General features: G+C 53.1%; 1 protein-coding gene and 9 long non-coding RNA genes across 19 annotated transcripts in view; all 10 read left to right on the forward strand.

The window, feature by feature from the left end:
• LOC309684992 overlaps nucleotides 1-3214 on the forward strand; it is a 5546-nt gene extending 2332 nt beyond the window's left edge. Inside the window, exons 5-6 of one of the 2 annotated variants that reach the window (XR_014270381.1) lie at nucleotides 2003-2100; nucleotides 2197-3214. This is a non-coding gene — a long non-coding RNA (uncharacterized lncRNA). The other variant, XR_014270382.1, reaches the window with a different exon arrangement.
• Nucleotides 3215-4395: 1181 nt separating this feature from the next.
• On the forward strand, nucleotides 4396-9221 carry LOC309685000. Of its 2 annotated transcripts, XR_014270389.1 has the most exons (5): nucleotides 4396-4864; nucleotides 6013-6071; nucleotides 6546-6640; nucleotides 6984-7068; nucleotides 9057-9221. It is a non-coding gene; the product is annotated as an uncharacterized lncRNA (long non-coding RNA). The 2 variants fall into 2 exon arrangements; XR_014270390.1 differs by lacking the exon at nucleotides 4396-4864 and having other exon boundaries at nucleotides 5653-6640.
• A 2097-nt stretch (nucleotides 9222-11318) lies between these two features.
• On the forward strand, nucleotides 11319-16168 carry LOC309684996. Of its 2 annotated transcripts, XR_014270384.1 has the most exons (5): nucleotides 11319-11787; nucleotides 12937-12995; nucleotides 13471-13565; nucleotides 13909-13993; nucleotides 16004-16168. It is a non-coding gene; the product is annotated as an uncharacterized lncRNA (long non-coding RNA). The 2 variants fall into 2 exon arrangements; XR_014270385.1 differs by lacking the exon at nucleotides 11319-11787 and having other exon boundaries at nucleotides 12577-13565.
• A 2211-nt stretch (nucleotides 16169-18379) lies between these two features.
• Nucleotides 18380-31402, forward strand: LOC309684990. 6 transcript variants are annotated; one of them, XR_014270375.1, is made up of 9 exons: nucleotides 18380-18848; nucleotides 19997-20055; nucleotides 20530-20624; nucleotides 20968-21052; nucleotides 23094-23191; nucleotides 26355-26503; nucleotides 26600-26689; nucleotides 29545-29575; nucleotides 30636-31402. It is a non-coding gene; the product is annotated as an uncharacterized lncRNA (long non-coding RNA). The 6 variants fall into 6 exon arrangements; XR_014270378.1 differs by lacking the exon at nucleotides 18380-18848 and having other exon boundaries at nucleotides 19637-20624; XR_014270376.1 differs by lacking the exon at nucleotides 18380-18848 and having other exon boundaries at nucleotides 19637-21186.
• A 4850-nt stretch (nucleotides 31403-36252) lies between these two features.
• Nucleotides 36253-36867, forward strand: LOC309685001. Of its 2 annotated transcripts, XR_014270392.1 has the most exons (4): nucleotides 36272-36364; nucleotides 36450-36490; nucleotides 36567-36668; nucleotides 36747-36867. It is a non-coding gene; the product is annotated as an uncharacterized lncRNA (long non-coding RNA). The 2 variants fall into 2 exon arrangements; XR_014270391.1 differs by lacking the exon at nucleotides 36450-36490 and having other exon boundaries at nucleotides 36253-36364.
• A 1577-nt stretch (nucleotides 36868-38444) lies between these two features.
• LOC309684995 lies at nucleotides 38445-38910 on the forward strand. The gene is made up of 4 exons (XR_014270383.1): nucleotides 38445-38503; nucleotides 38589-38629; nucleotides 38706-38807; nucleotides 38891-38910. It is a non-coding gene; the product is annotated as an uncharacterized lncRNA (long non-coding RNA).
• Nucleotides 38911-45136: 6226 nt separating this feature from the next.
• LOC309684997 lies at nucleotides 45137-59100 on the forward strand. The gene is made up of 3 exons (XR_014270386.1): nucleotides 45137-45180; nucleotides 58599-58681; nucleotides 59078-59100. It is a non-coding gene; the product is annotated as an uncharacterized lncRNA (long non-coding RNA).
• A 1075-nt stretch (nucleotides 59101-60175) lies between these two features.
• On the forward strand, nucleotides 60176-61526 carry LOC309684993 (uncharacterized protein; the record flags this gene model as incomplete). Its single annotated transcript, XM_082500822.1, has 6 exons — nucleotides 60176-60263; nucleotides 60493-60579; nucleotides 60660-60718; nucleotides 60817-61024; nucleotides 61227-61328; nucleotides 61406-61526. 4 exons carry the CDS (start codon nucleotides 60176-60178, stop codon nucleotides 61006-61008), a joined length of 426 nt encoding a protein of 141 aa, XP_082356948.1. The 3' UTR covers nucleotides 61009-61024; nucleotides 61227-61328; nucleotides 61406-61526.
• Nucleotides 61527-62374: 848 nt separating this feature from the next.
• LOC309684999 lies at nucleotides 62375-63006 on the forward strand. Its single transcript, XR_014270388.1, has 3 exons — nucleotides 62375-62717; nucleotides 62798-62856; nucleotides 62955-63006. It is a non-coding gene; the product is annotated as an uncharacterized lncRNA (long non-coding RNA).
• Nucleotides 63007-64150: 1144 nt separating this feature from the next.
• Nucleotides 64151-67030, forward strand: part of LOC309684998 — a 9888-nt gene continuing 7008 nt past the window's right edge. Inside the window, exons 1-2 of the long non-coding RNA XR_014270387.1 lie at nucleotides 64151-64866; nucleotides 65079-65141. This is a non-coding gene — a long non-coding RNA (uncharacterized lncRNA). The remainder of the gene's footprint in view (nucleotides 64867-65078; nucleotides 65142-67030) is intronic.

A 67030-nucleotide genomic window follows, 5' to 3' on the forward strand; every position in this document is an offset into this window, starting at 1 on the left:
TCTCCCATGTGCGTCTGCCTTTTTCCTAAGGTGCTTGTCGTGTGGGCTTTGAAGCTAACGTGATGGATGTGCCGACTCTCCTCCTGTAGTTTTTCAATGAAATATTTGAACACGAATACTAAAAATAAGGTGTGTTCCGGAGCACGTTGCGCTTGCTTCCCTCCGCTTATTTTCTCCTCCCGCAAGCCTGATCTTTTTCTGTGTGCTTACCGTTAACTGGCACTGTGCAAACAATGTTGTACTAAAAGAGGGAAGAAAGCGTTCGTAAGGGTTCAGATGTTCCGAAGAAAGACTTTGTTTTCATGGTAAAAGCTTTATGCTTTTTCAGTCTGCAAGTTTTTAAAATACCTTCCAGTAGTACTGGAAAACTTTACTGCGATACTAGTCTCCGTACGAAAAGCAGTTGAGGTCAGAGAAGAGAGAGGGGCAAAGCGGGGTGGCTTCTGCGTGTTTTCCAGGCTGTGCCAAGAAGCATTATAGCCTTGTAACTGGTGACAGTGAGTCCCGATGTGGTTTTGGTGACAAGAAGGGTTCCAAGGTTTTCGGCAACGAGGCTATGCGTGCTCTCCGCTCTGCTCTCCGCTCTGCTCTCCGCTCTGCTCTCCGCTCTGCTCTCCGCTCTGCTCTCCGCTCTGCTCTCCGCTCTGCTCTCCGCTCTGCTTTTTTTTTTAAACCAAGTCCACTTCCTTCCCAAGGCCCAAGAACAGCCCATCTTCCAAATTTGGAGGCATCGCCGGTCTTTGGTTCTCCGTCGTAACAGGCGAGGCATCATAAAAACACGTTCTTCTCCATGTTCAGCACAGCCGAAAGCGTCAGCCCATCTGCTGGTCCTTTTTGGTAGCCTTATGGATTGTGGGAGCGGGGATTTGATTTCTCCCCTTCCTGCCCCCCCCCCCCCCCCCCCCCCCGAGTAAAACCATATGGGGGATTTTTTATCTTGCTGATTTTTCTATCCCAAATTAAATTTTAAAAAAGGTTACGATCGTAGAATTTACAAACGGATTTGCGTTGTTTAAACTGCAACTACTAAATGGCCGTAGCATACAATCTGTTAGGTGTGCTTTGGCAATGAGGTATTTGTTCTGAGGCTTTAAAAACAGGGCCGTTTTTTAAATTACATTTAAACGTTTAACAAAGGAAATGTTTAAAACCAAATGTTTAAACAAAGGAAACGTTTAAAAAGAGGCAACTGAATGTCAGCAGGGTTTTATTGGCAATCTTGAGACGGAGTGCTCTGAAGTTCTTGAATGCTGTCTGGCTGTCAGCGGCGCCTTTCCCCGGCAGTTCAGCAGCATCTCTCCTGGGCAGGGCAGCCGGCCAGACGTCCCCGCTAATCGTGCAGCACCCACCCCTCCCCCGAGTCAAATTATAGCTGTGTATTTTGGAGACGGATGGTTTAATGGTATGGATTGACAGCTGGGCAAGTTCATTTGGTGCCAAAGGAAAGTCAAATACTGTTATAAGTATTTTTATTGGAGAGAGAGATCTCTCTAAGCATACGTGCACCTCTTCAGCATGGAGTGAAGGACTGAGCTTTGTTGGTTCTTGTTCATTGCCCTCTTCAGAGTTTTACCCTTCCCTTTTGGCTGTACTGACCCAGCAAGGTGTGCAGCAGCGGCGGCGGTGGCGCGAGGGCTGTAGCTGTTTGAGGGGGTCCGTCACGTCGATTGTGGTCACGGCCCAGCTCTGTGCGGCAGCCTGGCAGGGGGATGTCCCCGTGGGCAGCGGCAGCGCCATGAGGAAGGGAGGAGGCGTTCCCCAGGGCCAGCCCGAGGGTTTACTGTTGTGCTCAGAATGGCACCAATTAGTCTTAATGCTGACTGGAAGAGTTGCAGTCGCTCTGGCTTTGAAAGGCCGCGCTGTATTTCACGCTGAGCTGCTTCCCTGGAGTCCTCCTGTAGCTCAGCTGCTGTCCCGTCCCTCGGTGTGAGGGAATTCCTCTGCTTTCTTCTGTGCTCTTTGTTAATCTGCTGAAACATAATTGGGGCTTTTTGTGTTTCAGGTGTCTCGCTGTACGGGCCTAGCGACGCTCAGTAGACCCCCCTGCCCAGGTTTGCCTGCCGGAGGTTGAGCGCCCCGAGGGGACGGGACCAGCCCTGGGTGCAGTGGCTTTGTGCCTTCTTTTGCGGGGGGGGGGGGTGGGAATAAAAAGGGGTGTGCATGTCTGTGTGTGTGTGATGATGTCATTTGGGGCAGCCCAAGGTCCCTGGGGACAACGACGATGACGACATGGCGGAGGAGCAGGTGAGTGGGGGCTGGGGGGGTCATGCAGGGGTCGCCCCACAAGAGGCCGATCGCAGCCCCAAAACGTCTGCAAATTCGTGGGGGAGATGAAAAAACCTTGAAAGCTGTAAATATGGGCACGAGGCATTGAAATAGGGCAAACCCTCTCCTTTTACTGTCTATTGATAAATGCCTCTTTGTTTCTGTATCGCGAAGGAGTTCAAAATAAAAACCCACTCTAAAAAAAATCTGCTCTATTACATCAAGGATTTCAGACTCTCAAAAGATGCGTCCCACAGCCCATTTCTGGCTTTATCGTTCTCTCGCTGCCTGACTCTCCCCTTCCCTCCTCTTTCTTTGCTGTGTCTGTCCCCTTCAGCTCGTGGAGGTTTTGTGGTGTTTCCCAGGTTTGTCTTTACCCTGGGTGTATCTCTGTCTGTGTCTGTGTAAAGAGATAGCAAGTGAAATGTCTATGCTCGGTAAGGTTTTTGAAAGGCTTTCTTTGCGTTTTTGTAGAAAGCGTTTAAAAACTCTCCCCTCCCTTGTAATCTCCCTGGAAGACGTAAAAGCAGTTTGAAAAGCTGCTGCCTGCGGCCCGGAGCTGGACAGTGCTTGGTGTGAGTGCCAAATAGCCCAGAGCAATGTTGTTCTTTTGACAAAGAAATGGTTTCCATGGAAACTTTTAAATACACCCAAGATGATGTATAAGTTTCTATCCAATCTGCCTCTGGAACGTTTGTATTGATAGGTTGCAGAAACACATTTTTAAAAAGAATTTACTTAAATGTCTTTGGCAATTGTTCTTTTTGAGAAAAGCAAACAGTTCTGCATAGTGCTTTGCGGTATTTAGTTAATAAGATTCTTGAGCTAAGGGAGGGCAAAGGGGTATGCAATAAACCCAGGTTTGACTGGTAAGGGTTTGGCGGGGCAGGGGAGGTCAGGAGAATCGAAAACCACAAACCGCACCTCCTCTAAATCACCCCAAAGTCGGCTGGGCCTGACGCCCCGCCTCGGCCCCGCCTTCTGCCCGCCTCGTTTCGGCCCCGCCTCCCGGCCCGCCTCGGCCCCGCCTCCCGGCCCGCCTCGGCCCCGCCTCCCGGCCCGCCTCGGCCCCGCCTCCCGGCCCGCCTCGGCCCCGCCTCCCGGCCCGCCTCGGCCCCGCCTCCCGGCCCGCCTCGGCCCCGCCTCACGCCTCGTTTCGGCCCCGCCTTCTGCCCGCCTCGGCCCCGCCTCCCGGCCCCGCCTCACGCCTCGTTTCGGCCCCGCCTCGGCCCCGCCTTCTGCCCGCCTCGGCCCCGCCTCCCGGCCCCCCTCAGCCCCGCCTTCTGCCCGCCTCGGCCCCGCCTCACGCCTCGTTTCGGCCCCGCCTCCCGGCCCCCCTCGGCCCCGCCTCACTCCTCGTTTCGGCCCCGCCTCCCGGCCCCCCTCGGCCCCGCCTTCTGCCCGCCTCGGCCCCGCCTCACGCCTCGTTTCGGCCCCGCCTTCTGCCCGCCTCGGCCCCGCCTCACGCCTCGTTTCGGCCCCGCCTCCCGGCCCCCCTCGGCCCCGCCTTCTGCCCGCCTCGGCCCCGCCTCACGCCTCGTTTCGGCCCCGCCTTCTGCCCGCCTCGGCCCCGCCTCCCGGCCCGCCTCGGCCCCGCCTCGGCCGGGCCCGCCGCGTTCTCGCTCGTGCCGCCCCCTCGTGGCCGAAGCGCGGTATCGCAGCGCCGGCCGCGCACGGGCGGCCGCGGGGCGCCATCCCCGGCGGCGGGTCTTTTCCGGGGGCACCGCGGAGGCGAGCGAGCCCCTTCGCCGTTGCGGGGGTGTCTCCTGGCCGCTGGCCGCCCGGGGGTGGCGGGCCTGGAAGCTTCAAACTGCCCGCTGCGGCAGGCTGCCGATCCGCTGGAGGCGAGCCGGCTCCGGGCAGCCTCCGGCAGTTACCCGAGAGCTGACGGTACGCAAGAGGGGAAGAAGGCGGGCACCCCCGTCAGGCGCAGACGCCGGGCGCCTCCGCAGCTCGTCAGAGCTGCCCCGGAGTCTCCCCCGTCACCCCCACCGCCCTGTCCCCCCCCGCAGAGGCTGGCCCTCGCGCCGGCGCAGCGGCCGGTGCCCCCGGAGCTGGGGAGCGCCGTCCCCCCTCGAAGTGCCTGACCCCGGGGAGCGCTGCGGGGACCGGGCTGCGCAACCGGTTTATTTTGTGCTGTGCCACACAAATCTCTGCAGCTTTTAAGCCAAAGCCGTGTTTTGGGGATTACCGCCCCGACAGGCCCGGCAACGGCCCGCGCCGCCGCGGGCGCCTCTTCACCATGGCAACGGCTCCCGGGCGGATGGGCGGATGGGCGGGCCAATCACAGCGCGGGTGCCGCGCTCCGATTGGTCGGATCGCCTCGTCGGCGTGGGGCGCGGCGGCGATTTCCGGCGAGGCCGGGCCAATGGAGCGGGGTCTCCCTGGGAGGAGTGCGGACGGCGACCAATGGGTGCGCGGCATAGGCGGGCCGTGGTGGGCGCTCCGGAAGCGGAAGGGGCCGGAGAAAAAAGGCGCCCAGTTCGAAGGCGGAGCGGAGCGGAGCGGAGCGGAGCGTCCCTGAGAGAAGCGGGGCCGGGCCGGCCCCGGCCCCGCGGTACCGCCGCGAGCACGTGGTGGGGCATTGGAGCGCGTCGAGGTGAGCGGGAGGCCCGAAGGCGCCTCGAGGAGGGCCCCTGAGGGAGGCTGGGGGAGCGGGGGGCCTGAGCGGGGGGCACTGTAGGCTCGGAGCAGGGGTGGCTGGGCCCGGCTCCCCGTGGAGTGCCTTCGGCGTGTGGGGCTTGGGGTGCGGGGCTGGTGGTGCCGGAGAAATAAAGGCCGAAAGGGCGATAGTGAAGCGGCGCCCGGGCCGTGCTGGCGCTGCCCTGCAGCGCGGCGGGGTCGGGCCCTCCCCAAGAGTGTCTGTGGGCCCTGGGGGTGGCGGGCTGTAGGGTGGCTGCGCTCGGCCCGGCCCTCAGCGTGGCCCGCGGGGGCTGCCGAGGGGGTGAGGAAGCAGAGAGGGTGAGCCGGTTCGGGGCCCGAGACGGAGAGCAGGTCTTCTGTCCCTGAAGCTGGAAAGCAGGCTCCCGGGGCTGGTTTGGGGGTTCAGAAACAGGCGGAGTTGTGTGGCTTTGGGCTGAGGAGCAGGGGTCCAGTCCTGCGTTTTTGGGGCTTGAGAACGGGCCCAGCAGGTGAGGCTTGGGGCTCAGAAGCAGGCACTAAATGAGCTGGTTTGGGGGTTGAGAGCAGACTCCAGTCTGGCTGGTTTTGCAGGGCCCGGGGGGGGGGGGGGGGGGGCAGGAAGAGAGGGGCGGGAGGGCGTTGGGGGTTGTGGGGAAAAGCACGGGGTGGGCAAGGTGCGTGGTGGACCCTCCCCGCAGGTGGGGGTCTGGGGCTTCAATTAGCCAGAGCTTGGCAAGCAGGAGCTGGAGTGAGATGGGGTGTTCTCTGTCCGGAGCGTGCATTAGCCAGAGGCAAGACTCCTGGCAGCGGTAATGAGCAGGAGCTGCAGTTAGCCGGAGCGTGTGTTGGCTGGAGCACCCGCCGGCCAAACTGCGCTCCCCCACAGGGCTGAAGAGCGGCCGGGTGCAGGCTGGGCTGTCCCGAGCGAGGAGCTCCGGGCAGAGGGGAGGCGAGCGGTCCTTCTGCCGGCGGGGAGCCCGGCCTCTTGCCGGGGGGGGTTAAATCCCTGCCAGGCCCCTGTCTGGGCCCCGCTCCCGAGGGCAGAGGTGGGGTGGGGGTCCCCCGGCTTGTGCCCGTTGTCTGGCTGTGACAAAGAGGGTCATTTCTTGCCTCCTCTTTTCCCAGTGTCCCCTTGTGCGTCCCGGGAAGAAAATCCTGCGGGGTTGATTCCGCCGGCTGCTCAGGTAACGGCAGGCGTGGGGCTGGGGGAACGGGGAGAAACGTTTGCGAGTGCAGGGGCGCTACAGGTGCTCCACGTCAAACGGGCAGAAAAGGCAAATTTGCTGCCAGCGCAGAAAAGCTCGTGCAGGGTTGCAGTGAACAGAGCGCGCCTCCTTCCCGAATTGGTGCCTGGGTAGTTAGGAATGTCTTCCTCTGGGGTGAAAGAGCCAACTTCCCTCTCGGATAAATTAAGAGCTGCCCGATACCTTCTTTAGGGTCCGGTGTTTCTCGTCTGTTTGCTCATGCTAATTTTATGGGCAAGTTGGAAATAGCCTTTTCTCTTTCCCTGCGTAACTGAATTGTTAGGAGTCTGTGGTGTGAGCATGGTTAATTTTGGAGCACCTAGGTGCCAGTGGAAATGTAATGAATGAAACGCGATGGAAACTGACGTTTTGCTTGATTTTTACTTAACTTTTTTTTTTTTTTTTTTCTTCGAGTGTTGATGGCATGTTGTCCTGTGGCTCTTGACCGTCTGGAGAACGGGCCTGGAAGAAATCATTGCTTTTTTGGAAGGAGGCGGTTCAGCGGGATGGTGGGTTGCTGTACCCTGTAACAAAAACGTTCACCTTGGGCCGTCTAGGGTGAGGAAACCTTGGCTGTACGTAGGCTTGAGAAAACGCACCTGTCCGTGTCTGTCACCTACGTGCAGCCGGGAAGGTGGCTCTAGTGCAACTGAAGCTGCCGGTGAGTCAACGAAAAGCAGGGTTGTCTGAAAAATGCAAGAGTTCTTGTGGCCTGCCCCAAGAAGCGTCCCAAAGGTGATGCCAAGTACTTTTTCCTCCGCTCAGCTGTCGTCTTGGCAAACCTTCAGGGAAGAAGGCAGCTTGAGATTCCTCCCCAGCTTTACGCTAAAGGTCATTTTCCTCTCTCGGCAGATTGCCTTTCTCTGCGGTCGCCCTTTCGTCTGCCGTGACGGTACGGGACAGAGGGAAAGGATCCAGAGTGGTCTGCCAGGACGAGGTACGTCTCCCATGTGCGTCTGCCTTTTTCCTAAGGTGCTTGTCGTGTGGGCTTTGAAGCTAACGTGATGGATGTGCCGACTCTCCTCCTGTAGTTTTTCAATGAAATATTTGAACACGAATACTAAAAATAAGGTGTGTTCCGGAGCACGTTGCGCTTGCTTCCCTCCGCTTATTTTCTCCTCCCGCAAGCCTGATCTTTTTCTGTGTGCTTACCGTTAACTGGCACTGTGCAAACAATGTTGTACTAAAAGAGGGAAGAAAGCGTTCGTAAGGGTTCAGATGTTCCGAAGAAAGACTTTGTTTTCATGGTAAAAGCTTTATGCTTTTTCAGTCTGCAAGTTTTTAAAATACCTTCCAGTAGTACTGGAAAACTTTACTGCGATACTAGTCTCCGTACGAAAAGCAGTTGAGGTCAGAGAAGAGAGAGGGGCAAAGCGGGGTGGCTTCTGCGTGTTTTCCAGGCTGTGCCAAGAAGCATTATAGCCTTGTAACTGGTGACAGTGAGTCCCGATGTGGTTTTGGTGACAAGAAGGGTTCCAAGGTTTTCGGCAACGAGGCTATGTGTGCTCTCCGCTCTGCTCTCCGCTCTGCTCTCCGCTCTGCTCTCCGCTCTGCTCTCCGCTCTGCTCTCCGCTCTGCTCTCCGCTCTGCTTTTTTTTTTAAACCAAGTCCACTTCCTTCCCAAGGCCCAAGAACAGCCCATCTTCCAAATTTGGAGGCATCGCCGGTCTTTGGTTCTCCGTCGTAACAGGCGAGGCATCATAAAAACACGTTCTTCTCCATGTTCAGCACAGCCGAAAGCGTCAGCCCATCTGCTGGTCCTTTTTGGTAGCCTTATGGATTGTGGGAGCGGGGATTTGATTTCTCCCCTTCCTGCCCCCCCCCCCCCCCCGAGTAAAACCATATGGGGGATTTTTTATCTTGCTGATTTTTCTATCCCAAATTAAATTTTAAAAAAGGTTACGATCGTAGAATTTACAAACGGATTTGCGTTGTTTAAACTGCAACTACTAAATGGCCGTAGCATACAATCTGTTAGGTGTGCTTTGGCAATGAGGTATTTGTTCTGAGGCTTTAAAAACAGGGCCGTTTTTTAAATTACATTTAAACGTTTAACAAAGGAAATGTTTAAAACCAAATGTTTAAACAAAGGAAACGTTTAAAAAGAGGCAACTGAATGTCAGCAGGGTTTTATTGGCAATCTTGAGACGGAGTGCTCTGAAGTTCTTGAATGCTGTCTGGCTGTCAGCGGCGCCTTTCCCCGGCAGTTCAGCAGCATCTCTCCTGGGCAGGGCAGCCGGCCAGACGTCCCCGCTAATCGTGCAGCACCCACCCCTCCCCCGAGTCAAATTATAGCTGTGTATTTTGGAGACGGATGGTTTAATGGTATGGATTGACAGCTGGGCAAGTTCATTTGGTGCCAAAGGAAAGTCAAATACTGTTATAAGTATTTTTATTGGAGAGAGAGATCTCTCTAAGCATACGTGCACCTCTTCAGCATGGAGTGAAGGACTGAGCTTTGTTGGTTCTTGTTCATTGCCCTCTTCAGAGTTTTACCCTTCCCTTTTGGCTGTACTGACCCAGCAAGGTGTGCAGCAGCGGCGGCGGTGGCGCGAGGGCTGTAGCTGTTTGAGGGGGTCCGTCACGTCGATTGTGGTCACGGCCCAGCTCTGTGCGGCAGCCTGGCAGGGGGATGTCCCCGTGGGCAGCGGCAGCGCCATGAGGAAGGGAGGAGGCGTTCCCCAGGGCCAGCCCGAGGGTTTACTGTTGTGCTCAGAATGGCACCAATTAGTCTTAATGCTGACTGGAAGAGTTGCAGTCGCTCTGCCTTTGAAAGGCCGCGCTGTATTTCACGCTGAGCTGCTTCCCTGGAGTCCTCCTGTAGCTCAGCTGCTGTCCCGTCCCTCAGTGTGAGGGAATTCCTCTGCTTTCTTCTGTGCTCTTGGTTAATCTGCTGAAACATAATTGGGGCTTTTTGTGTTTCAGGTGTCTCGCTGTACGGGCCTAGCGACGCTCAGTAGACCCCCCTGCCCAGGTTTGCCTGCCGGAGGTTGAGCGCCCCGAGGGGACGGGACCAGCCCTGGGTGCAGTGGCTTTGTGCCTTCTTTTGCGGGGGGCGGGGGTGGGAATAAAAAGGGGTGTGCATGTCTGTGTGTGTGTGATGATGTCATTTGGGGCAGCCCAAGGTCCCTGGGGACAACGACGATGACGACATGGCGGAGGAGCAGGTGAGTGGGGGCTGGGGGGGTCATGCAGGGGTCGCCCCACAAGAGGCCGATCGCAGCCCCAAAACGTCTGCAAATTCGTGGGGGAGATGAAAAAACCTTGAAAGCTGTAAATATGGGCACGAGGCATTGAAATAGGGCAAACCCTCTCCTTTTACTGTCTATTGATAAATGCCTCTTTGTTTCTGTATCGCGAAGGAGTTCAAAATAAAAACCCACTCTAAAAAAAATCTGCTCTATTACATCAAGGATTTCAGACTCTCAAAAGATGCGTCCCACAGCCCATTTCTGGCTTTATCGTTCTCTCGCTGCCTGACTCTCCCCTTCCCTCCTCTTTCTTTGCTGTGTCTGTCCCCTTCAGCTCGTGGAGGTTTTGTGGTGTTTCCCAGGTTTGTCTTTACCCTGGGTGTATCTCTGTCTGTGTCTGTGTAAAGAGATAGCAAGTGAAATGTCTATGCTCGGTAAGGTTTTTGAAAGGCTTTCTTTGCGTTTTTGTAGAAAGCGTTTAAAAACTCTCCCCTCCCTTGTAATCTCCCTGGAAGACGTAAAAGCAGTTTGAAAAGCTGCTGCCTGCGGCCCGGAGCTGGACAGTGCTTGGTGTGAGTGCCAAATAGCCCAGAGCAATGTTGTTCTTTTGACAAAGAAATGGTTTCCATGGAAACTTTTAAATACACCCAAGATGATGTATAAGTTTCTATCCAATCTGCCTCTGGAACGTTTGTATTGATAGGTTGCAGAAACACATTTTTAAAAAGAATTTACTTAAATGTCTTTGGCAATTGTTCTTTTTGAGAAAAGCAAACAGTTCTGCATAGTGCTTTGCGGTATTTAGTTAATAAGATTCTTGAGCTAAGGGAGGGCAAAGGGGTATGCAATAAACCCAGGTTTGACTGGTAAGGGTTTGGCGGGGCAGGGGAGGTCAGGAGAATCGAAAACCACAAACCGCACCTCCTCTAAATCACCCCAAAGTCGGCTGGGCCTGACGCCCCGCCTCGGCCCCGCCTTCTGCCCGCCTCGTTTCGGCCCCGCCTCCCGGCCCGCCTCGGCCCCGCTTTCTGCCCGCCTCGTTTCGGCCCCGCCTCCCGGCCCGCCTCGGCCCCGCCTCCCGGCCCGCCTCGGCCCCGCCTCCCGGCCCGCCTCGGCCTCGCCTCCCGGCCCGCCTCGGCCTCGCCTCCCGGCCCGCCTCGGCCCCGCCTTCTGCCCGCCTCGGCCCCGCCTCACGCCTCGTTTCGGCCCCGCCTCCCGGCCCCGCCTCACGCCTCGTTTCGGCCCCGCCTCGGCCCCGCCTTCTGCCCGCCTCGGCCCCGCCTCCCGGCCCCCCTCGGCCCCGCCTTCTGCCCGCCTCGGCCCCGCCTCACTCCTCGTTTCGGCCCCGCCTCCCGGCCCCCCTCGGCCCCGCCTTCTGCCCGCCTCGGCCCCGCCTCACGCCTCGTTTCGGCCCCGCCTTCTGCCCGCCTCGGCCCCGCCTCCCGGCCCGCCTCGGCCCCGCCTCGGCCGGGCCCGCCGCGTTCTCGCTCGTGCCGCCCCCTCGTGGCCGAAGCGCGGTATCGCAGCGCCGGCCGCGCACGGGCGGCCGCGGGGCGCCATCCCCGGCGGCGGGTCTTTTCCGGGGGCACCGCGGAGGCGAGCGAGCCCCTTCGCCGTTGCGGGGGTGTCTCCTGGCCGCTGGCCGCCCGGGGGTGGCGGGCCTGGAAGCTTCAAACTGCCCGCTGCGGCAGGCTGCCGATCCGCTGGAGGCGAGCCGGCTCCGGGCAGCCTCCGGCAGTTACCCGAGAGCTGACGGTACGCAAGAGGGGAAGAAGGCGGGCACCCCCGTCAGGCGCAGACGCCGGGCGCCTCCGCAGCTCGTCAGAGCTGCCCCGGAGTCTCCCCCGTCACCCCCACCGCCCTGTCCCCCCCCCGCAGAGGCTGGCCCTCGCGCCGGCGCAGCGGCCGGTGCCCCCGGAGCTGGGGAGCGCCGTCCCCCCTCGAAGTGCCTGACCCCGGGGAGCGCTGCGGGGACCGGGCTGCGCAACCGGTTTATTTTGTGCTGTGCCACACAAATCTCTGCAGCTTTTAAGCCAAAGCCGTGTTTTGGGGATTACCGCCCCGACAGGCCCGGCAACGGCCCGCGCCGCCGCGGGCGCCTCTTCACCATGGCAACGGCTCCCGGGCGGATGGGCGGATGGGCGGGCCAATCACAGCGCGGGTGCCGCGCTCCGATTGGTCGGATCGCCTCGTCGGCGTGGGGCGCGGCGGCGATTTCCGGCGAGGCCGGGCCAATGGAGCGGGGTCTCCCTGGGAGGAGTGCGGACGGCGACCAATGGGTGCGCGGCATAGGCGGGCCGTGGTGGGCGCTCCGGAAGCGGAAGGGGCCGGAGAAAAAAGGCGCCCAGTTCGAAGGCGGAGCGGAGCGGAGCGGAGCGGAGCGTCCCTGAGAGAAGCGGGGCCGGGCCGGCCCCGGCCCCGCGGTACCGCCGCGAGCACGTGGTGGGGCATTGGAGCGCGTCGAGGTGAGCGGGAGGCCCGAAGGCGCCTCGAGGAGGGCCCCTGAGGGAGGCTGGGGGAGCGGGGGGCCTGAGCGGGGGGCACTGTAGGCTCGGAGCAGGGGTGGCTGGGCCCGGCTCCCCGTGGAGTGCCTTCGGCGTGTGGGGCTTGGGGTGCGGGGCTGGTGGTGCCGGAGAAATAAAGGCCGAAAGGGCGATAGTGAAGCGGCGCCCGGGCCGTGCTGGCGCTGCCCTGCAGCGCGGCGGGGTCGGGCCCTCCCCAAGAGTGTCTGTGGGCCCTGGGGGTGGCGGGCTGTAGGGTGGCTGCGCTCGGCCCGGCCCTCAGCGTGGCCCGCGGGGGCTGCCGAGGGGGTGAGGAAGCAGAGAGGGTGAGCCGGTTCGGGGCCCGAGACGGAGAGCAGGTCTTCTGTCCCTGAAGCTGGAAAGCAGGCTCCCGGGGCTGGTTTGGGGGTTCAGAAACAGGCGGAGTTGTGTGGCTTTGGGCTGAGGAGCAGGGGTCCAGTCCTGCGTTTTTGGGGCTTGAGAACGGGCCCAGCAGGTGAGGCTTGGGGCTCAGAAGCAGGCACTAAATGAGCTGGTTTGGGGGTTGAGAGCAGACTCCAGTCTGGCTGGTTTTGCAGGGCCCGGGGAGGGGGGGGGGGGGGGCAGGAAGAGAGGGGCGGGAGGGCGTTGGGGGTTGTGGGGAAAAGCACGGGGTGGGCAAGGTGCGTGGTGGACCCTCCCCGCAGGTGGGGGTCTGGGGCTTCAATTAGCCAGAGCTTGGCAAGCAGGAGCTGGAGTGAGATGGGGTGTTCTCTGTCCGGAGCGTGCATTAGCCAGAGGCAAGACTCCTGGCAGCGGTAATGAGCAGGAGCTGCAGTTAGCCGGAGCGTGTGTTGGCTGGAGCACCCGCCGGCCAAACTGCGCTCCCCCACAGGGCTGAAGAGCGGCCGGGTGCAGGCTGGGCTGTCCCGAGCGAGGAGCTCCGGGCAGAGGGGAGGCGAGCGGTCCTTCTGCCGGCGGGGAGCCCGGCCTCTTGCCGGGGGGGGTTAAATCCCTGCCAGGCCCCTGTCTGGGCCCCGCTCCCGAGGGCAGAGGTGGGGTGGGGGTCCCCCGGCTTGTGCCCGTTGTCTGGCTGTGACAAAGAGGGTCATTTCTTGCCTCCTCTTTTCCCAGTGTCCCCTTGTGCGTCCCGGGAAGAAAATCCTGCGGGGTTGATTCCGCCGGCTGCTCAGGTAACGGCAGGCGTGGGGCTGGGGGAACGGGGAGAAACGTTTGCGAGTGCAGGGGCGCTACAGGTGCTCCACGTCAAACGGGCAGAAAAGGCAAATTTGCTGCCAGCGCAGAAAAGCTCGTGCAGGGTTGCAGTGAACAGAGCGCGCCTCCTTCCCGAATTGGTGCCTGGGTAGTTAGGAATGTCTTCCTCTGGGGTGAAAGAGCCAACTTCCCTCTCGGATAAATTAAGAGCTGCCCGATACCTTCTTTAGGGTCCGGTGTTTCTCGTCTGTTTGCTCATGCTAATTTTATGGGCAAGTTGGAAATAGCCTTTTCTCTTTCCCTGCGTAACTGAATTGTTAGGAGTCTGTGGTGTGAGCATGGTTAATTTTGGAGCACCTAGGTGCCAGTGGAAATGTAATGAATGAAACGCGATGGAAACTGACGTTTTGCTTGATTTTTACTTAACTTTTTTTTTTTTTTTTTTTCTTCGAGTGTTGATGGCATGTTGTCCTGTGGCTCTTGACCGTCTGGAGAACGGGCCTGGAAGAAATCATTGCTTTTTTGGAAGGAGGCGGTTCAGCGGGATGGTGGGTTGCTGTACCCTGTAACAAAAACGTTCACCTTGGGCCGTCTAGGGTGAGGAAACCTTGGCTGTACGTAGGCTTGAGAAAACGCACCTGTCCGTGTCTGTCACCTACGTGCAGCCGGGAAGGTGGCTCTAGTGCAACTGAAGCTGCCGGTGAGTCAACGAAAAGCAGGGTTGTCTGAAAAATGCAAGAGTTCTTGTGGCCTGCCCCAAGAAGCGTCCCAAAGGTGATGCCAAGTACTTTTTCCTCCGCTCAGCTGTCGTCTTGGCAAACCTTCAGGGAAGAAGGCAGCTTGAGATTCCTCCCCAGCTTTACGCTAAAGGTCATTTTCCTCTCTCGGCAGATTGCCTTTCTCTGCGGTCGCCCTTTCGTCTGCCGTGACGGTACGGGACAGAGGGAAAGGATCCAGAGTGGTCTGCCAGGACGAGGTACGTCTCCCATGTGCGTCTGCCTTTTTCCTAAGGTGCTTGTCGTGTGGGCTTTGAAGCTAACGTGATGGATGTGCCGACTCTCCTCCTGTAGTTTTTCAATGAAATATTTGAACACGAATACTAAAAATAAGGTGTGTTCCGGAGCACGTTGCGCTTGCTTCCCTCCGCTTATTTTCTCCTCCCGCAAGCCTGATCTTTTTCTGTGTGCTTACCGTTAACTGGCACTGTGCAAACAATGTTGTACTAAAAGAGGGAAGAAAGCGTTCGTAAGGGTTCAGATGTTCCGAAGAAAGACTTTGTTTTCATGGTAAAAGCTTTATGCTTTTTCAGTCTGCAAGTTTTTAAAATACCTTCCAGTAGTACTGGAAAACTTTACTGCGATACTAGTCTCCGTACGAAAAGCAGTTGAGGTCAGAGAAGAGAGAGGGGCAAAGCGGGGTGGCTTCTGCGTGTTTTCCAGGCTGTGCCAAGAAGCATTATAGCCTTGTAACTGGTGACAGTGAGTCCCGATGTGGTTTTGGTGACAAGAAGGGTTCCAAGGTTTTCGGCAACGAGGCTATGTGTGCTCTCCGCTCTGCTCTCCGCTCTGCTCTCCGCTCTGCTCTCCGCTCTGCTCTCCGCTCTGCTCTCCGCTCTGCTCTCCGCTCTGCTCTCCGCTCTGCTCTCCGCTCTGCTTTTTTTTTTAAACCAAGTCCACTTCCTTCCCAAGGCCCAAGAACAGCCCATCTTCCAAATTTGGAGGCATCGCCGGTCTTTGGTTCTCCGTCGTAACAGGCGAGGCATCATAAAAACACGTTCTTCTCCATGTTCAGCACAGCCGAAAGCGTCAGCCCATCTGCTGGTCCTTTTTGGTAGCCTTATGGATTGTGGGAGCGGGGATTTGATTTCTCCCCTTCCTGCCCCCCCCCCCCCCGAGTAAAACCATATGGGGGATTTTTTATCTTGCTGATTTTTCTATCCCAAATTAAATTTTAAAAAAGGTTACGATCGTAGAATTTACAAACGGATTTGCGTTGTTTAAACTGCAACTACTAAATGGCCGTAGCATACAATCTGTTAGGTGTGCTTTGGCAATGAGGTATTTGTTCTGAGGCTTTAAAAACAGGGCCGTTTTTTAAATTACATTTAAACGTTTAACAAAGGAAATGTTTAAAACCAAATGTTTAAACAAAGGAAACGTTTAAAAAGAGGCAACTGAATGTCAGCAGGGTTTTATTGGCAATCTTGAGACGGAGTGCTCTGAAGTTCTTGAATGCTGTCTGGCTGTCAGCGGCGCCTTTCCCCGGCAGTTCAGCAGCATCTCTCCTGGGCAGGGCAGCCGGCCAGACGTCCCCGCTAATCGTGCAGCACCCACCCCTCCCCCGAGTCAAATTATAGCTGTGTATTTTGGAGACGGATGGTTTAATGGTATGGATTGACAGCTGGGCAAGTTCATTTGGTGCCAAAGGAAAGTCAAATACTGTTATAAGTATTTTTATTGGAGAGAGAGATCTCTCTAAGCATACGTGCACCTCTTCAGCATGGAGTGAAGGACTGAGCTTTGTTGGTTCTTGTTCATTGCCCTCTTCAGAGTTTTACCCTTCCCTTTTGGCTGTACTGACCCAGCAAGGTGTGCAGCAGCGGCGGCGGTGGCGCGAGGGCTGTAGCTGTTTGAGGGGGTCCGTCACGTCGATTGTGGTCACGGCCCAGCTCTGTGCGGCAGCCTGGCAGGGGGATGTCCCCGTGGGCAGCGGCAGCGCCATGAGGAAGGGAGGAGGCGTTCCCCAGGGCCAGCCCGAGGGTTTACTGTTGTGCTCAGAATGGCACCAATTAGTCTTAATGCTGACTGGAAGAGTTGCAGTCGCTCTGGCTTTGAAAGGCCGCGCTGTATTTCACGCTGAGCTGCTTCCCTGGAGTCCTCCTGTAGCTCAGCTGCTGTCCCGTGCCTCAGTGTGAGGGAATTCCTCTGCTTTCTTCTGTGCTCTTGGTTAATCTGCTGAAACATAATTGGGGCTTTTTGTGTTTCAGGTGTCTCGCTGTACGGGCCTAGCGACGCTCAGTAGACCCCCCTGCCCAGGTTTGCCTGCCGGAGGTTGAGCGCCCCGAGGGGACGGGACCAGCCCTGGGTGCAGTGGCTTTGTGCCTTCTTTTGCGGGGGGCGGGGGTGGGAATAAAAAGGGGTGTGCATGTCTGTGTGTGTGTGATGATGTCATTTGGGGCAGCCCAAGGTCCCTGGGGACAACGACGATGACGACATGGCGGAGGAGCAGGTGAGTGGGGGCTGGGGGGGTCATGCAGGGGTCGCCCCACAAGAGGCCGATCGCAGCCCCAAAACATCTGCAAATTCGTGGGGGAGATGAAAAAACCTTGAAAGCTGTAAATATGGGCACGAGGCATTGAAATAGGGCAAACCCTCTCCTTTTACTGTCTATTGATAAATGCCTCTTTGTTTCTGTATCGCGAAGGAGTTCAAAATAAAAACCCACTCTAAAAAAAATCTGCTCTATTACATCAAGGATTTCAGACTCTCAAAAGATGCGTCCCACAGCCCATTTCTGGCTTTATCGTTCTCTCGCTGCCTGACTCTCCCCTTCCCTCCTCTTTCTTTGCTGTGTCTGTCCCCTTCAGCTCCTGGAGGTTTTGTGGTGTTTCCCAGGTTTGTCTTTACCCTGGGTGTATCTCTGTCTGTGTCTGTGTAAAGAGATAGCAAGTGAAATGTCTATGCTCGGTAAGGTTTTTGAAAGGCTTTCTTTGCGTTTTTGTAGAAAGCGTTTAAAAACTCTCCCCTCCCTTGTAATCTCCCTGGAAGACGTAAAAGCAGTTTGAAAAGCTGCTGCCTGCGGCCCGGAGCTGGACAGTGCTTGGTGTGAGTGCCAAATAGCCCAGAGCAATGTTGTTCTTTTGACAAAGAAATGGTTTCCATGGAAACTTTTAAATACACCCAAGATGATGTATAAGTTTCTATCCAATCTGCCTCTGGAACGTTTGTATTGATAGGTTGCAGAAACACATTTTTAAAAAGAATTTACTTAAATGTCTTTGGCAATTGTTCTTTTTGAGAAAAGCAAACAGTTCTGCATAGTGCTTTGCGGTATTTAGTTAATAAGATTCTTGAGCTAAGGGAGGGCAAAGGGGTATGCAATAAACCCAGGTTTGACTGGTAAGGGTTTGGCGGGGCAGGGGAGGTCAGGAGAATCGAAAACCACAAACCGCACCTCCTCTAAATCACCCCAAAGTCGGCTGGGCCTGACGCCCCGCCTCGGCCCCGCCTTCTGCCCGCCTCGTTTCGGCCCCGCCTCCCGGCCCGCCTCGGCCCTGCTTTCTGCCCGCCTCGTTTCGGCCCCGCCTCCCGGCCCGCCTCGGCCCCGCCTCCCGGCCCGCCTCGGCCCCGCCTCCCGGCCCGCCTCGGCCCCGCCTCCCGGCCCGCCTCGGCCTCGCCTCCCGGCCCGCCTCGGCCCCGCCTCCCGGCCCGCCTCGGCCCCGCCTTCTGCCCGCCTCGGCCCCGCCTCACGCCTCGTTTCGGCCCCGCCTCCCGGCCCCGCCTCACGCCTCGTTTCGGCCCCGCCTCGGCCCCGCCTCCCGGCCCCCCTCGGCCCCGCCTTCTGCCCGCCTCGGCCCCGCCTCACTCCTCGTTTCGGCCCCGCCTCCCGGCCCCCCTCGGCCCCGCCTTCTGCCCGCCTCGGCCCCGCCTCACGCCTCGTTTCGGCCCCGCCTTCTGCCCGCCTCGGCCCCGCCTCACGCCTCGTTTCGGCCCCGCCTCCCGGCCCCCTTCGGCCCCGCCTTCTGCCCGCCTCGGCCCCGCCTCACGCCTCGTTTCGGCCCCGCCTTCTGCCCGCCTCGGCCCCGCCTCCCGGCCCGCCTCGGCCCCGCCTCGGCCGGGCCCGCCGCGTTCTCGCTCGTGCCGCCCCCTCGTGGCCGAAGCGCGGTATCGCAGCGCCGGCCGCGCACGGGCGGCCGCGGGGCGCCATCCCCGGCGGCGGGTCTTTTCCGGGGGCACCGCGGAGGCGAGCGAGCCCCTTCGCCGTTGCGGGGGTGTCTCCTGGCCGCTGGCCGCCCGGGGGTGGCGGGCCTGGAAGCTTCAAACTGCCCGCTGCGGCAGGCTGCCGATCCGCTGGAGGCGAGCCGGCTCCGGGCAGCCTCCGGCAGTTACCCGAGAGCTGACGGTACGCAAGAGGGGAAGAAGGCGGGCACCCCCGTCAGGCGCAGACGCCGGGCGCCTCCGCAGCTCGTCAGAGCTGCCCCGGAGTCTCCCCCGTCACCCCCACCGCCCTGTCCCCCCCCCGCAGAGGCTGGCCCTCGCGCCGGCGCAGCGGCCGGTGCCCCCGGAGCTGGGGAGCGCCGTCCCCCCTCGAAGTGCCTGACCCCGGGGAGCGCTGCGGGGACCGGGCTGCGCAACCGGTTTATTTTGTGCTGTGCCACACAAATCTCTGCAGCTTTTAAGCCAAAGCCGTGTTTTGGGGATTACCGCCCCGACAGGCCCGGCAACGGCCCGCGCCGCCGCGGGCGCCTCTTCACCATGGCAACGGCTCCCGGGCGGATGGGCGGATGGGCGGGCCAATCACAGCGCGGGTGCCGCGCTCCGATTGGTCGGATCGCCTCGTCGGCGTGGGGCGCGGCGGCGATTTCCGGCGAGGCCGGGCCAATGGAGCGGGGTCTCCCTGGGAGGAGTGCGGACGGCGACCAATGGGTGCGCGGCATAGGCGGGCCGTGGTGGGCGCTCCGGAAGCGGAAGGGGCCGGAGAAAAAAGGCGCCCAGTTCGAAGGCGGAGCGGAGCGGAGCGGAGCGGAGCGTCCCTGAGAGAAGCGGGGCCGGGCCGGCCCCGGCCCCGCGGTACCGCCGCGAGCACGTGGTGGGGCATTGGAGCGCGTCGAGGTGAGCGGGAGGCCCGAAGGCGCCTCGAGGAGGGCCCCTGAGGGAGGCTGGGGGAGCGGGGGGCCTGAGCGGGGGGCACTGTAGGCTCGGAGCAGGGGTGGCTGGGCCCGGCTCCCCGTGGAGTGCCTTCGGCGTGTGGGGCTTGGGGTGCGGGGCTGGTGGTGCCGGAGAAATAAAGGCCGAAAGGGCGATAGTGAAGCGGCGCCCGGGCCGTGCTGGCGCTGCCCTGCAGCGCGGCGGGGTCGGGCCCTCCCCAAGAGTGTCTGTGGGCCCTGGGGGTGGCGGGCTGTAGGGTGGCTGCGCTCGGCCCGGCCCTCAGCGTGGCCCGCGGGGGCTGCCGAGGGGGTGAGGAAGCAGAGAGGGTGAGCCGGTTCGGGGCCCGAGACGGAGAGCAGGTCTTCTGTCCCTGAAGCTGGAAAGCAGGCTCCCGGGGCTGGTTTGGGGGTTCAGAAACAGGCGGAGTTGTGTGGCTTTGGGCTGAGGAGCAGGGGTCCAGTCCTGCGTTTTTGGGGCTTGAGAACGGGCCCAGCAGGTGAGGCTTGGGGCTCAGAAGCAGGCACTAAATGAGCTGGTTTGGGGGTTGAGAGCAGACTCCAGTCTGGCTGGTTTTGCAGGGCCCGGGGGGGGGGGGGGGGGGGCAGGAAGAGAGGGGCGGGAGGGCGTTGGGGGTTGTGGGGAAAAGCACGGGGTGGGCAAGGTGCGTGGTGGACCCTCCCCGCAGGTGGGGGTCTGGGGCTTCAATTAGCCAGAGCTTGGCAAGCAGGAGCTGGAGTGAGATGGGGTGTTCTCTGTCCGGAGCGTGCATTAGCCAGAGGCAAGACTCCTGGCAGCGGTAATGAGCAGGAGCTGCAGTTAGCCGGAGCGTGTGTTGGCTGGAGCACCCGCCGGCCAAACTGCGCTCCCCCACAGGGCTGAAGAGCGGCCGGGTGCAGGCTGGGCTGTCCCGAGCGAGGAGCTCCGGGCAGAGGGGAGGCGAGCGGTCCTTCTGCCGGCGGGGAGCCCGGCCTCTTGCCGGGGGGGGTTAAATCCCTGCCAGGCCCCTGTCTGGGCCCCGCTCCCGAGGGCAGAGGTGGGGTGGGGGTCCCCCGGCTTGTGCCCGTTGTCTGGCTGTGACAAAGAGGGTCATTTCTTGCCTCCTCTTTTCCCAGTGTCCCCTTGTGCGTCCCGGGAAGAAAATCCTGCGGGGTTGATTCCGCCGGCTGCTCAGGTAACGGCAGGCGTGGGGCTGGGGGAACGGGGAGAAACGTTTGCGAGTGCAGGGGCGCTACAGGTGCTCCACGTCAAACGGGCAGAAAAGGCAAATTTGCTGCCAGCGCAGAAAAGCTCGTGCAGGGTTGCAGTGAACAGAGCGCGCCTCCTTCCCGAATTGGTGCCTGGGTAGTTAGGAATGTCTTCCTCTGGGGTGAAAGAGCCAACTTCCCTCTCGGATAAATTAAGAGCTGCCCGATACCTTCTTTAGGGTCCGGTGTTTCTCGTCTGTTTGCTCATGCTAATTTTATGGGCAAGTTGGAAATAGCCTTTTCTCTTTCCCTGCGTAACTGAATTGTTAGGAGTCTGTGGTGTGAGCATGGTTAATTTTGGAGCACCTAGGTGCCAGTGGAAATGTAATGAATGAAACGCGATGGAAACTGACGTTTTGCTTGATTTTTACTTAACTTTTTTTTTTTTTTTTTTCTTCGAGTGTTGATGGCATGTTGTCCTGTGGCTCTTGACCGTCTGGAGAACGGGCCTGGAAGAAATCATTGCTTTTTTGGAAGGAGGCGGTTCAGCGGGATGGTGGGTTGCTGTACCCTGTAACAAAAACGTTCACCTTGGGCCGTCTAGGGTGAGGAAACCTTGGCTGTACGTAGGCTTGAGAAAACGCACCTGTCCGTGTCTGTCACCTACGTGCAGCCGGGAAGGTGGCTCTAGTGCAACTGAAGCTGCCGGTGAGTCAACGAAAAGCAGGGTTGTCTGAAAAATGCAAGAGTTCTTGTGGCCTGCCCCAAGAAGCGTCCCAAAGGTGATGCCAAGTACTTTTTCCTCCGCTCAGCTGTCGTCTTGGCAAACCTTCAGGGAAGAAGGCAGCTTGAGATTCCTCCCCAGCTTTACGCTAAAGGTCATTTTCCTCTCTCGGCAGATTGCCTTTCTCTGCGGTCGCCCTTTCGTCTGCCGTGACGGTACGGGACAGAGGGAAAGGATCCAGAGTGGTCTGCCAGGACGAGGTACGTCTCCCATGTGCGTCTGCCTTTTTCCTAAGGTGCTTGTCGTGTGGGCTTTGAAGCTAACGTGATGGATGTGCCGACTCTCCTCCTGTAGTTTTTCAATGAAATATTTGAACACGAATACTAAAAATAAGGTGTGTTCCGGAGCACGTTGCGCTTGCTTCCCTCCGCTTATTTTCTCCTCCCGCAAGCCTGATCTTTTTCTGTGTGCTTACCGTTAACTGGCACTGTGCAAACAATGTTGTACTAAAAGAGGGAAGAAAGCGTTCGTAAGGGTTCAGATGTTCCGAAGAAAGACTTTGTTTTCATGGTAAAAGCTTTATGCTTTTTCAGTCTGCAAGTTTTTAAAATACCTTCCAGTAGTACTGGAAAACTTTACTGCGATACTAGTCTCCGTACGAAAAGCAGTTGAGGTCAGAGAAGAGAGAGGGGCAAAGCGGGGTGGCTTCTGCGTGTTTTCCAGGCTGTGCCAAGAAGCATTATAGCCTTGTAACTGGTGACAGTGAGTCCCGATGTGGTTTTGGTGACAAGAAGGGTTCCAAGGTTTTCGGCAACGAGGCTATGTGTGCTCTCCGCTCTGCTCTCCGCTCTGCTCTCCGCTCTGCTCTCCGCTCTGCTCTCCGCTCTGCTCTCCGCTCTGCTCTCCGCTCTGCTCTCCGCTCTGCTCTCCGCTCTGCTCTCCGCTCTGCTTTTTTTTTTAAACCAAGTCCACTTCCTTCCCAAGGCCCAAGAACAGCCCATCTTCCAAATTTGGAGGCATCGCCGGTCTTTGGTTCTCCGTCGTAACAGGCGAGGCATCATAAAAACACGTTCTTCTCCATGTTCAGCACAGCCGAAAGCGTCAGCCCATCTGCTGGTCCTTTTTGGTAGCCTTATGGATTGTGGGAGCGGGGATTTGATTTCTCCCCTTCCTGCCCCCCCCCCCCCCCCCCCCCCCCCCCCGAGTAAAACCATATGGGGGATTTTTTATCTTGCTGATTTTTCTATCCCAAATTAAATTTTAAAAAAGGTTACGATCGTAGAATTTACAAACGGATTTGCGTTGTTTAAACTGCAACTACTAAATGGCCGTAGCATACAATCTGTTAGGTGTGCTTTGGCAATGAGGTATTTGTTCTGAGGCTTTAAAAACAGGGCCGTTTTTTAAATTACATTTAAACGTTTAACAAAGGAAATGTTTAAAACCAAATGTTTAAACAAAGGAAACGTTTAAAAAGAGGCAACTGAATGTCAGCAGGGTTTTATTGGCAATCTTGAGACGGAGTGCTCTGAAGTTCTTGAATGCTGTCTGGCTGTCAGCGGCGCCTTTCCCCGGCAGTTCAGCAGCATCTCTCCTGGGCAGGGCAGCCGGCCAGACGTCCCCGCTAATCGTGCAGCACCCACCCCTCCCCCGAGTCAAATTATAGCTGTGTATTTTGGAGACGGATGGTTTAATGGTATGGATTGACAGCTGGGCAAGTTCATTTGGTGCCAAAGGAAAGTCAAATACTGTTATAGTATAAGTATTTTTATTGGAGAGAGAGATCTCTCTAAGCATACGTGCACCTCTTCAGCATGGAGTGAAGGACTGAGCTTTGTTGGTTCTTGTTCATTGCCCTCTTCAGAGTTTTACCCTTCCCTTTTGGCTGTACTGACCCAGCAAGGTGTGCAGCAGTGGCGGCGGTGGCGCGAGGGCTGTAGCTGTTTGAGGGGGTCCGTCACGTCGATTGTGGTCACGGCCCAGCTCTGTGCGGCAGCCTGGCAGGGGGATGTCCCCGTGGGCAGCGGCAGCGCCATGAGGAAGGGACGAGGCGTTCCCCAGGGCCAGCCCGAGGGTTTACTGTTGTGCTCAGAATGGCACCAATTAGTCTTAATGCTGACTGGAAGAGTTGCAGTTGCTCTGGCTTTGAAAGGCCGCGCTGTATTTCACGCTGAGCTGCTTCCCTGGAGTCCTCCTGTAGCTCAGCTGCTGTCCCGTCCCTCGGTGTGAGGGAATTCCTCTGCTTTCTTCTGTGGTCTTTGTTAATCTGCTGAAACATAATTGGGGCTTTTTGTGTTTCAGGTGTCTCGCTGTACGGGCCTAGCGACGCTCAGTAGACCCCCCTGCCCAGGTTTGCCTGCCGGAGGTTGAGCGCCCCGAGGGGACGGGACCAGCCTTGGGTGCAGTGGCTTTGTGCCTTCTTTTGCGGAGGGGCGTGGTGGTGGGGGTGGTGGGAATAAAAAGGGGTGTGCATGTCTGTGTGTGTGTGATGATGTCATTTGGGGCAGCCCAAGGTCCCCGGGGACGATGACGATGATGATGACGACGTGGCGGAGGAGCAGGTGAGTGGGGGCTGGTTGTGGATGTGTGTCACACAGGGGTTGTTCCAGAAGAGGTATGTCACAGCCCAAAAATTTTTGAAAAGTTTTTGGGTGTTTATAAAACATGAAAACCTGTAAGTAGGGGCGTGAGGCATTGAAATAGAGAAAAATCTTTAAATTTTATATATATTGATAAATAATATTTGTGTGTAATTTCAAAATAAAAACCTGTATTTTCAACCATTCTATGATTCTGTATTACAGAAGGGATTTTATATTTTGGAAAATATTTTTAAAATATTTATTTGTAAAAAGATGTTTAAGTGTCAAAATATTTTTCAACAGGCAATTAATTAGATGTTCTATATAATGAATGTTTATATATATTTTGGAATAGATATGTCTAAACAGATATTCTATATTAGTGTAAACCATTAATATATATTTCCTAAATATATCTATGTAAATAGACACATAATTGTAAATGTCTACGCTATGTATTGTTTTTAAAATGCAAAGAATGCTTATTTATCATAAGGATTTAAAATCTTGCCCTCGCTCTAATCTCTATTTGAAGGGGCCATGTATACAGAGCGGGAGCTGCCACCACTGCCCCAAAATACCCTAAACCTCCTGACTCTGGGTCCAAATGGATTAAACCGGGCTGAGACCGGTCACCACGCAATCACCGTGATGAGCGCTCAGGGCCAGACAATGAATGGGGCGCTGCTGCCTCCCTGGGAGCTGCTCACGTGCGTTGGTGCCCCCCCCCTTTCCTCCCCCCGGTGGTGGTTTGCCATACTCGCTGTTGCCACCCGGCCATGTGCGCAGCCTCCCAGAGGCCAGGCCGGCACCGACAGTGGTGACTGAGGGCGAAGCAGTAGTGGCTGGGCTCTGGCGGCCTCCCCGCCACCTGGAGCGGGCACTGTGCCACCCGCCCGCAGCGACGGCTGTCCCGCCTGGCCCTGAGAGCGGCCATCATCGATCCGGTACTGTCTCTAACAGCGCTGCGGAGTTGCACTGAAGTTCCCGTCAGTTTTCCAGAAGTCCATCTGTATGATCCCGCGGTCCTCCAGCACACCGGAACTGCCCATCAGTTTTCCGGAAGTCCATCTCTATTGTCCAGGGGTCTTCCAGCACAGCGGAAGTGCCCGTCAGTCCTCCGCCATTGATTTCTATGGCCCCACGGTCCTCCAGGATACTGGAAATGCCTGTCAGTCCTCATGTCAATATCTATTGCCCCGCAGTCCTGCAGAGCACCCAAAGTGCCTGTGCGTTCTCTGGAAATGATGTGCTCCATAACAGCATGCTTCCCAAGCTACACGAAATGGTTTAGAATTAACTGCAGAAATATCTAAAGATTACAAACCTAAATCCACCAGTATGAAATTGTCTTTTCCACAATAACACATCGACATAATTGAACACAAGGGGTTTGGTAATTGCTGGATGCAAGTTGAGACTCCCAGAAGGAAAAAAAACAGGTTCAGTGCTTTATGCACTCTGACCTGAAGGCAGGTGAGAAAATGAGCTGCTGCTCCTGTGGTGGCTTTTTTATGCCTTCTGTGGTTGGCCCCACACCTTTCCCAGGGGATTGTGGGAAGGGCGGTGGGCAGTGCCAGGGGTCTACCAGCCACAGCCTCTGAACAGGGAGGTATTTCTGCCCGTGGACTTCTGCTTTGTAGGTGCTCTATTGGTCTTTCAGTTGAATGCAGCTTTGGAGCCAGCTCAGCTATTTGGGCAGGTGTGTTTTGGCGTTTAGAGAAGCAGAGCTAATAAGTTTGTGATAAGACCTTCAGGGCCCGTTAAGCTTCAGCAGCATATATAGTAGAAAGTAGACTCGTGTGCTGCTTTTCTTTTTTTTTTTTTTTTTTTTAATTTTTTTTTTTTTTTTAAGGTCAGTAATTTTGTAATGAGTGTTCAGGGATGGTAAGGTGGTATAATAGTACGCTTTTCTTTTTTATTACTCTAGGTGCACTGCATTTTCCTAGAATTGCTGACTTCATTGAAGATTGAACTTTGTGTTTTTTTTTTTTTTCACCAGTTTTGCTGTATATGGTGTAAGTTGCTGATGTAATTTCTCTTAATAGGACCGATGATGAGATTAGCTAGCAGGAGTTAGGGTGAGCACCTTGTATGCATCTGTATATGGAATGTTAGCATTTCTCAAGAAAGCAGCAGGGACACCAGGCACGGTGTCTTTCAGGGTATGGGATGGCTCATCACCTTTCTCCATTGCCCACAGAGTACCACATTTTCCCTAGAACCTTTGCAGCTTGTGGCAGGCTCCTCGTCGATTGTGTCAGGGCTTCCTTTACTTTGTGGGTTTGTAGCAGAGCCCAAAGTCCGTGGGAAGACAGAAGATAGGAGGTGCCTGCAGAACCCAGGGCACGGCTCAGAAGAGCAGCTCCTGAGGAGCGGCTGATGTAGGGGGTTCAGAGGGACCAATACAGGGCAGGAGCTGTCTGGAAGAAGCGGGGTTCCTTCCCTGACAGTTCAGGAGAAGAGAAGGGGTTTCTAAAGCTTTTGGACCGGGGGATGGCTAGGAAAGGGAGGAGCGTTCGTCAGCCTCTCTCAGATTGGATTTCGGTGTCGATGAGGTCTGTTCTGTTCTATTCTCTCTGCATTTGATGGGAGTTATGTCAAAGTCACAAGAGACGTAGCATAAACTATGCAGACCTCTGTATCACAATATGCAGGTCTGAATGTCAGCTGAGTCTCATCTCGTAAGACATGAAGCAGCACCGTGCTGCCTTGTGTTTTGTCTTGCATTGCAGCATGCTGTACCATGTTGTGTCTCGACAGTGAACTAAGAGTGTGTTGTGTTGTATGGCGTTACATTTGCACGTGCACTGCACAGCTCAATGTATCTGTCTATTGCGTGGCATTGTAGAGCCAGTGTAGAGGGTTAAAGTAACTGAGGTTCCTGTGCACGTGAGTTGGAGTCGAACAGATCACAGTTGGATCGTGAGGTAACACGAGGTGAGCCAGTAATGCAGCTATGGTTTTCTTCTTGTTGCAGGCACGTTCTGGCAAGTCTCTAGAAATTGTTGAGGCATTGAGGTCCGAGAAGCAGCGTGACAGGCCTCAGAGCTGTTGGTTCCTTTGGGGCAGATCAGTCATTACGATGCTCTGGATTTTCAAGTGCCACGGAGGATTTTGGGACTCCAGGTTGGCTTTTTTGGGGACCTGCTCTTCCTCTGGGGCTCTGTGTTGGATTTTCCAAGGGCCAGCTTGACCTCTGGGGTTCCGGCTCATCTCTTCCAGGTCCTGGCTCTGCCTCTGGGGCTCTGGGTCAGCTGATATGGGGGCTTGTCGGAGTGGGATTGTGTCCCGGAGTAACGACGTAGCCTCAATGTGAGTATGGTTGTTCTTGTTTATTAGGTATTTTAGCAGAGTATATATAGGCTTGCTAGTAGCAGAGTATATAAAGGCTTACAAAAATAACACACACAAACAACATGGTGAATATATATATGTTTACAGAAATAACACATAAACAACATGGTGATTGGTTTAACCCTCTTGCTTACATGTAACGCCCCCCAACCTGATCAGCGATGTGCTATGCCCATGGACATAGCACACGCTGATTGTTTTCCCTTCTGCAGTTTAGCTCTCAGACCAAGTTTGTTCCCACATTGTTCAGAATAGACTTCAAGGACAGCTCGCGTAGGCCTCTCCGCCTGGCTAAAATCCTGAGTTGCTCATTGGAATCAGATCGTGACCTCTCGCCCTCGGGAATTCCTCCACAGGGGCTGGCTCCTCCTTTGGGGCTCCAGGTCAGCTTTTCCAAGTCCTGGCTCATCCTCTGGGGCTCCATGTTGGCCTTTCTGGGGGCCAGCTCTTCATTTCAAGCTCTCAGTTGGCTTTTCTGGGGCTGGCTCCACCTTGGGAGCTTTGTGTTGGCTTTTCCAAGGGCTGTCTCTTCTCTGGGTTGCCTTTTCTGGGTGCTAACTGCACTTCCGGGTCTCTGGGTCAAATTTCCCACAGGCCAGCTCCTTTTCTCACGCTCCAGTTGGTTTTGGTCTTTTTTTTTTTTTTTTTGGGTGCTGACTACTACTTTGGGGTTCTGGGTTGGCTTCTCCAGAGGCTGGCTCCTTTTCTGGGGCTCAAGTCCACGGGCCAGATCCTCCTTTGGGGCTCCAGGTTAGCTTTTCTGGGGCGTGGCTGGTCCTTTTGAACAGGGGGCCCTTGGGGGGGTGGGGCGGGGATGGTGGTCTGAGTGCACCCTGAGGGTGGCAGGGGGAACTGAGTCCTGTGACTTTTGTGACCCCCCTAGTTGTGTAGCACACAAAAAAAGCCCCCAGTGAAATTATAACTGTATTTTAGAGATAGAATAATGGTATCGATTCACAGCTGGGCAAGTTCAATTAGTGCCAAAGGCAAGTCAAATACTTTCATAGTATAGCTATTTTTATTGGGTGTATATAAACATAGGCACACCTATTCTGCATCAATTGAATGACTGAGCTTTGTTCCTTCTTGTTCCTTGCCCTCTCTGGGTTTTACCCTGCCCTTTCAGCTTTATTGACCCAGCAAGGTGTGCAGCAGCAGCAGCATTGCGAGGGCTGTTTGAGGGGGTCGGTAGCATGGATTCTGGTCACGGCTCAGCCCCATGTGGCAGCCTGGCAGAGGGATGTCTCCACCGCAGCGTGTGAGGAAGGGAGGAGGTGTTCCCCAGGGCCAGCCCGAGGGTTTACTGTTGTGCTCAGAATGGCACCAATTAGTCTTAATACTGACTGGAAGAGTTGCAGTCACTCTGGCTTTGAAAGGCCGCGCTGTATTTCACGCTGAGCTGTTTCCCTGGAGTCCTCCTGTAGCTCAGCTGCTGTCCCGTCCCTCAGTGTGAGGGAAGTCCCCTGCTCTCTTCTGTGCTCTTTGTTAACCTGCTGAAATATATTTGGGGATTTTTGTTTTTCAGGTGTCTGGGTCTGGCGATGCTCAATAGATGCCCCGCCCCCCGCCCCCAGGTTTGCCTGCCGGTAGTTGAGCGCCCCGAGGGGAAGGGGCCAGCCCTGGGTGCCTTGTGGCTTTGCGCCTTTTTTTGGGAAATAAAAAGAGGGGTGTGATGATGTCATTTGGGGCCCTCAATTGTCACCGGCAGGGTGATGATGTGTTGGAGGAGCAGGTGCCTGCGGGACAGGGGGGTCACAGCCCAAAAATGTTAGACAATTCATGGGGGGATTAAAAAATAAAACCTGTAAATATGGGCATGAGGCAACGAAATAGAGAAAAATCTTTCATTTTTTTATATATTGAAAAATAATATTGATATATTTATAGGAGTTCAAAATAAAAACCTTTATCTACTCTATTATATAAAGGATTTTAAAATACTAAAAGATGTGTCCCATAGCCCATCTTTGCCTTTATCGTTCTATCTCTGCCTGGCTCCCTGTCCCTATTCTTTAATTGCTCTGTCTCTTCCCTTCAGCTCATGGAGGTTTTTTGGTATGTCTCAATTTATCTCTGTCCACCTCACTGTCCCCTTTTTTAATTCCTTCCTCTCTGTCCTGTGGCCCATTGCGCTTTTTTTTTTTTTTTTTTCCCCTCCTATCTCTGTCAGTGTGGTTCCCTGTCACTGCCTCCTTCCTGGCCTGTAGCCCATCGCTGTTGTCTTGGGTTTACCATGTGAGATGTTGTTAGCTGGGGCAGGGCCTACAGGGGTGGGTTCTGTGAGACGGCACCGGGTCTTAGTCCCATGTTGGGCACAGCCAGTTCCCACTCTGCGACGGATGTGCCTCTGGTCAAAGCTGAGCCCATTGGCAGCGCTGGTAGGAAGCAGAGCAGAGATTCTCCTGCAGCCTGTGGTGAAGACCATGGTGAGGCAGGCTGTCCCACTGCAGCTTGTGGAGGTCCAGGGTGGAGCTGACATGCCCCTGCAGCGCATGAAGGACCCGAGGCCGGAGCAGGTGGCTGTGCCTGAAGGAAGCTGAGAGCCTGTGCTGGAGCAGGCTCCTGGCAGGACCTGTGGGAGGGACCCCACACTGGAGCAGAAAAAGAGCCTGAGGAGGAAGGATCCACAGAGACAAAGTGTAATGAACTGACCGCCACCCCTGTGCCATGTCCCCCTGTGTTGGTCAGGGGTGGGACGTAGAGAAGTCAGGAGAGAAGAGGAGCGCAGGAAAAGAGGGAGGGGTGGCAGGAAGGTGTTTTTTGGATTTGTTCCTATTTGCATTATCTGAGGAACAATGACTTGATTTCCCCAGGTTGAGCCTGTTTTGTCTGTGACAGTAATTGGTAAGTAATCTCTTTGTCTTTATCTTGACCTATAAGCTTGTCTGCTGTATTTTCTCTCCCTCTCCTGTTTCTTAATCCGTTTGCTTTTTAAATTTTATCACTAGGTGAACTTTTATTCAGTTAGCTATCCCCATTTTGTAATGTTTTCCTGTCTGCCTCTTACCTTGTCGCCATATCTCTTTCTATGTCTACTTTTATGAAGTTGCCAATACTGATTTTTTAAGTGTTCTGTGCTGGACATGTACCCTGTTGCCTTTAAAGATTTTTTAGTTTGCTGTCCCTATATTTTCTTTTTTTATTATTTCTTTGTCTAATTACTCTTACTTTTCACTTGTTCTTTCTATCTGCTTTTATCTCGTTGTCTATTTTTATTTTAACCTTTTTTCTTCTTTCATTAATGCTGACGTTTTTGAAAATCTTCATTCTATGTGTCTGATTCAGTTAGCTGTTCATATTTTCTGTTTTTTTGCCTGTTTTCCTAATACCCGTCTCTTGTTAAATTTTCTACTGTTTTCCCGTTTCTCTTTATTGCTTATCTTTTTTAGTTTTCTCGTCTTTCCTTAGTGCCATCGCTTTTAAAATTCTTTTACATCTGTTTTAGTTTGCCGTTAATCTTTGTCTTTACTTCCCCTGTTGCCTATCGCTTTTTTAATGTTCTTGCTATGCCTACTTTTAGTCTCTTTGCCATCTTTTAAAAATTGTCTTCCTTTGTGGTATTGCTTTTTAAATTTTCTTCCTACTCCTGCGTTTTAGTTTGCCATTGCTATTTGCTAATTTTTTCCTTGATTCTTTAATCACGGATGTTCTGAAGACTTACTGTAAACATTTATCTCCTTTGCTGTCTGTATTTTTAACTATTTCTTGCCTTTCCTTAGTGCCCTCTCTTTTTAGATTTTCTTTCTACGTCTTTTGAGATTGCCATCACTATTTTTTTATTTTCTTTTTTATTTGCTCGATCCCAGTTACTTTTAAAATTTTCCGTCTGAGCTCTTTCCCTCAGACACCTGTCCTCTCTTTGTTTGTGCCTCAGAGCTCTCTTATCGTCCTCTCTGCCATCTAGTGTGCATCCATTTGGTCCTCAGCCTCTCCGGACTCCCTCCTCACATCCCTGAGTCTTCTTTGGTCTCTCCGGACCATTCAGGACCCCTCTCACCATGTCGCAACACCTACGGATGCTTTCAAGGTTGCCCTTAGCATACGTTTAGCTTTATCGCAGGTGTCATACCCCTCTCGTTCCCTCGGAAGAGTTCCTGAGTCCACATCTGCGACACAGAGTGGGAAACCAAAGTTTTCCTTAGCGTATCTTGCTAGATCGGCAAAGCCTTAGACCGCAAGATGTAACTTAGCAATGTAGCAAACTTTGGCAGAACTCCTTCTTAGCGCAAGAACAGCTAGTAGTTTTGCATGACTTTGATACATTGTAACCTAACTAACTTAATGCAATTGTATAAGTAATAATAATGAAGATTGTATACTTAACATTATGAATTAGAGCGACTGTTACAGTCAAGGGGAAACTATAATTCTTTGAAATGAAAAAAGGGACCGTTCTGCCGGGAACCACCAGAAGACAGATGACATACATCAACGGATGAGACAGAGAGATCCTGAAACTGCGTAAGAAGGTAAAATCACCTGCACTCAAACTCCAGTCATCAAAGAGGACACATAACCGTTGAACAATTTGATTGGTCGAGAGCCACGCTCATCACGTGAACGTGTGCATGAATAGCTTACGCAATAGAATGTGAGGCTTTAAAAAGCACAGGAAAAGAACTCGCGGGGTTCCTCTTTGGAGGCTCCGAGCTCGACCTGTTAATAAATCAACTTTGTGACAGAACCCGGGTTACGAACTCTTGATTTACAGTCAGAGGCTAAGACCGGTTCCACCTAGACTCCTTTCTGAGGAGTTTAGAAAGCAAGGGGGTCCGGTCTGAATCTCGTGACTCTGGCGGGCAGGTGTTCCCAGACCGTTCTTCAAGACCCAGCCCGATCCTTCCGTCCTCTCTTCCCTCGAGCTGTGCCTCTATTAGTTCCCTGGCCCTCCAATGACACATTTACTCTGCTGAGATTCAATCATCATGTTTCCAATCATTTTTCTGTCCCTCCGACTCCTGAGACTTTCCCTGCGCTCCACATGCATCTTGTAGCTCTTTAGGTGAGGCCATCTTTGAGCCGTAAAGCACTCATTCGTTCTTCTACACTACCTAGGATTGCTGCGTTCAGTCCCCCGATACCATCTGTACTCCACTCAGAGGATCACCCGAGTTCCTCCTTGTCATCCCCAAGCCTTCTTTTGTCCCTCAGCCCCCATAGACACCCCTCTCCTCACTGTCAAGACGCTTCCCGAGACCCTCCTCGATCTCCCCAGCACCTCGTAGCACTTAATCTCCCTTTCTTTCGGTCCGTCAGAGCCTCTGGTTTTTCTTTGCCATACAGCGCTCCTTTATTTTTCTCTCTGCTATTGAGGGTATCACCATTAGGTGCTTCTCTCACTCATCCATCTGTGATTTGCCCAGATGCCCTCCTGGAACTCTGAGGCATCCGCCGTGACTCCGAGCCTTCTTTTCTTACTCTGCCCCCTCCTAATGCCTCTACTCTCTATAGCCATGCGTTCGAGTCCTTTCTCGTACTTCACAGTGCTCTTAGAGCGCTTCAGCTTCCTTTCAGTAGTATTTTTTTTGTGCGCCTCAGAGCGCCCTTAGCTTACTATTTGCAACTTAAGATGCCTTCATTCCGCCCCCAGCGCCCTGACAATATCTGTACTTTGTCAAAATCCCCTTTGGAATTCCTCATCCTTATTTTTGAGGCTTCTTTGAGCTCTCAGGCCCCGTGGGACTCCTCCGCTGCTCCCACCAAGCTCTCGTGACACAACCGCTACGTCCCGGAGTCCCATTTTAGCTCCGGAGGTCACTCCACACCCCTCTTTTCCCCTCAGAACGCTTCATGAGTCCCCATCTCTTATTCTGGTCTGTCTTTTTGTCCTGTCACGCCTTCGGCGCGCCTCCAGTCAGTCCCCGGGTCCCCGAGGACATCTGTACTTTGCTCAATTCCCTTTTGAGCTCGTCCCATCTCCCCATCTCCTTTGGCCTCTCTGGCCCCTTTGGGACCTTTCTAATTCCTCTGACTGTGTCTCTTGTTCTGGCAGAACTTTTTCCGAAGCCATCTGTATGCTACAGAGCCACCCGTTTGGTGTCTGTCTTATAGTATGATTCTATATCGTATCTGGTACCCTAAAGATGCCTATCATCGGCTCAGATCTCCTCTTAGAAAGCCCTCATCTATTTTTATAGACATAATTCCCATGGTGGTTTTTGTTGTCTTTTGCAATTTGTTTTTGTTCTACGTACTCAGGTGTTACTTAGAATGCTTCATACCATTTCTGATACTTTTCTTGAATTTCCACATGTGTTGGTGCTTTCTGTCCTTTCGGACTCATCTAGTTCTGTTACCAGTATCGGTCAAGGAGAGATCACATAGGGCTGTAAATTGTCAGCACTTTACAGTAAATAACGTACGGTACAAGCAGAGATATTTTTGAGAAAATTTTCTCACAGGATCTAGTTCCTCTTTGTCGTTCAGTCCTATCCAGAACATAATTCGGGCAGAAGGTAGGTAGTATGCATGGTCCCTCTAAAAGTAAAGCATGACCCCGTAGCTCTGTATTTTGTTTGAAAGGAAACTAAAGCACATAATTTTTGATGATAATATCGTTATTACATTTAGTAAACCAGTGTCTTTTAGGGCTTAGTATGATTTCTAATTCTTTCTATCTACGCAATGGAGCAGTTAAGTTGAATTACTTACCCGGTCACGTTGCTGATGCCATTGCTTCAGTCACAGTAGAAAAGCAGATATCGGCCTTTCTTGTAAGCGCCACTTTCCCTGCTCAGTCCCTCACGTGCTGTAAACTTAAGGCTGACGAGAAAAGGAGCTGCTACCCCTGCGGCGGCCTTTATGGCTTCTGCTGGTCCATCCCACCCCTTCCCGGGGGGTTGTGGGAAGGGCGGAAGGCGGGGCCTGGGGTATATGAGCCACAGCCTCTGCTGAGTGAGCTCATTCTGCAGTTGGGTGTCTCTGGTGTAGGTCTTTTGCTGATCCTGTGGTCAAATGTAGTTTTGGAGCCGGCTCAGCTGTTTGGGCTGGTGTTTGTTCACATTTAGAGAAGGAGAACTCATAAGTTCTAGGAAAGACCTTCCAGACCAGTTAAGGTTCAGCAGTGTGTTTAATAGAAATTAAATGTGGGTTTGTGGTTTTTTTTTTTTGTTTTTTTTTGTTTTCTTTTTTTAAGGTTAGTAGTTTTGTATTGAGCATTCAGGGATGGTAAGATGGTTTAACAGTATGTATTTCTTTTTTTTTTCCAGGTACACTGCATTTTCTTGGAATTCCTGACTTAATTGGAGATGGAACTTTGTGGGTTTTTCTCACCAGTTTTGTTACATACAGCGTAAGTTGCTAATATAAATTTCCTTAATAGGAGCAACAATAAGATTATTTAGCGGGCGTTAGGGTGAGCACCTTGTATACATCCGTATATGAAGTGTTAGCATTTCTCAAGAAAGTAGCAGAGATTTAAGGTATAGTGGTTTTCACGGGTTTTGTGGGTCTGTAACGCAGCCTGGAGTCCGTGGGAAGAAAGGAGCTGCCTGCAGGGCACGGCTCAGAAGAGCAGCTCCCAAGGGGCAGCTGACGAGGGGGTTCAGAGGCTCTCATACAGGGCGGGAGTTGTCTGGAAGAAGCGGGGTTCCTTCCCTGTCAGTTCAGGAGAAGAGAAGGGGGTTCTGAAGCTTTAGGACAGGGGAAAGGGAGGCAGGTTCATCAGACTTTCTCAGATGTTTTGCAGTTGGATTTGGGTGTCGATGAGGTCTGTTCCGCTGCGGTCTCCTGCATTTGAGGTGGGCTGGGTAGTATCGAGGTGGAGCACGTGACCGGTGACTTTATGCAAGCGCAATGGTAATTTTGTGTTTCTTTGGTGTCTTAGGTGCTGTAACTAATTGTTGCTTATGACTCTGGATTTGGTGGGGTTTTTTATTTCTTTATTTTGCAGGTGATGGACCCGGTGACTGCAGGAACATACCAGCTAGCTGTTTTTTGCGTGTTAAGTCAAGGATGGATTTGGACGCCCGGCCCTTTGAAAGATGAGTTGAAGAACAGGCGCAGGAGAGGGGACAAGGGAGACAATTGTGGGAAAGGACTTGAAAAGTTAGTGTAGGGCGGAGGGCTGTCACGGGGCAATCGCCTTTAGGCAGGTAAAGGGAGCGGGTTACTCTTCAGCCCAGCGGTAGCATGTGCCGGGCAGGGCGGTTCCAGCCTGTGTCTGTGGTGTCATCGGTGTGGTCTGTCTTTGGTGTCTTAGACCTTCATCGGATCTGGATTTCGGGTTTATGCTCCAGGAGCAAGGCACGGTGCCTCCGGTGGCACCCCTGGAGTCTTGAACACCTGTACTCATCGGCATAGCTCCAGTCGGGCACCGCTTTTCTTGCCTTAAAAGCCTCAAGCGTGGATAGGTGCGGCATCACGGAAGTGTCTGGACGGTCCTCACTTGCGTCGCGGTTCTCAGCTGCGTGAGCAGCTCTGCTCTCTGGCCATCCGTTTTCAGGGCGCGGGCCTTCTGCCCCGCATCATTACGCTCTTAGGTCTTGAAGCCCGGTTTCCCGCATGTACATCTTCTCAGTTTGGCGAGTAACTTCTTGTCACGGGTCGTGACGTTCTGCATGTTCTCTGGGGTTTCCGTCGAGTCCCCTCACTTCAGCGTTACGATCTCTCATGTCATTTTGCTCGATGACGTCTTTGGTCGAGGTGCCGTCATTCTCACTGAGAGTTTTCTCTCATCTTTGAGGTACATTGTAGGATTTTGCGTAGCGTCAATCTGTCCATCTGTGTGTGTGTGTGTGGCTCGGAGCCGCCCTGCCCGGGGGTGTTGAGTCAGGGGTAGGTGGGATGGCAGTAAGAGTGTGTGGCTATCCCAGTGATCTGCTAGGTTTTTGGGGCCAAGGTGGTACAGTCACCTGGGATCGAGTAGCCATTGGTGGGTTGAGCGGGCAGCTTTTTTGGGTAATGTTCTAAGGGGTGCAGCAGAGGTATGAGGGAGAGGCTGTTCAGCAGTAGCGACGGAGATTGCTTCTCCAAGATATTGAGGCTGCTTTGTGTGGAGTTTAAGATTAGCGGGCCTTGGTTCTGGCAGGCTGTAGTTGGGCTGTAGATGGCATTTGTCAATGGGAACATTTGTCATTATGAAGCTATCTCTCTGCCTCCAGGTGACTTCTTTGATGTTGTTTTTCCAGGTGCAAGGGGACGAGCTGTGCGGGGCGACGTAGGGGAGCCGAGCGGAGCTCCGTCAGAAGGTGGGTCGGTGCGTGGTCTTAGAGGGAAGCTGTGAGCGGTGGCTCTGTGATGACTACATGAGGGTATTTTTCTGTTTCAGTTGGAAGCTTGAAGCAAGGAGCACCGCGGGATACGGGCACTGGGGCTGATTCGGTTCAGGTAAGCTGTGCTCGGTGAGTGATTGGGTAGCAGTTAGTTGTTTGGGTGTTGTATTGTCAGTGAAGAGATCAGCGACTGGTGGTGTTTGTGTCTTACAGGTGGTGCACAAGGGTGAAGGCGGTGACCCGAAGTGGCGGAGGATGGGCTGGCGAATCGTCACGGGGAAGGGGCGGGAGATGAGAATCGGTGGCCAGGGGCTACGGTTGCGGGCAGTGTCTCAGCACGTGCTGTATCGGTTGGGTTTTTGCAGGTGCCGCACGCAGGCTCGGTGGGGTGCTGCCACGTGCTGATGAGCCGTAGGAGCAGGTGAGGGGGGTTGTGGGCAGGGTACGTGTCTCGTAGCAAAGTATTCTGTGGTAGCTCAGTGAAGCAGTTCCCTCTGGATTTGCAGGTACTGTGCAGGCTGCATTTGGAATTGGAGGAGAATTTTAGGTGAGCAGTGTTGTAGAGAGGAGGCGCCTGGGGCTGGTGAGTTACTTAAATGCAAATGTAACTTTGTGTCTCTTAGGCGCTACAAACAATGAGCACCACAGTGTGTGACTTTGGTGTCAGTGGAGAGCAGGCGAGCGGAATGCCACAGCGCATCTGAGCTGGGGATGGCGCAGGAAAGGTGGGTGTTGACCGATGACGCTGTTGTTTGTAGATTCATGTGTGGTTTTGTTGTGTGACTTTTTTTTTTTTTTTTCAGATAATGAAGAGAAAGCTGGTGACTGCAGGATCAATCCACTTGGCTGCCTGTGGTGTTTTTCTTGCTGAGGATGGCTTTGGACCCATCGCTCTTTGAAAGATAAGCTGAGGAACTGTCGGTGGAAACTGTTCAGGGGAGGGAGGGGACAAGTAACAGGGATGGCTTTTAAAATTAGCATAGGGCAGAGGGCTGTCGTGCAGCAGTCCCCTTTGGGCAGGTAAAGGGAGTGGGTTACTCTTCAGCCCAGCGGTAGCGTGTGCCGGGCAGGGCGGTTCCAGCCTGCGTCTGTGGTGTCATTGGTGTGGTCTGTCTTTGGTGTCTTAGACCTTTGTCGGATCTGGATTTCGGGTTTATGCTCCAGGAGCAAGGCACGGTGCCTCAGGCGGCACCCCTGGAGTCTCGAACGCCTGTACTCATCGGCATAGCTCCAGTCGGGCACTGCTTTTCTTGCCTTAAAAGCCTCAAGCGTGGATAGGTGCGGCATCACGGAAGTGTCTGGACGGTCCTCACTTGCGTCGCGGTTCTCAGCTGCGTGAGCAGCTCTGCTCTCTGGCCATCCGTTTTCAGGGCGCGGGCCTTCTGCCCCGCATCGTTACGCTCTTAGGTCTTGAAGCCCGGTTTCCCGCATGTACATCTTCTCAGTTTGGCGAGTAACTTCTTGTCACGGGTCGTGACGTTCTGCATGTTCTCTGGGGTTTCCGTCGAGTCCCCTCACTTCAGCGTTACGATCTCACACGTCATTTTGCTCGATGACGTCTTTGGTCGAGGTGCCGTCATTCTTGCTGAGAGTTTTCTCTCATCTTTGAGGTACATTGTAGGATTTTGCGTAGCGTCAATCTGTTCATCTGTGTGTGTGTGTGTGGCTCGGAGCCGCCCTGCCCGGGGGTGTCGAGTCAGGGGTAGGTGGGATGGCAGTAAGAGTGTGTGGCTATCCCAGTGATCTGCTAGGTTTTTGGGGCCAAGGTGGTACAGTCACCTGGGATCGAGTAGCCATTGGTGGGTTGAGCGGGCAGCTTTTTTGGGTAATGTTCTAAGGGGTGCAGCAGAGGTATGAGGGAGAGGCTGTTCAGCAGTAGCGACGGAACTTGCTTCTCCAAGATATTGAGGCTGCTTTGTGTGGAGTTTAAGATTAGCGGGCCTTGGTTCTGGCAGGCTGTAGTTGGGCTGTAGATGGCATTTGTCAATGGGAACATTTGTCATTATGAAGCTATCTCTCTGCCTCCAGGTGACTTCTTTGATATTGTTTTTCCAGGTGCAAGGGGATGAGCTGTGCGGGGCGACGTAGGGGAGCCGAGCGGAGCTCCGTCAGAAGGTGGGTCGGTGCGTGGTCTTAGAGGGAAGCTGTGAGCGGTGGCTCTGTGATGACTACATGAGGGTATTTTTCTGTTTCAGTTGGAAGCTTGAAGCAAGGAGCGCTGTGGGATACGGGCACCGGGGCTGATTCGGTTCAGGTAAGCTGTGCTCGGTGAGTGATTGGGTAGCAGTTAGTTGTTTGGGTGTTGTATTGTCAGTGAAGAGATCAGCAACTGGTGGTGTTTGTGTCTTACAGGTGGTGCACAAGGGTGAAGGCGGTGACCCGAAGTGGCGGAGGATGGGCTGGCGAATCGTCACGGGGAAGGGGCGGGAGATGAGAATCCGTGGCCAGGGGCTACGGTTGCGGGCAGTGTCTCAGCACGTGCTGTATCGGTTGGGTTTTTGCAGGTGCCGCACGCAGGCTCGGTGGGGTGCTGCCATGTGCTGATGAGCCGTAGGAGCAGGTGAGGGGGGTTGTGGGCAGGGTACGTGTCTCGTAGCAAAGTATTCTGTGGTAGCTCAGTGAAGCAGTTCCCTTTGGATTTGCAGGTACTGTGCAGGCTGCATTTGGAATTGGAGGAGAATTTTAGGTGAGCAGTGTTGTAGAGAGGAGGCGCCTGGGGCTGGTGAGTTATTTAAATGCAAATGTAACTTTGTGTCTCTTAGGCGCTACAAACAATGAGCACCACAGTGTGTGACTTTGGTGTCAGTGGAGAGCAGGCGAGCGGAATGCCACAGCGCATCTGAACTGGGGATGGCGCAGGAAAGGTGCGTGTTGACCGATGACGCTGTTGTTTGTAGATTCATGTGTGGTTTTGTTGTGTGACTTTTTTTTTTTTTTTTTTTTTCAGATAATGAAGAGAAAGCTGGTGACTGCAGGATCAATCCACTTGGCTGCCTGTGGTGTTTTTCTTGCTGAGGATGGCTTTGGACCCATCGCTCTTTGAAAGATAAGCTGAGGAACTGTCGGTGGAAACTGTTCAGGGGAGGGAGGGGACAAGTAACAGGGATGGCTTTTAAAATTAGCATAGGGCAGAGGGCTGTCGTGCAGCAGTCCCCTTTGGGCAGGTAAAGGGAGAGGGTTACTCTTCAGCCCAGCGGTAGCGTGTGCCGGGCAGGGCGGTTCCAGGCTGTGTCTGTGGTGTCATTGGTGTGGTCTGTCTTTGGTGTCTTAGACCTTCGTTGGATCTCGATGTCGGGTTTATGCTCCAAGAGCAAGGCACGGTGCCTCAGGCGGCACCCCTGGAGTCTCGAATGCCCGTACTCATCGGCATAGCGCCAGTCGGGCGCCGCTTTTCTTGCCTTAAAAGCCTCAAGCATGGATAGGTGCGGTGTCACGGAAGTGTCTGGAGGGTCCTCATTTGCGTCGCGGTTCCCAGCTGTGTGAGCAGCTCTGCTCTCTGGCCATCCGTTTTCAGGGCGCGGGCCTTCTGCCCCGCATCGTTACGCTCTTAGGTCTTGAAGCCCGGTTTCCCGCAAGTACATCTTCTCAGTTTGGTGAGTCACTTCTTGTCACAGGTCATGACGTTCTGCCTGTTCTCCGGGGTTTCCGTCGAGGCCCCTCACTTCACTTTACCATTATGGTCTCGCTCATCATTTTGCTCGATGACGTCTTTGTTCGAGGTGTCGTCATTCTTGCTGAGAGTTTTCTCTCATCTTTGAGGTACACTGTAGGATTTTGCGTAGCGTCAATCTGTCCATCTGTGTGTTTGTGTGGCTCGGAGCTGCCCTGCCCGGGGGTGTCGAGTCAGGGGTAGGTGGGATGGCAGTAAGAGTGTGTGCTTAACCCAGTCTTCTGGCTAGGCTGTTGGGGCCAAGGTGGTACAGTCACCTGGGATCGAGTAGCCATTGGTGGGTTGTGTGGGCAGCTTTTTTTGGTAATTTTCTTAGGGGCGCAGCAGAGCTATGAGGGAGAGGCTGTTCAGCAGTATCGATGGAGATTGCCTCTCCAAGGTATTGAGGCTGCTTTGTGTGGAGTTTAAGATTAGTGGGCTTTGGTTCTGGCAGGCTGTAGTGGGGCTGTAGATGACACTTGTCCATGGGAACACTTGTCATTATGAAGCTATCTCTCCGTCTCCAGGTGACTTCTTTGATATTGTTTTTTCAGGCGCAGGGGGATGCGCTGTGCGGGGCGACGTAGGAGAGCCAAGCGGAGCTCCATCAGAAGGTGGGTCGGTGCGTGGTCTCTTAGAGGGAAGCTGTGAGTGGTGGCTCTGTGATGACTACATGAGGGTATTTTTCTGTTTCAGTTGGAAGCTTGAAGCAAGGAGCGCTGTGGGATAGAGGCACCAGGGCTGATTCAGTGCAGGTAAGATGAGTGATTGGGTAGCAGTTAGTTGTCTGGGTGTTGTATTGCCAGTGAAGTGATAAGCGACTGGTGGTGTTTGTCTTACAGGTGGTGCGCAAGGGTGAAGGCGGTGACCCAAAGCGGTAGAGGACGGGCCGGCGAGTTGTCACGTGGAAGGGGCGGGAGATGAGAATCGGTGGCCAGGGGCTACGGTTGAGGGCAGTGTCTCAGCACGTGCTGTATCGGTTGGGTTTTTGCAGGTGCCGCACGCAGGCTCGGTGGGGTGCTGCCGCGTGCTATCGAGCCGTAGGAGCAGGTGAGGGGGGTTGTGGGCAGGGTAGGCATCTTGTAGCAAAGTATTCTGTGGTAGCTCAGTGAAGTATTTCCCTTTGGATTTGCAGGTACTGTGCAGGCTGCATTTGGAATGGGAGGAGAATTTTAGGTGAGCTGTGTTGTAGAGAGGAGGCGCCTGGGGCTGGTGAGTTATTTAAATGCAATTGCAATTTTGTGACTCTTAAGCGTTACAAACAATGAGCGTCACAGGGTGTGACTGTGGCATCAGTGGAGAGCAGGTGGGCAGAATGCCACGGTGCATCTGAGCTGGGGATGGCACAGGAAAACTGCGTGTTGACCGATGCGATGTTGACTGATGACGCTGTTGTCTGTAGATTCATGTGTGGTTTTGTTGTGTGAATAACTCTTCTTTTTTTTTTTTTTTTTTCAGATGATGAAGAGAAACCTGGTGAATGCAGGATCAATCCGCTTGGCTGCCTGTGGTGTTTTTGTTGTTGAGGATGGCTTTGGACCCATCGCTCTTTGAAAGATAAGCTGAGGAACTGTCAGTGGAAACTGTTCAGGGGAGGGATGGGACCAGTTGAGGAGTTGCAGGGATGGCTTTTAAAGTTGGCGTAGGGCGGAGGGCTGTTGCGGGGCAATCCCCTTTAGGCAGGTAAAGGGAGCGGGTTACTCTTCAGCCCGACGGTAGCGTGTGTTGGGCAGGGCGGTTCCAGCCTGTGTCTGTGGTGTCATTGGTGTGGTCTGTCTTTGGTGTCTTAGACCTTCGTCGGATCTGGATTTCGGGTTTATGCTCCAGGAGCAAGGCACGGTGCCTCAGGCGGCACCCCTGGAGTCTTGAACGCCTGTACTCATCGGCATAGCGCCAGTCGGGCGCCGCTTTTCTTGCCTTAAAAGCCTCAAGCGTGGATAGGTGCGGTGTCACGGAAGTGTCTGGAGGGTCCTCATTTGCGGCGCGGTTCCCAGCTGCGTGAGCAGCTCTGCTCTCTGGCCATCCGTTTTCAGGGCGCGGGCCTTCTGCCCCGCATCGTTATGCTCTTAGGTCTTGTACATGCAGAAAACCGGGCTTCATCTTCGCCGTTTGGCGAGTCGCTTCTTGTCATGGGTCGTGACGTTCTGCCTGTTCTCCGGGGTTTCCGTCGAGTCCCCTCACTTCACTTCACCATTACGGTCTCGCTCATCATTTTGCTCGATGACGTCTTTGTTTGAGGTGTCGTCATTTTCGCTGAGAGTTTTCTCTCATCTTTGAGGTACACTGTAGGATTTTGTGTAGCGTCAATCTGTCCATCTGTGTGTTTGTGTGGCTCGGAGCTGCCCTGCCCGGGGGTGTCGAGTCAGGGGTAGGTGGGATAGGTGTAAGAGTCTATGGTTAACATGTTGCTGTGTCCAGGCTGTTGGGGCCAAGGTGGTACAGTCACCTGGGATCGCGTAGCCATCAGCAGGCTGTATGGATAGTGCTTCCATTAGTGTTTTTTGAGATGAGCAGTGCCACGTTGGACATGCCGGTTAGCAGTAGTGCAGGAGTCTGCACCTTAAAGACAAAAAAGGCTGCTTCATATGGTGCTTTGAGTTTGGTATAGTTTTGTGGTTTTTTTTTTTTTTTTTTTATGGCAGGCTGTAGTTGGAGTCTGGATAGTATTTGTACTTGGGAATGTGACCGTCAGAATGAGGAAGCCATCGCTTCCCATCCAGGTGACTCGTTTGATGTTGTTTGTCAGATGCAGAGGGACAAGCTGTGCAGGGCGATGTAGCAGAGCTGATTGGAGCACTATAAGAAGGTGGGTCACCATGTGCGGCATTAGAGGGAAGATGTGACCGGTGGCTCTATGATGGCATTTATGGTATCATTTATTTCCATTTCAATCCTTGAAGCGATGAGCTAACTCGGTGGCCGACTCTGTCCAGGTGACCAGCTGAAGTATCAGTCCTTTTGCACATGATCCGTGGGCTGAAGTATCAGTCTGTTTTCAGGCCGGTCAAGTTGTAAGGAACCTGTGCCGCTTGTGTTTTACAGGTGGGGCGCAAGACCCAAGGCAGCAATCCAAACTGACGGAGGCTGGGCCGGCAAGCTGTCAAGGTAAAGCAGTGGGAGATGGGAATTGTTATCCACAGCCTAAAGTTTCAGACTGTATCTCAGCATCTGCTGCTCTGCTTGTGTTTTTGCAGGTGCTGCACACAGGCTCAGATGGACAATGCCGCAAGCCGATGAACAGTTCGAGCTGGCGAAGCTGTCACGGGCCCCTTTAGTGTCTAATAGCAAATTATCACGTGTCAGCTCAGTGAAGCTTTTCTCCCTTTTACTTTGCAGGCACTGTGCGGGCCGCCTTTGGGAGCGGATGAGGGTTTGAGGCGAGCCAGGTAGTCAAGAGGAGGCACACAGGGTCGGTGACTTCTTGCGACTGCAATGGTAATTTTGAGTCTCTAGGCCTTTTAGGTGCCACAAACGATGACTGTCTGCACGGGAGAAGAAATGGAAGGATGTTAAGGAGGATTCTAAACCTGCCTAAGTGACTCAAAGCTGGGGTGTAGAAGAACAGGTATACCATACTAATCATTGTTTAGTCTCGTGTGCTTGACAGGCAGACCATCTGTGTTTTGATAACAGGCCTGTGAGAGACTCGGAAGCACCCAGTTGGCCAAGCTTGAGATTCCTGCCCCCCTGTGGGAAAGGGCAAAGCGTGGCAGTGAACTTTGGCTGCGCAATCCCCAATATACGGGTGCAAGCAGCACATTTGGTGATCCTCAAGCACAGACAGATCGGTGCTTGGATCTGTGCTCGTGTGCCTCTGCCCAGGCCCCCCTTTGGGAATTCCCTGGCTGGTGATGTAATGACAAAAAACTTACTCGTCGCACTTCACCTGTGTTTTTGTGGCTCTTCCTGCAGCCTGCCCGTGCCGGCTCACACACAGCCGCAGCATTTGACTTTGTAGTCGACACGGAGGAGGTAATCAGAAATGCAGCGGCACTGCTGAGGAGGGGCGTGTTGCGGTAAAGGTCTGTGTTGACTGATGTGATGCTGACTGACGGCACTGTTGTGTGCTGTTTGGGTATTTCTTTAAAGGTGATGAAGAGGAGCCTGGTGACAGCAGGATTCATCCTGTTGGTGGACTGTGGTTTTCCTTGTTGCGAATGGATTAAGCCTCCTGGCCCTCTGAAAGATAAGTCGAGGGAGCGGCATCACGGTGGGGTCGGGGGAAGGAGGGGACGAGGTTGGCAATTGCAGGGACAGGTTTTAAATGTAGCGTAGGGTAGAGGGCTGTCCAGGAGCGGTCCCCTTAGGGCAAGTAAAGGGGGAGCAGGTTACTCCTCAGCACAACGCTAGCATGTGTTGGGCAGGGCAGTTTCAGCCTGTGTCTGTTGTTGTATAGTCTGTGTGATACGTCTTATGTGTCGTAGAGCTTCCTGAGTTCTTAATGTCCTCATTGCTCTTTGCACGAGGAGCATGACACGTGCCTCAGGCGCAGCCCGTGGGGTTCAATCGCCAGTACTCATCAGCATGGTGCCAATCGGGTGTCACTTTTTTCGCCTTATGAGCTCAAAGCGTGGATCGGTCTTGATCGGAAGACTTTTCGGTCGCTCTGCTTTTGCAGCATCATTCCTGGCTGCACGAGAAGCTCTGCTCTCTACCCATCCATTTTCAGGGACCGGGTGTCATTCCCTTCATCCTTATGTTTGTAGGTGTTGAAGATGGGCTTCGTGCACATACATCATCTTGGTTTTGAGAGTCGTTTCTTGTCACAGGCCCTGATGTCCTACTCTTTTTTTTATTTTTGGGGTGTGTGTGTGTGTGTGTGTGTGTTTCCCAGAGCCTCCTCATATCACCGTTGCGGTCTCGCAGGTCTTCTTGCCTGACAGCGACTTCCGTCCCGGTGTCGTTCTTCTCACTGAGAGTTTTCTCTCACCTTTGAAGCACATTGTTTGTCGTGTTCTGTGTAGTATCTGTGCATGTCTGCTTGGCTCGGAGTCGCCCTGCCCAGGAGTGTAGAGTCAGGGGTAGGTGGGATAGCCGTAAGATTCTACAGTTAATATGTTGGTGTGTCGAGGCAAAGGCGGTAAGTTTATTTTGGACTGAGCGGCCATCAGCAGGTTTTGGAAACAGGTTTTTCATTAACGTTTTATGGGGAAGGGTAGAGCTCTACAGGAGGGGCCATTCAGCGGTAGCACCGGAGACTGCATCTCAAAGACGCAAAGGCTGCTATGCGTGGGGCTTGAAGTTTGTGGGTGTGTTTTCTGGTGAGCTGCCAGATAAGGTTTCTAAATAGGAACCAGACTTGACTGTTATGAAGCTATCTCTCTGCGTCCAGCTGATCGTCAATGTTGTTTTTTCAGACATAGCGGGACCATAGCTGTGCAGGGTGATGCAGCAGAGCCGAGCGGAGTACCGTGAGAAGGTGGGTTGTCGTTTCCGCTATTAGAGGGAAGATGTGACCGCTGCCTCTGCGAGTGCAGTTACACTTGGTTGTTTTGTTGTTGTTTTTCCCCAGTTTGAATTCTTGAATCTGTCAGGTGCCAGAAACAATGACGGTCACAGCATCCAACTCTGGAATCCGCGTAGAGCAGGTGAGCAGAACACCACGGCATGTCCGAGGCGGGGGCTGTCACAGGAGAAGTCTATGTTGACCGACGCGATGCTTCCCAACGGCAGTGTTGTGCGTGCATTTTTTTGTTTGTTTTTCCTGGCGATGAAGAATCCACTGCCTGCAGGATTAACGCTGTTTGCCAGTCGGGGTTTCTTTCGTCAAGGTTGGCTTTGGAGCCCAGGCTCTCGGAAAGCTCAACGGAGGGCCTCGCGGCCAAGATTGTTTTGGGTGGGAGGGGACAGGGTCAGCAACCGGAGAGATGGGTTTTAAAGGTAGCATAGGGCAGAGGGCTGTCTCGGAGCGGTCACCTTCGGGCAGGTAAAGAGAGGGGGTTACTCCTCAGCGCTATGGTAGCATGCACTGGTCAGGGCGGTTCCGGCTCACTTTTGTCATCATATAGTTTGCTTGGCCTGTCTTCTGTGTCTTGTGTAATACCTTCCTCCGGTCTCAAAGTCTCCATAGCTCCTTTTTTGATCAAGAGGCACCTTGCTAGCCCTCCCGAGTGTCTAGAGAGCATCACCTCATCAGCGTAGTGCCTGTCGAGCAGTTCTCATCTCGGTAGTCTACTTTAAAGCGTCCTTCCTTCCAGCGCGTATTATGTTGCGGATCATTCCGATCGGTCTCCACTTGCGGCGGCAAGCCAGGCGGCACGTGCGGCTCTGTCGTTGAGATTCCCGTTTCCACAGAGTAGTCTTCTGGGGTTTCGTTCCCATGTCCTTAAGAGGTTTAGGTCTTAAAGCCTGCCTTCTCATGCATCCACCATTATGACTTTGACGGTCGCTTTCTGTCACAGGCGGCAGCTGTCGCCTCTCTAGCAGGGCCACTACAAGGCATTTGCGTCATCGTGGCACTGTAGGGCTTCTGCGCCGGCATCATCGACCCTACGGGAGTCGTTCTCACCCGCAGCCTTATAGCGTGTCACAGTTGCTCTTGCAGCCTCTGCACGCGCCACGGGTCTGCGTCTGCCACCTGCAATCGGAGCTTCAAGTGTACTTAGCATCACAGATGTATCCGGAGGGTCACCTTTGGGGAGGCGATCTGGCCTGGAAGGACCCCTCTGCTTTTGTACTTTCTGGTTCCATAGAGATGTTCTATGGAATCTCATCCACGTGTCCTTCTGAGGAAGGATCCTAAAGCCAAGCTTCTCAGGTACGTGTCATTCTAGAGTTGCGTTGCATCGCAGTGCTCTAGTTTTGACTGCCATCCGAGACCGCCTCACCAGGCGGTGCTTACTTTTTCTTTTGCTTTGTAAAGCTATGTATTTGGTTATGCGTCACATCGTACCGCCCTGTAATTTTCTCGACTGCCTTCAGAGACTGTCTCGCAGCGTCACTCCCCATCTTGTGTTTCGCGTCAGACCGTTCTCTATCTGAATGGGTACGGCATTGTTAGGTTCTATCGGGTTTGCATCATACTGCCCTGTAATTGTCGCAACCTCCATCTGAGACCGTTTCACATGGTCTCGGCCCATATTGCGTTTTGTCTCACATCGTGCCACTCCGTAACGATCTCGACCACCATGTGAGACCATCTTGCTTCATACCGCCCCCTACTGCTTTTTTTGTATCGGATCATTCTGTTCCGCAATGCACATCGGATTGTTTGGCATTGTAGTGGCTTTGCATCGTATAGCTCTGTAATTTGAGACAGTCTTGTATTGTATCACCCTGTATCGCATCGTGTCTCTCATCGTATAGCTCCATAATGGTCTCGACTGACATTGGAGGCGGTTTTGCATTTTACAACTGTGTATTTTATTTTTTTTTTTTAATCGGATCATTGCCTATTTGGATGCCTATTGCACTGTACCTCTCTGTAGTGGTTTTGCATTGTATTCCTCTGTAATAGTCTTGACTGACAGTGGAGACCATCTTATATTGCGTAGCTCTACTTTGTATCGCATTGTGACGCTCCGTAACCATCTTGCCCGCCAGCAGAGACCATCTGGCTTTGTGTCACCCTGTATTGTGTGGTGTTATTGGATCACTGTGTATTTGAATGTGTATTGTATTGTTGTTGTGCTGAGTATCGGTTTTGCATTGTACTACCCTGAAATTGTCTTGACTGCCATCTGAGATGGTCTCGCATCGTACCACCCCCTATTGCGGTTTTGTTATTGGAGTGTTCCGTATTTGAATGCACACTGTCTTGTTCAGCTGTGTATTGGATTTGCCTTGTCTGGGTCCGCATTGGCATCTACCCACATCCGAGAGCGTCTCGCATCATATCGCCCCATATCGGTGTTTGCCATTTGTCGGCACCCACTCTGCGAGGCGACGTTCATCGCCAAAGTTTGGGTGGAGGTCAGGCATGGGCCGGGGTTTTTGCAGGCAGGGTCACCTGCGAGGCTACCCTGGGGGGTGCTCTTGAGGAGCGCCGGAGACGGGCCCGTGGCCACTTATGACCAGCAGGTGCTGGAGCGCAGGAGGCGTGTGGTTCGGCTGGCCTCTGCAGTAGCAGAGGGAGCGGGGAGACTGAAATCTGTGTGTGTGTGTGTGTGTGTGTGTGTGTGTGTTTTGGTGGTTGTGTGGCCCCGCAGCTTGGCTGTGGAGGTGCGCGTGTTTTCCTTTGCAGGCTAGAATAAAAAAAAAACAGCTGGGGGATTTTTTTTTTTTTTTCTTCCCCCGGCTGGTTTTTTTTTTCCCCGGTCCCGGCCACTCTGCGAGGTGACGTTCATTTCCAAAGTTTGGCCGGAGGTCAGGCACGGGCCGGGGTTTTTGCAGGCAGGGTCACCTGCGAGACCCGTCTGGGTGGCGCTCTTGAGGAGTGCTGCAGGGACGGGCCAATGGCTGCTTTTGGCTGGCAGGTGGGAGAATGTAGGAGCCGAGCGGGGAGGACAGGCTTGTGGGGTAGCGGAGGGAGCGGGGTGTCTGGCAGGTGTATGTGTATGTTCTGGTGGTTGTGTTGAACCGCAGCTTGGCTGCGGAGGTGTGTGTGTTTTCGTTTGCAGGCTTGTAGGGCAAACTACTAGAATAAAAAAAAACCCAGCCAGGGGATTTTTTTTTTTTTTCCCCCGGCTGTTTTTTTTTTTTTCCCCAGTCCTGGCCACTCTGTGAGGTGACGTTCATCTCCAAAGTTTGGGCGGAGGCCAGGCACGGGCCGGGGTTTTTGCAGGCAGGGTCACTTGGCCCCTGGATTTGGAGTTCTTAGGGCACATTGTCTTGGTAGGTGAATAGGGTTTGTCATTTTTGGAAGTTGTGTGTAGCGGTTGTTAATGGTCAGGGAGCAATGTAGGGGGAGCTGGCCAGTATGGAGAAGGAACGGGTATTGCAGCAGGTGCACTTTTCAGTATTTGGCAATAGAGGTACAGTGTTGGGAAGGGCTGTGAGAAATATGGCATCATTAGCTTTAATTGGCAAAACAAAGCAACAGCCAAGGTCTGCAGATGTTTCCAGAGAAGCAGCAGTCACCTGTTCCCTCTTCAGAGCAGCAAGTTTTGCAGATGACATCGCCAAGAAGAGGGAACCTGACGCACAGGTAGGAAGAGAGCGCATCCCTGAGGGGAGCAGGAGCTATAGGAAGGCACGTACTTATTGCAGCGAGGCCAGGAAGAACTGGACGGAGGCCACGGTGTTGAGGGTTATGTGGGATAGGAGTTTTTTTACTGTCTTAGCCCCTGTGGACTTTTGGCCTGTACTCAATGTCGCAGTAGCCCTTATGGGATGCCCTTGGACTCAAGTTGTTATTGTTTGTCATTGTCCACTGGGGCCAGAACTGTTCCTTTGAGTAAATTACGTCAGGGGGAAAGGAAGGTAGGCGTAGCTATCAGGATGAGCTCTAAGTCAACGTAGGTGCAGATGAGGTGGTTCCTCTACTAGCGTTAGCTATATCCAAGTTAATCTAGGCCCCGTCATGTGGGAGAGGCGGTAGGGAGATAGCAGTACTAAATGAGGTTTCAGGAGTAGTGTAAGGATGAGGGCAGTCTGAAGAGTAAACAAGTGAAATGTCCAGTAGGAGCCCACAAAGTCCTTCGGTTGATTAAATGCCAAATGTTGTCGTCCGCACGTGTAATTATTAAAGTATCATCTGCTCTCATCCCACTCCTGTTTGTTTTGCCACACATTTGGGGTTTGGACAGGTACACGGCCGTGCACGACTCGGTTGCAGAGCATGTGTGTGAGCACGCATATGTCAGACGGCAGGTGCGCACGGTGGAACGTGGCTGGGCGTTGTTGATGTCATGTGTATCTGACTTGGAATGTTCTTAGAGGCGTGTGCGCATGAGAGTCATTTGTGACCGGTTGCGCGCAACAGGAGAGCTTTAGAGCTGCAGTTTGTGGGTGTTACGTGCTGTAGGATTTTCACTACAGCATACTCAAAAGGATAACCAAAGTTAGACACATGAGATAGCCAAACTGGGAAACGGCATGCCTTGTGGCATTCAAAGAGATGTTCCTATAGTAAAGGGGATTGCCTGTGCGCACGCCCTTTCCTAGTGCCATGCCACACTTATATTAGGTGTAGGGTTTTCCTGTATACACTCTCCAGCACTGGAACACCTGTACACTAATTACCCATCCAATTACCACAGCAAATCATTAGCACCTCATTATGCAAATAAGCAAAGTAATTATGCAAATTAGGAAAATTACTGTTTTTTATACTCCGGCCTCCACTTTCCGGACTCCGGCCTCCACTTTCTGGCCTCCACTTTCCGGCCTCCACTTTCCGGCCTCCACTTTCCAGCCTCCACTTTCCAGCCTCCGGCCTCCACTTTCCGGCCTCCACTTTCCGGCCTCCACTTTCCGGCCTCCACTTTCCGGCCTCCACTTTCGGGCCTCCACTTTTGGGCCTCCACTTTCCAGCCTCCAGCCTCCACTTTCCGGCCTCCACTTTCCGGCCTCCAGCCTCCACTTTTGGGCCTCCACTTTTGGGCCTCCACTTTCCTGCCTCCACTTTCCGGCCTCCACTTTCGGGCCTCCACTTTTGGGCCTCCACTTTCCGGCCTCCACTTTCCGGCCTCCACTTTTGGGCCTCCACTTTCCGGCCTCCAGCCTCCACTTTCCGGCCTCCACTTTCCGGCCTCCACTTTTGGGCCTCCACTTTCCGGCCTCCACTTTCCGGCCTCCACTTTTGGGCCTCCAGCCTCCACTTTCCAGCCTCCACTTTCCAGCCTCCACTTTCCGGCCTCCGGCCTCCACTTTTGGGCCTCCACTTTTGGGCCTCCACTTTCCGGCCTCCACTTTTGGGCCTCCACTTTCCGGCCTCCGGCCTCCACTTTCCAGCCTCCACTTTCCGGCCTCCACTTTCCGGCCTCTGGCCTCCACTTTCTGGCCTCCAGCCTCCACTTTCCAGCCTCCACTTTCCGGCCTCCACTTTTGGGCCTCCACTTTCCAGCCTCCACTTTCCGGCCTCCGGCCTCCACTTTCCGGCCTCCACTTTCTGGCCTCCACCCTCCACTTTCGGGCCTCCACTTTCCAGCCTCCACTTTCCGGCCTCCACTTTCCGGCCTCCACCTCCTAACTATTGTTCCTGTTTTTCCATCTTTACACCTTGCCCGTCCCCTCTTTCTCCCCCATTGTTTCTACTTTCCGTTCCCCCCTTTCCTTTTTTCCCTCATCCCCCCCTTTTTGTTTTTCCCCCGTCCCACTTTTCCTCCTTTTTGTTCTGCACTGTTCGGTCCCCCCTTTCCTCCTTTCGTTCTGTACTGTTCCATCCTCCCTTTCCCCTCTCCTCCTTATTCTCAAGCCATCCTTCTCCCTGCTTTCCCCTTTCCTTGCCCCCACCCAAAGCTGTCTCTGCACTTCCCCCTTTCCGTTTTCTTCCCTCCAGTTACACTCTCCCTTTTCCTAACCCTCATACTCTGTACCCACTTTCTCTCTTTCCCCGTTGGATTCCCTGCTGTTGCCACTTCACTTCTTTCTCCGCCCCCCCCCCCCCCCCCCCCCCCCCCTATCCAGTATCCCTTTGTCCCTCTCCTTCTCCCTGGTCCCCTTTTTCCCGTTTTCCTTCCATCCCTGTCCTCCCTTTCCTCATTTCTTTGCCTCTGCATCACCCCTTTTTTTCTTTCTCCATTTTTCCACTGTCCCATATCCCTTCTTTCCTCCTTTCTTTCCTCCCTATCCCATTCTCTCTTTCCTTTCCCCTACTCCATCCGCTGTCCCCCCCCTTTTCCCCCTGTGTTGTCTCTCCTGTTCCATATCTCTCCTCTCTTTCTACTCCCCTTGCCCCTGTTTTTCCAGCTTTACACCTCACCCGCCCCTCCTTTATTGTTTCTTCCCTGCTGCCCTCCCTTCCCCCCCCCCGCAGTCTCCTTTCCTCCACATCTCCTACTCTCCCTTCTCCCTTGCCTTCCACCCATGTCGCCTGTTTTCCCCTTGCTGTCCCCCTTCCTGTCACCCTGTTCCCCTACCATCCCCTCCCCCGTCGCACCTTTCCTCCTTACTGTTCCCCTTTGTCATCTGTTTTCCACTTTGCCTTCCCTCTTTGTTGCCCCTTTCCCTCTTCCCTTGCGTCCTTTTGCCTTCCCTCCTTCCACCATTGCCTCTTTCCCTGTTGCCATCCCCCGGATCCCCCCTTTTCCCTTTCCTTTGTTCTCAGTTCCCCCTGCACCCCACGTGTCCCATGTGCCCCCTTTCTCCCCCCGTCCCATTTCTCTCTTCACTTCCCCCCACTCCATCTTCTGTCTCCCCCTTTCTGCTTTTCTTTTCTCCCCAGTCTGCTGTCCCCCCTTTCCCCTTTTCTTTCCACCTCCCCTTTTCTCCCTTCCCCCCCCTTCCCCTGTACTCCCTTTGCCCTTTTCCCCCCTTTGTCCTCTTTTCTCCATTTGCTCTTTTTTCCTGTCTCCTCTTTCCTGATTGAAATTTTCTTCCTCCATCCCATTCCATTTTCCCCTTTCTTTGCTTCCATTCTCTGTCCCCCTTTTCATTCTTTCTCCTTTTCTCCCACCGCTTTCCACCCATCCTCTATTTCTCCTTTCTTACTTTTCCTTTTTTCCCCTCCCATTCTGTGTTCTCCCTTTCCTTTACTCCTCACCCCTCACATGTTCCCTCTTTCCTGTTTTCCTACTGTTCCCTCTCCCCCTTTCCTCCTTCCATTTCTCCCACCCTGTTTTTCCTTCCCTTTTTTCCCCTTCCTTTCTGCCCTCTTTCCCCCTCCCCTTTTCTGTCCATTCCCTGTTCCCCTCCCACCTCTTTCTCCCGTCTACCCCCCATATTCCCCTGCTGTTGTTTTCACTCCTCACCCCTTTCCCCCTTCCCATTTTTTCCTTCCTGTTCCCCCAATTCTGCCTTTCCTTCCCCTGTTTCCCCAGTTAACTTTTCTTCCTCCCATTCCACCTTTCCCATTCTTCCCCTGCTGTTCCTGATTTTTACTTTTCTTCACACCCACTTTCCACCTTTTGTCTCCCCTTGCCTCACTCTCCCTTACTCCCCTGTCCCTCCTTGCTGCTTTTAGCCATTCTTTCCCCTGTCCTGTGTTGCCACTTCCCCCCCTCTCTCCTTCCCCCCCCTTCCCGCCCTTTACCCCCCTCCCCCCCTGTTTCCCCCCTCCCCCCGTTTCCCCCCTCCCCCCGTTTTCCCCCTCCCCACCCTTTACCCCCCTCCCCACCCTTTTTCCCCCCCTCCCCCCGTTTCCCCCCCCTCCCCCCGTTTCCCCCCCCTCCCCCCGTTTCCCCCCCCTCCCCCCGTTTCCCCCCCCTCCCCCCGTTTCCCCCCCCCCCCGTTTCCCCCCCCTCCCCCCGTTTCCCCCCCCTCCCCCCGTTTCCCCCCCCTCCCCCCGTTTCCCCCCCCTCCTTTTCCCCCCCCCTCCTTTTCCCCCCTCCCCACTCCCTCCCTTTCCCCTCCCTGCACATACCCCTTCCCCTGCCCCTTCCCCCTATTCTTTTTAATTATTTTTTTATTTTTTAGTATAGAATCACATGCATACATTTCCACCTGAAGGGAAAGGGGGAGGGACAAGCCCTTTCCCGAGAACAGACAGCAGCTTTACTGCCACACTAACAATGGCTGCAAAATTTCATCAAATGGATCAACACTCCTTTGAAGTCTTCAAATACTTCTCATCTTTAAAGGAGGTGCCGCATGTCCACCTGAATCCTTCCTCTTTCTTCTGGCCTATTTGGTAATACGCTGAAATAGGATGATGCCATTTACGGCAGCCCAAGGTCCATGGTGGGGGGTGTATGCGTCAGAGGAGGGAGATTCATAGGGGAGATTACAAAACATTACAATCTGGAAACATGGGTGGGAGCCATTGAAATAGAGAAAACCCTCTCATTTTAATATCTATTGACATATGACTATTTGTTTGTGTATAGCGAAGGTGTTCAAAATACAAATCTACTCTACAAAAAACCTCCTCTATTACATAAAGGATTTTAGAATATAAAATATGTGTCCCACAGTCCATTTTTACCTTTATCGTTCTCTCTCTGCCTGGCTCCCCGTCCCCATTCTTTAATTGCTCTGTCTCTCCCCTTCAGTCCATCAAGGTTTTTTGGTATGTTTCAGTTTATCTCTGTGCACCTCACTGTCCCCTTTTTTAATTCCTCCTTCTCTGCCTTGTGGCCCATTGCTCTTTTTTGGTTGTGGTTTTTTTTTTTTTTCCATCTCTGTCAGCGTGGTTGCTGTTGCATTGGGTTTACCATGCGAGGTGTCGTTAGCTGGGGCGGGTGCTGCAGGGGTGGGTTCTGTGAGAAGACACCGGGTGTTGGTCCCATGTTGGGCACAGCCAGTTCCCACTCTGCGACGGATGTGCTGCTGGTTAAAGCTGAGCCCATCGGCAGCGCTGGTAGGAAGCAGAGCAGAGATTCTCCTGCAGCCTGTGGTGAAGACCATGGTGAGGCAGGCTGTCCCCCTGCAGTCCAGGGAGGTCCAGGGTGATGCAGGTGGCTGTGCCTGAAGGAAGCCGAGAGTCTGTGTGAGACCTGTGGCCTCGTGGGAGGGACCCCACACTGGAGCAGAAAAAGAGCCTGAGGAGGAAGGAGCCGCAATCCCCATGCCATGTCCCCCTGTGTTGGTCAGGGGTGGGATGTAGAGAAGTCAGGAGAGGAGCGCAGGAACAGAGGGAGGGGTGGCAGGAAGGTGTTTTTTGGATTTGTTCCTATTTGTATTATCTGAGGAACAATGACTTAATTTCCCCAGGTTGAGCCTAGTTTGTCTGTGACAGTAATTGGTAAGTAATCTCTTTGTCTTTATCTTGACCTATAAGCTTGTCTGCTGTATTTTCTCTCCCTCTCCTATTTCTTAATCCGTTTGCTTTTTAAATTTTATCACTAGGTGAACTTTTATTCAGTTAGCTATCCCCATTTTGTAATGTTTTCCTGTCTGCCTCTTACCTTGTCGCCATATCTGTTTCTATGTCTACTTTTATGAAGTTGCCAATACTGATTTTTTAAGTGTTCTGTGCTGGACATGTACCCTGTTGCTTTTAAAGATTTTTATTTAGTTTGCTGTCCCTGTATTTTCATTTTTATTTATTTATTTGTCTAATTGCTCTTACTTTTCACTTGTTCTTTCTATCTGCTTTTATCTCGTTGTCTGTGTTTATTTTAAACTTTTTTCTTCTTTCATTAATGCTGACAGTTTTGAAAATCTTCATTCTATGTGTCTGATTCAGTTAGCTGTTCATAGTTTCTGTTTTTTTGCCTGTTTCCCTAATACTCTTTATTGCTTATCTTTTTTAATTTTCTCATCTTTCCTTAGTGCCATTGCTTTTAAAATTCTCTTTTACATCTGTTTTAGTTTGCCGTTAATCTTTGTCTTTACTTCCCCTGTTGCCTATCGCTTTTTTAATGTTCTTGCTATGCCTACTTTTAGTCTCTTTGCCATCTTTTAAAAATTGTCTTTGTGCTATTGCTTTTTAAATTTTCTTCCTACTCCTGCATTTTAGTTTGCCATTGCTATTTGCTAATTTTTTCCTTGATTCTTTAATCACGGATGTTCTGAAGACTTTCTGTCAACATTTATCTCCTTCGCTGTCTGTATTTTTAATTATTTCTTGCCTTTCCTTAGTGCCCTCTCTTTTTAAATTTTCTTTCTACATCTTTTGAGATTGCCATCGCTATTTTTTGATTTTCTTTTTTATTTGCTCAATCCCCGATCAAATTTTCTGTCTGAGCTCTTTCCCTCAGACACCTGTCCTCTCTTTGTTTGTACCTCAGAGTTCTCTTATCATCCTCTCTGCCATCTAGTGTGCTTCCATTTGGTCCCCAGCCTCTCCGGACTCCCTCCTCACGTCCCTGAGTATTCTTTGGTCTCTCTCACCATGTCGCAACACCTACGGATGCTTTCAAGATTGCCCTTAGCATACGTTTAGCTTTATCGCAGGCATCACACCCCTCTCGTTCCCTCGGAAGAGTTTCTGAGTCCGTATCTGCTAGCCAGAGTGGGAAACCAAAGTTTTCCCTAGTGTTTCTAGCTAGATCAGCAAAGCCTTAGAGCGCAAGATGTAACAGCAACATAGCAAACTTTGGCGGAACTCCTTCTTAGCGCAAGAACAGCTAGTAGTTTTGCATGACTTTGATACATTGTAACCTAACTAACTTAATGCAAATGTATAAGTAATAATAATGAAGATTGTATACTTAACATTATGAATTAGAGCGACTGTTACAGTCAAGGGGAAACTATAATTCTTTGAAATGAAAAAAGGGACCGTTCTGCCCAGAATCATCAGAAGACAGATGACATACATAAACGGATGAGACAGAGAGATCCTGAAACTGCGTAAGGTGGTAAAATCACCTGCACTAAAACTCCAGTCATCAAAGAGGACACATAACCGTTGAACAATTTGATTGGTCAAGAGCCACACTCGTCACGTGAACATGTGCATGAATAGCTTACGCAATAGAATGTGAGGCTTTAAAAAGCACAGGAAAAGAACCCACGGGGTCCCTCTTTGGAGGCCCCGAGCTGTTAATAAATCAACTTTGTGACAGAACCTGGGGCACAAACTCTTGATTTACGGTCAGAGGTTAAGACCGGTTCCACCGAGACTCCTTTCTGAGGAGTTTAGAAAGCAAGGGGTTCTGGTCTGAACCTCACGACTCCGGCGGGCAGGTGTTCCCAGACCGTTCTTCAAGACCCGGCCCAGTCCTTCCGTCCTCTCTTCCATCAACCTGTGCCTCTATTAGTTCCCTGGCCCTCCAATGACACGGTTACTCTGTTGAAATTCAATCATCGCGTTCCCAGTCATTTTTCTGTCCCTCCGACTTCCGACACTTTCCCTGTGCTCCACATCCATCTTGTAGCTCTTTAGGTGGGGCCATCTTTGAGCCGTAGAGCACTCATTTGTTCTTCTACACTAACTAGGATTGCGCATTCTGTCTCCTGCGACCCGATACCATCTGTACTCCACTCAGAGGATCACCGGAGTTCCTCCCCAAGCCTTCTTTGGTCCCTGAGCCCTCATAGACACCCCTCTCCTCACCATCAAGATGCTTCCCGAGACCCTCCTTGATCTCCCCAGCACCTCATAGCACTTAATCTCCCTTTCTTTCCGTCCGTCAAAGCCTCTGGTTTTTCTTTGCCATACGATGCTCCTTTATTTTTCTCTCTGCTATTGAGGGTATCACCATTAGGTGCTTCTCTCACTCATTCATCTGTGATTTGCCCAGATGCCCTCCTGGAACTCCGAGGCATCCGCCGTGGCTCTGAGCCTTTTTTTCTTACTCTGCCCCCTCCTAATGCCTCTACTCTCTTTAGCCATGCGTTCCGAGTCCTTTCTCGTACTCCACAGCGCTCTTAGAGCGCTTCAGCTTCCTTTCAGTAGTATTTTTCTTGTGCGCCTCAGAGCGCCCTTAGCTTACTATTTGCAACTTAAGATGCCTTCATTCTGCCCCCAGCGCCCTGACAATATCTGTACTTTGTCAAAATCCCCTTTGGATTTCCTCATCCTTATTTTTGAGGCTTCTTTGAGCTCTCAGGCCCCGTGGGACTCCTCCGCTGCTCCCACCAAGCTCTCGTGACACAACCGCTACGTCCCGGAGTCCCATTTTAGCTCCGGAGGTCACTCCACACCCCTCTTTTCCCCTCAGAACACTTCCCCAGTCCCCATCTCTTACTCTGGTCTGCCTTTTTGTCCTGTCACCCCTGGTCACTCTCCAGTCAGTCCCCAGGTCCCCGAGGACATCTGTATTTTGCTCAATTCCCTTTTGAGCTCGTCCCATCTCCCCATCTCCTTTGGCCTCTCTGGCCCCTTTGGGACCTTTTTAAGTCCTCTGACCATGTGTTTTGTTCTGACAGAACTTTTTCCGAAGCTATCTGTATGCTACAGAGCCACCCGTTTGGTGTCTGTCTTATAGTATGTTTCTATATCGTATCTGGTACCCTAAAGATGCCTATCATCGGCTCAGATCTCCTCTTAGAAAGCCCTCATCTATTTTTATAGACATAATTCCCATGGTGGTTTTTGTTGTCTTTTGCAATTTGTTTTTGTTCTACGTACTCAGGTGTTACTTAGAATGCTTCATACCATTTCTGATACTTTTCTTGAATTTCCACATGTTCTGGTGCTTTCTGTCCTTTCGGACTCATCTAGTTCTGTTACCGGTATCGGTCAAGGAGAGATCACATAGGGCTGTAAATTGTCAGCACTTTACAGTAAATAACGTACGGTACAAGCAGAGATATTTTTGAGAAGATTTTCTCACAGGATCTAGTTCCTCTTTGTCGTTCAGTCCTATCCAGAACATAATTCGGGCAGAAGGTAGGTAGTATGCATGGTCCCTCTAAAAGTAAAGCATGACCCCGTAGCTCTGTATTTTGTTTGAAAGGAAACTAAAGCACATAAATTTTGATGATAATATCATTATTACATTTAGTAAACTAGTGTCTTTTAGGACTTAGTATGATTTCTAATTCTTTCTATCTACGCAATGGAACATTACGTTGAATTACTTACCCGGTCACGTTGCTGATGCCATTGCTTCAGTCACAGTAGAAAAGCAGATATCGGCCTTTCTTGTAAGCGCCACTTTCCCTGCTCAGTCCCTCACGTGCTGTAAACTTAAGGCTGACGAGAAAAGGAGCTGCTACCCCTGCGGCGGCCTTTATGGCTTCTGCTGGTCCATCCCACCCCTTCCCGGGGGGTTGTGGGAAGGGCGGAAGGCGGGGCCTGGGGTATATGAGCCACAGCCTCTGCTGAGTGAGCTCATTCTGCAGTTGGGTGTCTCTGGTGTAGGTCTTTTGCTGATCCTGTGGTCAAATGTAGTTTTGGAGCCGACTCAGCTGTTTGGGCTGGTGTTTGTTCACATTTAGAGAAGGAGAACTCATAAGTTCTAGGAAAGACCTTCCAGACCAGTTAAGGTTCAGCAGTGTGTTTAATAGAAATTAAATGTGCGTTTGTGTTTTTTTTTTTTTGTTTTGTTTTTTTTTTTTTAAGGTTAGTAGTTTTGTATTGAGCATTCAGGGATGGTAAGATGGTTTAACAGTATGTATTTCTTTTTTTTTCCAGGTACACTGCATTTTCTTGGAATTCCTGACTTAATTGGAGATGGAACTTTGTGGGTTTTTCTCACCAGTTTTGTTACATACAGCGTAAGTTGCTAATATAAATTTCCTTAATAGGAGCAACAATAAGATTATTTAGCGGGCGTTAGGGTGAGCACCTTGTATACATCCGTATATGAAGTGTTAGCATTTCTCAAGAAAGTAGCAGAGATTTAAGGTATAGTGGTTTTCACGGGTTTTGTGGGTCTGTAACGCAGCCTGGAGTCCGTGGGAAGAAAGGAGCTGCCTGCAGGGCACGGCTCAGAAGAGCAGCTCCCAAGGGGCAGCTGACGAGGGGGTTCAGAGGCTCTCATACAGGGCGGGAGTTGTCTGGAAGAAGCGGGGTTCCTTCCCTGTCAGTTCAGGAGAAGAGAAGGGGGTTCTGAAGCTTTAGGACAGGGGAAAGGGAGGCAGGTTCATCAGACTTTCTCAGATGTTTTGCAGTTGGATTTGGGTGTCGATGAGGTCTGTTCTGCTGCGGTCTCCTGCATTTGAGGTGGGCTGGGTAGTATCGAGGAGGAGCACGTGACCGGTGACTTTATGCAAGCGCAATGGTAATTTTGTGTTTCTTTGGTGTCTTAGGTGCTGTAATTAATTGTTGCTTATGACTCTGGATTTGGTGGGGTTTTTTATTTCTTTATTTTGCAGATGATGGACCCGGTGACTGCAGGAACATACCAGCTAGCTGTTTTTTGCGTGTTAAGTCAAGGATGGATTTGGACGCCCGGCCCTTTGAAAGATGAGTTGAAGAACAGGCGAGGAGAGGGGACAAGGGAGACAATTGTGGGAAAGGACTTGAAAAGTTAGTGTAGGGCGGAGGGCTGTCACGGGGCAATCGCCTTTAGGCAGGTAAAGGGAGCGGGTTACTCTTCAGCCCAGCGGTAGCGTGTGCCGGGCAGGGCGGTTCCAGCCTGTGTCTGTGGTGTCATCGGTGTGGTCTGTCTTTGGTGTCTTAGACCTTCATCGGATCTGGATTTCGGGTTTATGCTCCAGGAGCAAGGCACGGTGCCTCAGGCGGCACCCCTGGAGTCTTGAACACCTGTACTCATCGGCATAGCTCCAGTCGGGCACCGCTTTTCTTGCCTTAAAAGCCTCAAGCGTGGATAGGTGCGGCGTCACGGAAGTGTCTGGCCGGTCCTCACTTGCGTCGCGGTTCTCAGCTGCATGAGCAGCTCTGCTCTCTGGCCATCCGTTTTCAGGGCACGGGCCTTCTGCCCCGCATCGTTACGCTCTTAGGTCTTGAAGCCCGGTTTCCCGCATGTACATCTTCTCAGTTTGGCGAGTAACTTCTTGTCACGGGTCGTGACGTTCTGCATGTTCTCTGGGGTTTCCGTTGAGTCCCCTCACTTCACCGTTACGATCTCACATGTCATTTTGCTCGATGACGTCTTTGGTCGAGGTGCCGTCATTCTCGCTGAGAGTTTTCTCTCATCTTTGAGGTACATTGTAGGATTTTGCGTAGCGTCAATCTGTCCATCTGTGTGTGTGTGTGTGTGGCTCGGAGCCGCCCTGCCCAGGGGTGTCGAGTCAGGGGTAGGTGGGATGGCAGTAAGAGTGTGTGGCTATCCCAGTGATCTGCTAGGTTTTTGGGGCCAAGGTGGTACAGTCACCTGGGATCGAGTAGCCATTGGTGGGTTGAGCGGGCAGCTTTTTTGGGTAATGTTCTAAGGGGTGCAGCAGAGGTATGAGGGAGAGGCTGTTCAGCAGTAGCGACGGAACTTGCTTCTCCAAGATATTGAGGCTGCTTTGTGTGGAGTTTAAGATTAGCGGGCCTTGGTTCTGGCAGGCTGTAGTTGGGCTGTAGATGGCATTTGTCAATGGGAACATTTGTCATTATGAAGCTATCTCTCTGCCTCCAGGTGACTTCTTTGATATTGTTTTTCCAGGTGCAAGGGGACGAGCTGTGCGGGGCGACGTAGGGGAGCCGAGCGGCGCTCCGTCAGAAGGTGGGTCGGTGCGTGGTCTTAGAGGGAAGCTGTGAGCGGTGGCTCTGTGATGACTACATGAGGGTATTTTTCTGTTTCAGTTGGAAGCTTGAAGCAAGGAGCACCGCGGGATACAGGCACCGGGGCTGATTCGGTTCAGGTAAGCTGTGCTCGGTGAGTGATTGGGTAGCAGTTAGTTGTTTGGGTGTTGTATTGTCAGTGAAGAGATCAGCGACTGGTGGTGTTTGTGTCTTACAGGTGGTGCACAAGGGTGAAGGCGGTGACCCGAAGTGGCGGAAGATGGGCTGGCGAATCGTCACGGGGAAGGGGCGGGAGATGAGAATCGGTGGCCAGGGGCTACGGTTGCGGGCAGTGTCTCAGCACGTGCTGTATCGGTTGGGTTTTTGCAGGTGCCGCACGCAGGCTCGGTGGGGTGCTGCCACGTGCTGATGAGCCGTAGGAGCAGGTGAGGGGGGTTGTGGGCAGGGTACGTGTCTCGTAGCAAAGTATTCTGTGGTAGCTCAGTGAAGCAGTTCCCTCTGGATTTGCAGGTACTGTGCAGGCTGCATTTGGAATTGGAGGAGAATTTTAGGTGAGCAGTGTTGTAGAGAGGAGGCGCCTGGGGCTGGTGAGTTATTTAAATGCAAATGTAACTTTGTGTCTCTTAGGCGCTACAAACAATGAGCACCACAGTGTGTGACTTTGGTGTCAGTGGAGAGCAGGCGAGCGGAATGCCACAGCGCATCTGAGCTGGGGATGGCGCAGGAAAGGTGGGTGTTGATCGATGACGCTGTTGTTTGTAGATTCATGTGTGGTTTTGTTGTGTGACTTTTTTTTTTTTTTTCAGATAATGAAGAGAAAGCTGGTGACTGCAGGATCAATCCACTTGGCTGCCTGTGGTGTTTTTCTTGCTGAGGATGGCTTTGGACCCATCGCTCTTTGAAAGATAAGCTGAGGAACTGTCGGTGGAAACTGTTCAGGGGAGGGAGGGGACAAGTAACAGGGATGGCTTTTAAAATTAGCATAGGGCAGAGGGCTGTCGCGGAGCAGTCCCCTTTGGGCAGGTAAAGGGAGTGGGTTACTCTTCAGCCCAGCGGTAGCGTGTGCCGGGCAGGGCGGTTCTAGCCTGCGTCTGTGGTGTCATCGGTGTGGTCTGTCTTTGGTGTCTTAGACCTTCGTCGGATCTCGATTTCGGGTTTATGCTCCAGGAGCAAGGCACGGTGCCTCAGGCGGCACCCCTGCAGTCTCGAATGCCTGTACTCATCGGCATAGCTCCAGTCGGGCACCGCTTTTCTTGCCTTAAAAGCCTCAAGCGTGGATAGGTGCGGCGTCACGGAAGTGTCTGGCCGGTCCTCACTTGCGTCGCGGTTCTCAGCTGCGTGAGCAGCTCTGCTCTCTGGCCATCCATTTTCAGGGCGCGGGCCTTCTGCCCCGCATCGTTACGCTCTTAGGTCTTGAAGCCCGGTTTCCCGCATGTACATCTTCTCAGTTTGGCGAGTAACTTCTTGTCACGGGTCGTGACGTTCTGCATGTTCTCTGGGGTTTCCGTCGAGTCCCCTCACTTCAGCGTTACGATCTCTCATGTCATTTTGCTCGATGACGTCTTTGTTCGAGGTGTCGTCATTCTTGCTGAGAGTTTTCTCTCATCTTTGAGGTACATTGTAGCATTTTGCGTAGCGTCAATCTGTCCATCTGTGTGTGTGTGTGTGGCTCGGAGCCGCCCTGCCCGGGGGTGTTGAGTCAGGGGTAGGTGGGATGGCAGTAAGAGTGTGTGGCTATCCCAGTGATCTGCTAGGTTTTTGGGGCCAAGGTGGTACAGTCACCTGGGATCGAGTAGTCATTGGTGGGTTGAGCGGGCAGCTTTTTTGGGTAATGTTCTAAGGGGTGCAGCAGAGGTATGAGGGAGAGGCTGTTCAGCAGTAGCGACGGAGATTGCTTCTCCAAGATATTGAGGCTGCTTTGTGTGGAGTTTAAGATTAGCGGGCCTTGGTTCTGGCAGGCTGTAGTTGGGCTGTAGATGGCATTTGTCAATGGGAACATTTGTCATTATGAAGCTATCTCTCTGCCTCCAGGTGACTTCTTTGATATTGTTTTTCCAGGTGCAAGGGGACGAGCTGTGCGGGGCGACGTAGGGGAGCCGAGCGGAGCTCCGTCAGAAGGTGGGTCGGTGCGTGGTCTTAGAGGGAAGCTGTGAGCGGTGGCTCTGTGATGACTACATGAGGGTATTTTTCTGTTTCAGTTGGAAGCTTGAAGCAAGGAGCACCGCGGGATACGGGCACCGGGGCTGATTCGGTTCAGGTAAGCTGTGCTCGGTGAGTGATTGGGTAGCAGTCAGTTGTTTGGGTGTTGTATTGTCAGTGAAGAGATCAGCGACTGGTGGTGTTTGTGTCTTACAGGTGGTGCACAAGGGTGAAGGCGGTGACCCGAAGTGGCGGAGGATGGGCTGGCGAATCGTCACGGGGAAGGGGCGGGAGATGAGAATCGGTGGCCAGGGGCTACGGTTGCGGGCAGTGTCTCAGCACGTGCTGTATCGGTTGGGTTTTTGCAGGTGCCGCACGCAGGCTCGGTGGGGTGCTGCCACGTGCTGATGAGCCGTAGGAGCAGGTGAGGGGGGTTGTGGGCAGGGTACGTGTCTCGTAGCAAAGTATTCTGTGGTAGCTCAGTGAAGCAGTTCCCTCTGGATTTGCAGGTACTGTGCAGGCTGCATTTGGAATTGGAGGAGAATTTTAGGTGAGCAGTGTTGTAGAGAGGAGGCGCCTGGGGCTGGTGAGTTATTTAAATGCAAATGTAACTTTGTGTCTCTTAGGCGCTACAAACAATGAGCACCACAGTGTGTGACTCTGGTGTCAGTGGAGAGCAGGCGAGCGGAATGCCACAGCGCATCTGAGCTGGGGATGGCGCAGGAAAGGTGGGTGTTGATCGATGACGCTGTTGTTTGTAGATTCATGTGTGGTTTTGTTGTGTGACTTTTTTTTTTTTTTTTTTTTCAGATAATGAAGAGAAAGCTGGTGACTGCAGGATCAATCCACTTGGCTGCCTGTGGTGTTTTTCTTGCTGAGGATGGCTTTGGACCCATCGCTCTTTGAAAGATAAGCTGAGGAACTGTCGGTGGAAACTGTTCAGGGGAGGGAGGGGACAAGTAACAGGGATGGCTTTTAAAATTAGCATAGGGCAGAGGGCTGTCGCGGAGCAGTCCCCTTTGGGCAGGTAAAGGGAGTGGGTTACTCTTCAGCCCAGCGGTAGCGTGTGCCGGGCAGGGCGGTTCTAGCCTGCGTCTGTGGTGTCATCGGTGTGGTCTGTCTTTGGTGTCTTAGACCTTCGTCGGATCTCGATTTCGGGTTTATGCTCCAGGAGCAAGGCACGGTGCCTCAGGCGGCACCCCTGCAGTCTCGAATGCCTGTACTCATCGGCATAGCTCCAGTCGGGCACCGCTTTTCTTGCCTTAAAAGCCTCAAGCGTGGATAGGTGCGGTGTCACGGAAGTGTCTGGCCGGTCCTCACTTGCGTCGCGGTTCTCAGCTGCGTGAGCAGCTCTGCTCTCTGGCCATCCGTTTTCAGGGCGCGGGCCTTCTGCCCCGCATCGTTACGCTCTTAGGTCTTGAAGCCCGGTTTCCCGCATGTACATCTTCTCAGTTTGGCGAGTAACTTCTTGTCACGGGTCGTGACGTTCTGCATGTTCTCTGGGGTTTCCGTCGAGTCCCCTCACTTCAGCGTTACGATCTCTCATGTCATTTTGCTCGATGACGTCTTTGGTCGAGGTGCCGTCATTCTCGCTGAGAGTTTTCTCTCATCTTTGAGGTACATTGTAGGATTTTGCGTAGCGTCAATCTGTCCATCTGTGTGTGTGTGTGTGGCTCGGAGCCGCCCTGCCCGGGGGTGTCGAGTCAGGGGTAGGTGGGATAGGTGTAGGAGTCTATGCTTAACATGTTGGTGTGTCCAGGCTGTCAGGGGCAAGGTGGTACAGTCATCTTGGATTGAGTAGCCATCAGCAGGCTGTACGGACAGCTCTTCCATTTGTGGTTTATGAGATGAGCAGTGCCACGTTGGACATGCTGGTCAGCAGTAGTGCAGGAGTCTGCACCTCAAAGACAAAAAAAGCTGCTTTGTATGGCGCTTTGAGTTTGGAATTTTTTTTTTTATGGCAGGCTGTAGTTTGAGTTTAGATAGAATTTGTAAATGGGAATGTGACCATTGGAATGAAGAAGCCATCGTTTCCCATCCAGGTGACTTTTTTGATGTTATTATTCAGATGCAGAGGGACAAGCTGTGCGAGGCAACATAGCAGAGCCAAGCGGAGCACTATAAGAAGGTGGGTCGCCACGTGTAGCATTAGAGGGAAGATGTGACCGGTGGCTCTATGACAGCATTTATGGTATCATTTTTTTCCATTTCAATCCTTGAAGCGATGAGCTAACTCAGTGACTGACTCAGTCCAGGTGACTGGTGATCGGTGGGCTGAAGTATCAGTCCTTTTTCAGGCCAGTCAAGTTGTAAGGAATCTGTGCCCCTTGTGTTTTACAGGTGGGGTGGAAGACCCAGGGCGGCAACCCAAAGTGATGGAGGCTGGGCTGGCAAGCGGTCAAGGTAAAGCAGTGGGAGACGGGAATTTTTATCCACAGCCTAAAGTTTCAGACTGTTTCTCAGCACGTGCTGCTTTGCTTGTGCTCTTGCAGGTGCTGCACACAGGCTCAGATGGGTGATGCCGCACACTGATGAGCGCTTCGAGCCGGCGAGGCCCTTGCGGGCCCCATTGGTGTCTAATAGCAAAGTATCACGTGGCAGCTCAGTGAAGTGTTTTTCCCTTTTACTCTGCAGGCACTGTGTGGGCCCCCTTTGGGAGCGAGTGAGGGTTTGAGGTGAGCCAGGTCGGTGAGAGGAGGCGCACAGGGCCGGTGACTTCTTGCGAGTGCAATGGTAACTTTGAGTCTCTAGGTCTTTTAGGTGCCACAAGCAATGACCGTTTGCACAGGAGAAGAAATGGAAGGATGTCAAGGAGGATTCTAAACCTGCTTAAGTGACTCGGAGCTGGGGTGTAGAGGAACACGTATACTATAGTAATTATTGTTTAGTCTCGTGTGCTTGACAGGCAGACCATCTGTGTTTTGATAACATAAGCCTGCCAGAGGCTCGGAAGCACCCTGTTGGACAAGCTTGAGGTTCCTGCACCCCTGTGGGAAAGGGCAAAGCGTGGCAGTGAACTTTTGGCTGCGCAATCCCCAATGTACAGGTGCAAACAGCACATTTGGCGATCCTCTAGCACAGACAGATTGGTGCCTGGATCTGCGCTCGTGTGCCTCTGCCCGGGCCCCCCTTTGGGAATTCCCTGGCTGGTGATGTAATGACAAAAAATTTACTCGTCGCACTTCACCTGTGTTTTTGTGGCTCTTCCTGCAGCCTGCCCGTGCCGGCTCACACGCAGCCGCAGCATTTGACTTTGTAGTCGACACGGAGGAGGTAATCAGAAATGCAGCGGCACTGCTGAGGAGGGGCATGTTGTGGTAAAGGTCCGTGTTGACTGATGTGATGCTGACCGATGGCACTGTTGTGTGCGGTTTGGGTACTTCAAAGGTGACGAAGAGGAGCCTGGCAACTGCAGGATGAATCCTGTTGGCGGACTATGGTTTTCCTTGTTGCGAATGGATTAAGCCTCCCGGCCCTCTGAAAGATAAGTCGAGGGAGCGGCACTGCAGTGGGGTTGGGGGAAGGTGGGGACGAGGTCAGCAATCGCAGGGACAGGTTATAAATGTAGCGTAGGGCAGAGGGCTGTCCAGGAGCAGTCCCCTTAGGGCAGGTAAAGGGGGAGCAGGTTACTCCTCAGCACAACGCTAGCGTGTGCTGGGCAGGGCGGTTCCAGCCTGTGTCTGTTGTCATATAGTTTGTGTGATACATATTATGTGTCCTAGAGCTTCCTCAATTCTTAATGTCGAGGAGCTCGAGGAGCACGACAGGTGCCTCAGGCACAGCCCGTGGGGCTCAATCGCCAAGACTCATCAGCACGGTGTCAATCGGCCGTCGCTTTTGTTTCTTTACGAGCTTAAAGCGTGGATTGGTCTTGAGCCTCGGAAGACTTTTCTGGTAGCTCTGCTTTTGCAGCATTGTTCCTGGCTGCATGAGCAGCTCTGCTCTCTACTCATCCATTTTCAGCGACCGGGTCTCGTTCCCTTCATCCTTACGTTCTTCAGTGTTGAAGCCGGGCTTCCTGCACATACATCATCTCGGTTTTGAGAGTCACTTCTTGTCACAGGCCCTGACGTTCTACTCTTTTTTGGCGTGTTTCCCAGAGCCTCCTCACATCACTGTTGTGATCTCGCAGGTCTTCTTGCCTGACAGCGTCTTCCATCCCGGCGTCATTCTTCTCACTGAGAGTTTTCTCACACTTTTGAGGCATGTTGTTTGTAGTGTTCTGTGTAGTATCTGTGCATGTGTGCGTGGCTCAGAATCGCCCTGCCCAGGGGTGTAGAGTCAGGGGTAGG

Source organism: Vanellus vanellus (genome assembly GCF_965231255.1).
Source record: "Vanellus vanellus genome assembly, contig: HAP1_SCAFFOLD_776, whole genome shotgun sequence".
Taxonomy (NCBI): domain Eukaryota; kingdom Metazoa; phylum Chordata; class Aves; order Charadriiformes; family Charadriidae; genus Vanellus; species Vanellus vanellus.